At 47.4% G+C, this 72,089-nt stretch overlaps 1 protein-coding gene across 1 annotated transcript; it reads left to right on the forward strand.

Annotated features, from left to right (window-relative positions):
- The first annotated feature begins 25,220 nt into the window (after positions 1-25,220).
- Positions 25,221-52,028, forward strand: LOC126534021 (membrane metallo-endopeptidase-like 1). Its single transcript, XM_050181234.2, has 4 exons — positions 25,221-26,266; positions 30,904-31,335; positions 42,176-42,358; positions 51,046-52,028. Exons 1-4 carry the CDS (start codon positions 25,289-25,291, stop codon positions 51,232-51,234), a joined length of 1,782 nt encoding a protein of 593 aa, XP_050037191.2. The 5' UTR covers positions 25,221-25,288; the 3' UTR covers positions 51,235-52,028.
- Positions 52,029-72,089: the final 20,061 nt, after the last annotated feature.

The raw sequence follows: 72,089 nt of genomic DNA on the forward strand, positions 1-72,089 counted from the left end.
TTTCCGTTTCTCTGTTCTGAAATCGTGTGCTGGTGCTGTCTTTTAGAGCTAAATCATGGCGTACAGAATTTTTTGTAATGCGCTCCAGTCGTCGACTTTAGCAGCCATTTCATACTGATTAAGCCATGCCTCGACGTCCTTACATGGGTCGTCACGAAAGATGTGCGGAACGCGAGTATGCTGAAAAGTTACTTGGGAAAGGCTTGTCGACATTTTTGAAGGAGGGAGAATCCCTGATGTCGGAATTTCCCTGCTGGTCGGAGCTTGAAAGGTGCACTAGAGTAGCGACGAGAGATTGACTCTCCAGAATACGTGCACAGGAGCCCCGAGCACCAGGTCGCAATACTGCTCACCTCCGCGATTGCCGCGGCGTCCGAAACTCGAGGGGCAGAAGCACTTGTCGGCAGGAATACTAATAAGAACTGTCTTTTATATACCGCGCGTTGGTTTGCTGTTCTTTTCATTTACTCAGCCTTCTTTTAATGCCAATATCGTCTTCGTCCTTGCAGCGAGGATGATGACGTTGAGTGCGGCATCAATCCTGAGCTGTGTGCACAAGCCTGTAGAAATTTAAGCAGTTCGTTTTCCGAGCTTTCCATGGTGACATCTAATATTGTGATACTCTGTCTATTTGGATGTTACCAATGACATTTACATATTCCCATTGCAGGCTAAGATGAAGGAAGGAGATGTCAAGCAGGACGTAGCCTCATCTGCCCCTCAGTCATCGGCGAGCCCGAACGCACTGAAGGCAGCGGCCTCTGCATCCCCTTCCAGAAACCCAAACGTTAAGCAGCCTGCGCGCTTACCAGACACTGACATCCTGAAAGCCCTTGCATCTTTGGCTCCCTCTCCGGAGGAGGAATCCGTTAGGAGGGCCTCTTCTGCCAAGAGCTCGAGAAGTTTGCTGGGCGTTGGCGAAGAGCCACCCTCTTCCTCGGTGAGTCAATGGCTGTTTCTTGGTAATATTTGCTTTTCGGGAACGAATTCCCGTCACGAGATTTCTTCCAATCGGGCACTCTGTTTCAATGGGTGCGTAACGGGACAAGGTGTTTCACTACCGACACAATCTACGTAATACCATGCAGCAGCCGTGATTCCCACATAAATGCCGTTACATACGATATTGTTCACTCGACGGCCATGTGCGCTAATGAATTTTTTTTTTTTACACTAAGCTATTAACATGAGCAGAAGTACCCAAAAACGTCATATGCCCGTTTTCAATAATTTGTGAAAACCTGAGACAGCTTTTATTTTATCGAAGTATGCAAAATATAAAGGTAAATATGCACGGAGGTTTGAAGTGCTCTTGTCAGTGAATTGTCAATTATTGCTAAACATTTGTTTTCGGCCTGTTTGGACGCGTCAATTGAAATGCTTAAAAAGTTGTCGCTAACTACTGGGGAACTTCGGATAGGAGATTTCATATCTATATTAAATATGGGCCTCTCTAATGTGACGTGTATCGTAAGTTTGTCTATACGTTAATGTTTTGTTGTCAAAAGTATCACTGAGAAGTCACCCTCCCATTTTTATATCTTAAACTGGGAATGTACTTAATTTTGCCGGTTCTCTAGATAAAATATGCGTGTCACGGTATTTTCGTTTCGTTGAAATAGGAAGTATATTCGTAATGACGAATGATAACTATTTATTCTGTGTAGGTATATTATAGCTTTCCAATAAAGTTACCCAGTCAATTGTAACAAAGTGTCTTACTGCCATGAAGTGGAAGATTTAGCTCGGGGAACTTATGAATGCATGGGAAAGGAAAAATCGTTTTTCTCCGCCATAACTACACCACATTTGACGAGGTGTCTTTCTTTTAAAAGAAGTTAGCATCTAGTGACTGTTCGTTGCAAGGTTGTTCTTTAGACTGCAGGCTTGTTAATAAATATCGTTCAATATTTCGGGAATTTGCACAAAACAAAATTATCCAGTTTACAACTGCGCAACTCAGCATTTCGAAACCATATTGAAACTTCGTGAATTGCGACTAATAGATCTAAAGCGCACAATTATCATCTGGTATACACGGCTCTGAAGTACACCAACGATACGTGAGTAGCACGTTTGTCAAACCTTCGTAAATATTGTAACAAGCTCAGGTAGGATATAAATGAATATACCAAATTTATCCTCTTTGGATGTCCTGACAGATGAAATTATAAGTACTGCGATATTTCTTCTTGGTGCAGAGTTGTGGATTTGTAAACTTCATTCCTCAGGTTTTTTGTTCAAACTTGCCTATTCAAGGCAATATTTGTACAAAATCCAGGCTATAAATGAAAATAGTCACTGGAATTTCACTTTTTCTCTCAAATGCCACTATTTGATTATGATCGGCCAAGCGATTAACTCAGAAAAGGATTTCGGCGTTTGACATGTATTTGAAAAGGCAGCGTCGCAGTTTGCGCCGAGCTAAAGCTCACATTTAAGCACGCGGCTTATCAGTCCTAAAACGACTGTGCAGTATAGAAACTTTGAGCTCGGGAAAAGTAAGATAAAGATGAAGTTTATTGTGCGGTCGCGAATGTTTCCAGTTCCTGCCCCAATTAAAACCATTGCAGATGAATACTGAGCATGTCGTTTTTACCTAGTCCCTTTCGTCATAAAGGACTCTGTATGTAGTCTCCCTAATGTTTTAGTTGACCTGAACAAAGGACCTTGTATACATTTTGCAAAAGTAAGGGCTTAGTTACGGATAATATGAAGGCAAAGAAATTGTGTGGCCAATCGTGCCCTTTAGAATAACTACCGTATTGAAGTGCTGCGGATCATTATGCTTCTGTTTTACGATCGGCACAAAATTTAATCTGCTGAACTTGCGTAATCAGTAAAGCCGCCGGGACCACATTTAACAAACACATGGGGAAGGCTATGGGACATGTGTTTCGAAGGTTAAACCAACAATATCGAAAAATTCGCCGACAATTTGATACCTCCAAGTGCAATATTTGGACGCAGCTCCTTACGTGTTTTCATTTCTTGATACATTGGCTTGCGCGCAGAAACTGTCTCGTGCGGCACATTGCAAACGGAGCCAAACGGGGCGCGACTGCTTCGCTAATCGGGGTATTGCAATAGGCAGCGCGTGGGGGACGCGTTGGCGCGATTTCCAGCAACCGCCGCAGACAGGCATCCGCTCATACAGCGTCTTGTTTTCATATATGGTATTGTTCAACGCGCTTGCCGCATGCCATCGCTGAACAGACGACGCCTCGTTACTCTGGCGCCATCTCGTAGCGGTCGTCGCCACAGAGCCCGTCTTGCGCAACGCTACGCTCTTCTTCTAATGCTCTAGCCATTCCTTCTTCTTCCGCAGTCAGCCTCGTGGTTCTGCTGCAGCCACCTCCTCCGCGTTCCTCCTAGCGTTTTCTTCGCTATCGCCGTCATCCATCCCCCCCCCCCCCCCCTGCACTCCACCTTCGCCCTTTCATCCTTGGCTGGGCTCGTTCGCTCGGTTATACCGAGGGACAACACCAACACCAAACGCGAAAACGGGTGCCTACGAGCTTCGCTCTAAGCCTTAGGAACAAAAAATCCCCATAAAATGCGTGAAAGCGTTCATTGGCCATTTTATACTGCATTCCTCAGTGTCACTAAGCAAGCATGCGCTATACATACTTCATATTTCACTAAAGCAAGATCAAGGTTATTAGCTACCGGTTTGCGAAATTCGGAGTATTTCGTTGATGAACGGCTTCTGCAATAAAATACGGATTCGAGCGCTCCTGACGGTATTCGAACACTCCTGACTTGGTGAAAAAAAATTAAGCTCGCAGCCCTGGCAAAACTAAACACCACCAAGATAAACTTGTGAAAAGTTGGACTGACTACAATGGCGAATCTGTACGAAGTCAAATGTGTGTGGCTTTTGCAAGAAATTTCTTAAGCATGTGTTGGAAGTTGTCACGCTGCCATCATCAGCTACATTCCCTAAGGTCGCAGAAAGAGCTCTGCGGTACACTAAATTTATATTGAGTAGAAATGGGGCACATCTTAGTCGATACGTATTACAAAAATGTAACTCTTCTGCCCTGATTAGGAGCAACAAATATAGGCGCTCTACTCTCGCCTTTTCCTTTTTTTTCAGGGTCCCACGGGGTTTGTAATTAGTTTCTCTCGTATTCGCAGTGAAATAAACAAATCTCCTTTATATCGCCTCAAAATATGGACAGAATATGGATAATATATAGTGTGTTGGAAAACTGTGAACTTTGCTCTAAAGTGCATGCGAAGATGTTCGAAGCCTTTCGATTGTGTTTCACGCGTGGCGAAAAAGTTTGCGCATGGCCCTAGCTTAACAATGTCACCAAAGCGAAGTATTGTACGCGCATGGTAACGCCGGGGCGAAATTGTTTAAGACGTGAAAAATGTGGATAAAATCCAGAATTGCTTTAAATAGTCCTTTAAAAAGTGCTTGAAAGCGTTGTATGGGCATTTTACAATATATTTCCCACCGTCCCGAAGGAACTCTCAGTTACATGAAATATATATGTTGCATGAATAAGGCGCGCGTTTTGGTTTAGTCGAAGGAAAGACGTCCAGGTGCTTGGAGTAATGATGGGGTATTGAAGAAATGACGCATTCCATTGCTTCAAACGGCATACAATTTACTTATACGAGCTTTGCAACATTTGTCAAGCAACAGTGACTTGCCTGTGCAAATAATACTGCGATTGCAAATAATTATTGCGCTAGAAGCTGAAGGTGTTATGCGGTCGTTATAAGCTGCGTTTACTATCGATACACCCAGTGTGCGCTTAGTGGAAACGGGGGCCATGGTAATGGCAAAGTGCCACGAAACTTCGCCGTTCCTAGCCTCATTTGAAGCATAGCAAGTAATGACTAGGCCCTCCTTTTTTTCCTTTATGCGTTAAAAAATCTTCGTAGTATGTTTCCCCGGTGTCGTCGATGGTATGAAAAATGCCCCGTGCTTTTGTACGTTGAAAATGAGGGGGCGGGGTTTCAGTTGAAATCAGCCAACTACGTCTGGTCCACCTTTTTACGTTACGTGAAACAAAAATATAATATAGTTTCTGTGGCAGCAAAGGCGAATGCAAGCTTATTTTCTCGACTAAAAGTTTGTTTACGCGGAAAAAAAAATCCGATATTTATTTGCCTAAGGCCACCATCCGCAACCTGCGATTTATTGGCACTTTCCCACATTACGAAAAGAGAAGTTTTGACCCTGTAATCGAAATATTTCTTTGAATGATATTATCTGAAGATTGTCAGGGCGGAATAATGATATTCTTGTTGCGAGCTTCAGATGTAGAATAAAAATTGCAAATATAGCAGACTTCTGTTTGTCACATTTCCACCTTTTCTTTTACATCAAATAACAATGCGAGGGGCTTAAAACGTTTTTTCACGTGTGAAGCGAACTATTGTCCTAAATGATGCGAAAGTTTTTTCATCCAGTCATTCTTTTTTGTGCTCAGAATGCAACCAAAGTTTACCATGTTTATAATGAAATGGAAATTTTCAATATGTATACAACAGAAAAGGCTCAATTTATTTTTGCTTTCAATATGCACCCCGTGAATCTAAGGCATGCACCCCATCAATTCATGAAATAGCATTTTGCTTTTTGCTTTAAGTGTAGATGATGTAGCGGAACAAATACGAACCATTTCGCTTCAGTTGCGGGTGGAAGTGCGGTCTCTGGTGTCTTTAGCTTTTCTGAAATTTAATAGCTCGCGCGTAAAGCGAATATCCTCCCCTTGCCCGAGAAGAAGGCCAGTTAAACAGCAACTTCAATAATTTAGCAGCAGTGGTATGAAACATAAAGAGATAAAGATTATTTGTGTGCACACATTTAGTGCGTTTCATTGTGGTTGTACCCTCGCCTTTGCCACGGTAGAGCAGGACTGCAGGTCCACTCTGCGTGTGAAAAGAAAGGGGATGTTTGCTCACGGACAAGCGTAATGCTAAGCTGGAAGCTATGACTCACATTAAGTTAAATATTAGGCTGCCGAATGTTCCTGACAAGGAGAATATGAGAACTCTTATCCGTGAAAGAACAAATCATTACAGAGAGTGGCAAAGCCGTTTTCTTTAAAAGAATTCAGAGCCTTGAGCTGTGCATTTATCGTTCTTCCCACTTTCGCCGGAACTTGCGAGTCTCATTGTGACTACTGGGCCACATATGTAACAAATGAATGCCAGGTAGGTACGGGGGGACGTGAACGCCAGGCACCGTGCTTTTTTTACGATTTCTTTTGGGTTTTCCTCGGGAAGATGCTAGAGCTTCAGATTTGGCAGTTCATCCCTGATTCTTTCCAAAAGCTCCCGTGCAGTATTGATTAGAGATGTCGCCAGAACTCGGAGGTTGTTATGGGTCGCATGGTGATTGATGGCACCGCCAACTCTTTCACACGCATTATTTTGCTGTCCGTTCGCCGAGAACCGCCATTTTCTTGACACCAACTTGCTCTGTTGAAGTTTGTGCGATAAAGCTATCTGCATACACCGATGCCCAGCTCCACTGGTGGTCGTTTGAGCTGAGACACGTGAGCCGATAAAAAGGGCAAGACAGAGGGCAAACGACGAGGCTCTTTGTATTGCAGCCTGTCTTCTGTACCTAATCGGAGGGAAAGGGGACTGCTGTGCCAGTCTCTGCCACGTAACCACCCATGCAACTACACGCCGTAGATACAGACGAACACAACAGTCGCCTGTGATTGTCAGAAGCGCTGTGAGTTCCGGAGCAATGCGGCAGGCTCCAGCACAGGCACGCCTTCTCGCAGCATACTCGGGTGTCACGTAACCGCGCGCAACCAAAAGCCACGAACCCAGGCGAACACAACAGCAATCGAATGCAGCAGCGGTGCTGTAAAATTCGTGAGGTAAGACGCCGTAAACGAGCACGGTCCTTCGGTTCGCACATGTGCTTTTTGTTTGTTTTTTGAAAGCGCAGGCTACGCCGGATAAATGGTCAAAGAGCGTTAGTGTTTTGCTTAAAAACTATGGAGTTTTACGTGCCAATATCACTTTGTGATTATGAGGCACGCCGTAGTAGGGGACTCCGAAAATTTTGACCACCCGGGGTTCTTTAACGTGCCCCTAAATCTAAGTACACGTGCGCTTTCACATTTCGCCCCCATCGAAATGCCGCCGCCGTGGCCGGGATTCGATGGTGTTTTGCTTCCACCCAGAAATCAAATTACGGTATATTGATCACGCTAGTTTCCTTACATCATACACACTTACAGTAAATTTAAGATACTAATTATCGGGCAGAGTATGCTTAGTTATACTGGGGGTATATGAAAAATATAGTGTTTTATTTAGCAATAATTTTTGAAATTTATTTCATTACAAACATGGCACATTTGATGCCCATTTGGTACATGAAAGAAAACGACTGGAAGGATAAAATTTAGCAGCTGTTAAGGAAATAGTTCGCCTGAGGTTCGCGAAAATTTTCAGCCCCGCAGCTCTGTCATTCGATGTAAAAAAAAGCGTCCAGCAGTGAGCCAAACGGAGGTTTGCGCTATGTTTGTAATTTTTTTGTTATGCATCTGAAGCTCCCAACAAGATTAGATTTAATCTGGCTAGGAGAAGTCTCGGTTAATACGATCCAGAAGGAATACTTCAGTTACAGCGCGAAACCCATTTCTCTAAGAATTCAGAAAGTGCTAATAATTTGCAGTTCATGGATGGTGGCAAATAAATTTTGGTGTTTTTTCCTAGCTAAAATACATTTTAGGCGAGAAGCTAAGTCTGGATTCACATTTACTGCGACAAAAACTATATGATCATTTTTGTGACGTGTTTTAAAGATGTCTACTGAACATCGTTAGCTGATCACTAAATCCACCTAGGCACAGATTATGGAAAATGTGTAGAGTACGTTAGAAATGTGAGGAATAATACGGCCTTAGCAGTGCAACTTAGTTTGCTTATAGCTGTTGTTTTGAACATAGAACAGGACATATGTAGGAGCGCGGGCAGAGAACTAAATGCATACAACTAGCTCCAGTGCCAGTGCTTCTTCACAGTAAATTACATACGCAAGCTATAGTTGTATCCCTCAGAACCCAGTAATTAGATTCCCGCCCTGGAGTAACAATAAACACCGCCAAAGTCACATGTTCTGAAAATTGGAAGAACATGTTCGCCAAGTTTCTCGCGAAGTAAAATGTGTGCGAAAGAATTACTTATTATGTAACATTTCGTTAACAAGTGTTATAGTTTATCCCATTTGTGCAAGGTTTCAATCAAATTGTGGGGATTTATCTGCGGAAACCACGATCATATTATGAGGCACCCGTAATGGGGGATTCCGGATTAATTTTGACAACCTGGGATTGGTTAGAACGCACACGTAAATCTAACTACACCGCTGTTTCTGCATTTCATACACATCAAAATGAGGCCGCGGTGGTCGGGTATGGACAAAGTGTCAAATGGATGATCATATAGAGGCAACGTCCCAAATTATGTGGTTTGGTTAAAGGCTACTGAAATTCTTATTGCCAGTGCTCATATTAAAGAGCTTAAATTGGGTTGTGATTCTGTACGGTCGCGCAAGTGTGTGTTTCTAATTATTTACACAGTTTATGCTCTCAGACTGTTTCCTTTGGTGACACGCTACAATTATTTGTCATTTTAACGCAGGATCACTCTGGAGGAAGTTATGCGTTTCGACAATTTAAACTTTCGCGTGAGGCCAAGATAGCGCTTACCGTGCTTCTAGTCCTGACTGCATTGGCCCTTGGCTTCCTCCTGTACCGAAGAGCAAGCCGGCAGACCGCGGCGTACTGTAAGACCTCGTGTTGCGAGCAACACCGGTAAGACAGCAATCGACTCCAGCCGTCGCATGGGACAATTTTTATTCTGATATTCACACACGGCTGATCATAGTTCGATTACGTTCATTCAATGGTGTACAAATGTCATTTGCAAAAGATATAATTTAAAATTTGGGAAATAATTTTAACACAAAGGAGATGTCGCAGGGTTTCTGCGCAGTAGATTCTGTGTTCCCACTGGTACCATTCGCTGTCCTTCATTTTTAATCTTCAAACCCTTGGTATGGACTTTGTTAGGGAAGCTTACGCAAACAGTGAAATGGTAATCTTTCTCGGTAGCTTGAGTCAAAGCACAAACCAAGCCCGAATTCAGTAATACGGCAAGAAACACAGAACATGTGGTTCAGCATGATGAAGTCACGCTAGCATACATAGCGGCTGTACAAAAGAGAGAGAGAAAGAGAGAGAGAGAGAAGCGATAATAACTTTGAACTTTAAAAAGCGCTAGCAATTTCTTTATTCTTACAATGTATTGGTATTTATTGGCGTTTGCGTGGGTGTTAAGTGAAAGGTATGCGATGGACACTGTCGCATATTTGAACAGGTTGCGTGAGCTAATTTATTTAATATCTTCTCGAAAAGACACTACCGAGAACTCCTAGTTCTCAGAAAAAAAAGAAGCCTAGAAAAGCCAACATGTAGGTAGGTGCTGGGCTCCTTTGTGGTAAAGCAGCACCATAGAAGCCTCCACTAGGGGCGCCTCACTAAGGAACTTTTCAGAATTGAAGAAAAGCTACCTAATTGCAATTGAAGGCTTTTTACTCGGGTAAGGAAAAGTTCAGAATGTGGGCCTATGTCTTAAAAGTTTCATATAACAATTGAAGAGATTGTTCAAGCTGGCGTCCTGAAAGGGAAGTGAGTGTTCCCTTACGAAGTTATAGAACAGAGGAGATCAGCAAGGTCGCAGCACAGCGAGGCGGTGCAGCGTCATTCATCGCATCCGCCCAGTTAGGCGAGCTATCCGAGTCTCCTCCGAGTCGCCTGTCCAAGGTTAAATGTTTCAGCAAGCAAGCGAAAAGTGGGCTTTCAACATGCTGCAATGGCTTTGCAGCGAGTCCGTGTAGACCTCAAGCAAGAGTATCAAACCAGGAACTGAAATGAAAAACAGAAAATACCGTCTTCGCTTGAACCGGTACTGAACGGGAACGTGACGATTTTCTTCACTTCGGGGGGAACCGAAATAAAAGAAATTTAAAAAATTTGGGTTTCACATGTCGAATCTACTTTCTGAATAGTGGGGACTCCGAAAATTTAGACCACCTGTGGTTCATTAACATGCACCTATATCTAAGAACACGGGTGTTTTCGACTTTCGCCCCCACCGAAGTGCAGCCGCCGTGGCCGGGATAGGATCCCGCGACCTCGTGCTTAGCCTCCCAATACCATAGCCACTAAGCAACCACGGCGGGTCCATAAAAAAGAAAGGGGTTGAGTTGACGATGCCACATTTTTGAGAGCTCTGCCTGCACTTGCGGCTCAGTTATGCTACCTGATTTGTAAATACACACCGTATTTAGGAGATTTTAGAAGTAACAGCACAATCATTATGGTTTTCAACGTATGGCGTCGAGAAGAGAGAGAGAGACAGATAGAGAACATTTATTTGTAATGAGATTGGGTGACTTCCTGGTAGGGTGGGGCCCTTAGTTCTGGGCCCCATTGGCTCCCGCCACTCCGCGTGCAAGCCGGATCAGCCGTCGCTGCTCTTGCGGGTCTAAGCTTGTCAGCGCAGTCTCCCAGGGGGAACGTGAATGTGAAGGAATAGGGGAGTAACCCGGACACTTTGGGCAGTCCCAGGTGCAATGATATACTGTATGCTTTGATCCACAGAAAGGACAGTATGAGGGATATTGTGTGGGGTGGAAGAGGTGAAGATAGAACAGGCAGGGAAATGAATTAGTTTGAAGCGTCGACGTGATGGCGTCTTCTCGGTTAAAGGAATTGTGTGGTGGAGGGAAGTGTCGCCTGGTTTAGAGTTGAGAGTTTCAGTGTAGTTCAGTGGTTCTGTCGGTGCGTCGTCTGGGTTGGTGAGCTCTTCCAATGGTGCCCAGTTAGCGAGCCCTCGGGCTACCGCATTAGCGTGTTCATCACCACGGAGAGATGCGTGTGCACGTGTCCAGACGATACGTACCCTGTGTAACGATGTGGGGTGTGATGATGATAGGATGCCGTGTGTGTAGGCTGTCACCCTCCCTTGTGCCAAAGTCCGGCAGGCGGTCTGTGAATCAGTGACCACTGTGATCAGTTCATCCGGTGCTGGTATGGTTGGCGCGTGCATGATGGTTAGCGCGATATCAGCCTCTATCGCCGTGTCACTTTCAACAGTGGTGAGTGTGGCCGAAGCCCTCAGAACGCCTGTAATATCTAGCACGTCTAGACATAGGGCATGTTTCTGTGGGTAGCGGGCCAGGTAGTTGTATAGGACCGATGTGTTCGATGTGCCACCGCCAAAGAGTCGAGCTAGGGCTTGTGCTCCTGCCTTTTTTCGGCCTTTATGACGGTCAGGAAGCATATTCTGTGCAATTGGGGCCACGTGATTTTTTTTTGCGAATGCTAAGCGCAAGAAGTGTGCGGTTTTCCTGTTGTGATTTTCTTCGTCTTTGGTACCCTAGCAGGGATAGAATGTGACACCCTTGCATTTTTCGTTGCAGACGTTGCAATTGGCTGTTAAGATTACCTTCGGCTACTTCGCGGATGCTGCTGTACACGCCCAGTTGTAGTAGGAGCTGCGTACAGGCATGTTAGGGTAGTCCCAGCGCTGCATTTACTGCTGTACGCAGGAAGGTGTCCATCTGGTGCATCTCAGTCTGAGTCAGATTATGATAGGGGAGGTGGTAGGTTAATCGGCTAATTATGAGGGCTTCCACAGTTCGGAGTACGACTTTTTTTTGGAGTCGTTGTCGGCCATTTGTAATGCGCTGTATCATGCGCGTTACCTAGGTAAGTTGTTGGCGGAGCATGCGTAGGATATGTGTGTACTTCCCGTTGTGTTGTATGTGAACGCCTAGTACACGTAGTCTGTCTACCGTTGGAATGACGTTGCCATTGAGATGTAATGTGAAAGCTGGTGGAATATCGGCCTTATTGCATTTCTTGAACACAAGCAGGAGATCTGACTTCTCAGTAGCGCAGGTGACTCCTCCAGCTGTTGCATACTTTTGTACAATATTTACTGCTTCCTGCAGTGTGTCTTGAATAGCGCGGTCTGATCCTGTGGTCACCTACATTGTTCCATCATCGGCGTACAAGGCGTGCTGCACGTTCGAAAGTTCGTTGAGGAGGGGCAGTACCTTTGCCATCGGCACGTTGAAGAGGGTGTATGAGAAAACCGAACACTGGGGAGTCCCTCTGGCGGAAAGTGTAATGAAATCCGACCGAATATCACCTAGGCCGATGATGGCTGCTGCTGTGCAACTTCTGCTGTGCGGTCAGATAAAAAGGCTCGGACATAAATATAGGTGCGTTTCCCGCATCGGGAGGATGCAAGGTTGTTTAGAATGAGGTCATGTGAGACGTTATCGAAGGCCCCCTTGAGGTCCAGCGCCAGAACGGCTCTTGTTTGAGCTTTACGTGCACTATCCCCATCATCCTCCTTAAGTTGTAGGAGTACGTCCTGCGCCGACAGACCTGGTCGATAGCCGAATAAGGTATTGGAGAAGAATCGATTCGCTTCGAGGTGAGGCTGGAGGCGCATTAGAACTACATGCTCGAAGAGTTTGCCAATACACGAAGTCAGGTAAATGGGTCTGAGATTTTGGAGGGACAGTGGTTTCCCGGGTTTCGAAATTAAGGTAATATCGGCGTGTCGCCATTCCTGTGGAAGCGTTCCGTTTTTCCAATTGTTGTAGTAAGCAGTGAGTTGCCGTATGGCCTGATCGTCGAGGTTGCGTAGCAATGCATAGTGAATGCCGTCTGCTCCGGGCGCTGTGCTACATCTTATGCCGCGTAAGGCTGCCCTCACTTCTGTCTGTGTAATATCACCGTCCAATTGGGTTTCTTCCTCGTGTGAATAGTCTTTGTACTCCGGTCGGTGACCTGAAGCAATGTATCTCTGTTGCAGTGTTTGGAGGAGAGCGTCGTCTTCCATTTGTTTTTTTTGTGGATGATAGTGCGAACGGTGTTAGTAGTATTCTGAAGAGGGACCATGTTCTAGAAGTACTTAGTGTGCCTTTAAGGCGGTCGCAGAGGTTGTGCCAATTGTTATTAGTGAGGCTTGTGGCGTATTCTTCAACTTCTGCTGCGATCAGGGCAATAATTTATTTCAGCCTACTGTTGTGCCGCTGCCTCTTCCGTCGCTTGGGCAGGCCTCTTCGAGCATCCCAGAGATGGAGCAGATGTCTGTCTACATCCGGTTTCTCTGTTGTTGCAGTAAGATCCTTAGTGGTAGCTTTGAAATCTGCTTGTACATGTGTCCACTCGTGTAGAGATGGCGCGTCGCGTGGTGAAGCTTTGGTCCGGTTGCGCTGGAAAGCGTACCAGTTCGTTATCTGAATTGGACGTTCTGGTGTGCGTATGGCCACCAGTTGGGCTTACGTAGCTAGAATGCTGTGGTCATTGCCCAGATTCTCCATTAGGTTGTTCCTGGAGCATTGAGTCAACCCCTTGACTATTCTTATGTCAGGGCAGGTATCACTGCTTACGCTGTTTGCCATTCTGGTTGATGAGTCAGCTTCTTTCAGGAAAGTGAATTTATGAAGGCTCATCGCGTGGGCTAGACGGCGGCCTTTTGAAGTTACTGTTTGGAACCCGCAGGCTGGGTGGGACGCATTGAAATCTCTCAGAATAATCGATTTTTTGGCTTGTTTACTGGTGGCCAAAAAAAGTTCTCCGAAGTCGTCTCGTCGCGATTTAGGTGCACTGTAGATATTAAGTAAAAACAAGCTGGTTTCATATCGATCCCTAGGTACAATTTCAAGAGCACATGCGGAATATGGGAGCTGTCGAGCGTGTACTCGATCACTGATTTGCTTGGACACAAGGTTGGCAGCTATTGGTGGTTTGGTGGCGTCATGCTTGTCGGCGTATGCATTGTATCCAGTGAGTGTGGGAGTGCAATGTACTTCTTGAAGTGCTATAATGTGTGGTGAGCAAGGCTGTGTGGCTATGATCTGTGTGCGGGAGCCCCTCTTCCTTCGGTACCCTCGACTATCTCATTGCCACACCCGGAAGTGGGTGGTAGCGCATCTCTAAGGTTTGCTGGCCATGATTGGTGGATACCACCTCCCTGGTGAGGGCAGGTGTTGTACGAACCGGACGGGTGTAAGGGTGTGACCTTCTTAGTTCTCGAGTGGCGTTGGTGTCATGTGGAAGTGAGTGGCTTTTTCCTCTACCATTTCCTACACTTCTTGTTTGGTGCAGGAATTGTGAGGGAGTTTCTCAGGTGCGAGTTTGGGTGCTTGGCTGAGTAAAAGCATCGCTCCGGGAGACTGTTTTGTTTATTTGTTTGCAGTGCGGACGGAGGAGAATGAAGGAAGGAGGAAAGAGGGGGAAACTGCGCTGACCAACTCATTGGTGTCACCTTCCTGGTGTGATGGTCGGGCGTCTTCGTCCGCGCGGCCTGAGGTTCTTTCGGCAGCTGTTTCTGCTGCGTCAGGCTGGGGCTCCCAGATCGGCTTCGACCACGTGATTGCTTCTGGTCCTTCGACGGCCTGCGGACCCTGGACCTATGTGACTTTGGGACTGGCTGTGTCCCCGAGATCGGTAGCGGTGGCGTCCACGTGTTGCATCAGTAGTCGTAGGTGCCGTAACGCTGAATGTCGTCACCTTGCTGGACTTCTTATCGTGCTGGAGTTGTTTCTCTGCCATTTTCTGCTGCTCTCGGAACATGTGGTTCGTGTTAAAGGGTTTTCGTGGCCTTACTGGGCATCGGGTGTGAGTATCGGGGTGCTCACCACCACAATGAAAACATTTCAGCCTGCAATCATGTCCTTCGAAGGGGTTGGAAGTTCCGCACGCAGCACACCGGGGTTTATACGGGGTTGGCCAAACATCCGTTTAATGACCCGTGGAGAGGCACACGCTGAACAGGTGCTGTCGGGGTTTACGAATGTAGCACCAGTATTCTGTTCCGTAATAGTAGATGTACCTGGGAACCCGAATGCCAGAGAACGTGATGATGGCCGTGGCTGAATTTCCCATCATTCTTGCAGGACCATCATTCTTGCATGCAGGACCTGAGCCATCAGGGATCGTATGTTTGTCATCAGCGTTATCGTCGTGGTGTTCTTTTCTATGCCGGAGATGACTTCTTTGCAGGAGGCATCGGGGGCAGCGACATAGGCCTGAACCTCGTACTGCTTGTTTTCCAGGCATGTAGACATGATCAGCTGCAGTCTTCCCACTAGCTCTTCATCCGGTGTGCTGACCACTGCGACGTTCTGCTCTCAGCGTATGCGGATGGTTAGCTGGTGGAGCGTGCTCTCGTTTAATTGAGCCGCTGTGCCTATTGCTCCGGCTATGGAGTGCTGCGGCCACTCACCGGTTCTCAATTCATCTTTCGGTCGGAAGACTGCTTTTAAGTCGTCTATCGGTAGCAGGGGCAGCTGCGAGCTCTTATTGCGCAATGTCACATGTAGGTGGCCCTGCTGGGTAGGTTCAGTGTTGGGTGGTAAGTTCGACGTAGCTTGGACCTGTTTCTTGCGCTTTCGGGCCACGGGCAACCAAGTGCCGTCTTCGTTGTCTTGACTCGGTTCTTCATCCATAGCTGCGGCTGGTGTGGTTTCGTCCAATGCTGCGGCAGGTAGGGGGTCTCGGGCACAGATTCTGGGCTGAGCTGCAGGAAGATGAAAAAATGGTAATATCAGCAGCACCTGTACCACAATCGTAAAGCTTATGCGATAGACGTTCATACAAGGATAGAAATATAAACTCCCCACGCGGCATGCAGCGCATATCCGTGCGGCGCTCCTGCACACATAAGGTGTTAACTTATGCCAATACACATAAGGTGTTAACATATGCCAATACTCCGCGAGAATATTTGTAGCCCGTCCAACGGCTGGCTCACCAGAGTGGGATGCGTGCAAAGTACTTAAGACAATGGAGCACATACTTTTGCTTGCCCTCTGTATGGCTGCGAAGGGCAGGTGTTGACCTCCTCATTAGCGTCAATCAAGAGGTCGTTGAGCAAAAAAACATTAGTGAGCCCTGGCTTTCCATAATCTCAACAAAGCGAGCCAACATGGCTATTTCTATACTTTTTAATTATTGCCGAGCCATCGTGCTCCAACGAATCATGTTCGACCTCTTTGAACAAGACCGATTGATCAAGATTAGCATGGACGCCCTGCTACCCAGCGGCAGCATACGACGCATTTCCTTCTACGCCTACAAATTTCGAATGGCCGAACAGACGCTAAACGACATTCAAGAGAGCAACTCAGGCTACCAAATGGTAGGCGGGAGACGTATGACAAGAGCGAAACATTTACTCGTCACTTTGCTTGGGGTCTACCTAGCAAGAAAGCTCATACAATGTGGTGTCCTGATTCTAGTATGCCCCTTCCACCCCAACGCAGACGCATGCTTTAACGGCCGGGAGACCAGGAACCGACGTGTGACGTCAGCACAGACACCGTCACTGCCCGCACTGCGGAGGAGACCATGAGCCGATACCACAACGCACTCCACCAACAAGCCAAGCACGCTGCGTCATCTGCCGAGGAGGACACATGACGAGCAGTGCCAGATGCAAGTAACGCTTCTCCAAAAGCCAGTACCCGCAAACCCACGTCAAGCGAGAAACATGCAACAATCGCAGTCGCCAGCGAAGCCATCGATCTTGAAAAACCACAGCCCACGTCCCTCGGACGAGTAAAACTACTCCAGTCTCGAGACATCCCAAACGACAACAAGACGGGATAGCTGGTCAATGTGACGATCCCCTAACAAACAAACAACCCCCATCGGAAGGCCCAGATCTAGAACCGAATCATGAAGACGCATACCGTACCACGACTCGACTAAAACGTTGCCGAGCCCCTCTAGAGTGGCATGAGAGCAAGACCCACTGTCCTTGCTACTATCACCTGTCCCTAATTGCCCCAGTCGTGGGACTCAGCGCAGGACCCGCTCGCAAAGGAACCTCAGCAAACCATCTCGGCACTGAAGCCTCAAATGGTGATGCCACAAGCTCAGCTCGAAACATTGCTTACGCAGAACGTCTCCCTTGAACACAAACTGTAAAAGGCCAACATCAACTTGCCTCAACCAACACAAGAGCCCCAACCCTCCGTGGGAGGCATATATAGCAACAACTTTCGCCGAAATGCTCCGATCCGAAGAGGACATGACGGTTACCATCATTCAGACGATCAATGCAGCCGTGGTCGAAGCAGTTTGTTCGTACAATAGTCCATGCCACAGTCGCAGAAATAGTCTGTGCCGCTGTGACAAGAAGCCTTCCCAGTCGTAGACTTAAGCTTAACGAATATGAAGACACAACTCGCAACCATGAAAACCGCCGTAAAGAACACCGCAGCTGGCTTCACAGCCATGGAAACCACCGCAAACAGCACCGTAGCATGCTTAGAAGTGCTTGAAATAGCCACATTGGATACGTTTACATTAATTCAACACGGCATGGCCTACGCAACAGCAGACATACACAATCGAGTGTCCAATGATTCGGCAGCCCCGCACAGCGGACCTATCGCAACCACAAGTCACAATCCTACAGATGCTACAGAAGCAAGAAAGTACACAATGCACTCGCTCGGATCACGTAGTGGCTGATATTCAGAGAACTCCGCGAAAGCCAAGTTCTCGACTGCATAATTAACCTTATACAATTGAGCCACACAGTACTGCTCTAGACCGCCAGCAATGGGGCAAGCTGTGCAGCGGACTAAACGGACAGCTGCACATCAAGAAAACGTGGCACCTCTCAGGACACTGACTTGATCCCGAGAATTCGACATCCCGACATCCTTACGACACAGGCTCAAACGCGTCGTTCACAAGAAGGCCGAATTGGACGAAGACCTCCTAACTGAACTGGCAGACAAATATATCAACCACGTCCAATAACCAACGCCACCACTACCACCTCACGAAGGGGAACCAAATCCAACACTCGAACCGAAGTGTATACAGTCCTTTTAAAGCTGCGCACAACTTCGGCGCCAGGCCCAGACGGAATCTCAAACAAAACAATCCTTCGCCTCACTGAGTATTTCAATGACTGTTGGCACGCCGGGCAGCATACTAGAAGAATGAAACACGCGAAAATAACTCTTCATAAAAAATCCACAAAAAAGGCAGAATGTATCTAAACTTTGCCCTATATCGCTCAGTTGATGCCTCGGCAAACTCTTCGAGCACGTGGTATTAGCGTGTCTACAACGCTCGCTGAGTAGCAAGACCTCTTCCCGCCAACAATGATTTGTCTCCCTGTCTGCCTGTCCATTCAGGACGCCCCAGTAGAAATCCTCCGCGATCTACTTAAAGACCCCGTACTCGCAGGCAGAAGAGGATTGCTTAGCATAGACTTGCGTATTGCTCCTGATAACGTAACATACGAAGCGATAGCACAACGCTTGGCCGCTACAAACCCTGCAGAACGCACAACTACGTGTGCTCCTTTTTACACTGCCGCACTGCGCAAGTTTCCGTGACTGAACGCAATGCCAAGAAGAGACTTACGCTGACTAATACCCCTGTCACATGGGCACCCGCGAACTCCGTTCACATGAAACTCCGTAATGGAGATCAACAGAAATGGAATTGCGGCTGTGCCACACTCCACAATATCAAGCTTTCGACGGGTGTCGCATTGGGTAGAAACGGCACTGCTGCGCTATCTTTCGCATGCAACTGCTCACATATACAGTCGCTGTTAAAGGTAGTTTTAAACACATGATGTAATCTAATAAAATCGGAGCGAGAGGGTTTCCTGTATGTTACCGCAATACTTGTTTTCCAAGCATAGCGAAGTTGAAAGCGGTGTTGGCCACATTGCGCTCTTGATTTCGTGCGCAGGCAGCCCGGGTCACGTTGTTCGAACGGTGCGCATCGACTTGCGATTCTGTCCTGTGTAATCGTGCATGTACGTGTGTTTGCAGTGAGTTCAAGGGCTTCCAGATGAGTGGCGAAGCGGATAAACAAACGAAACGACGGAACGACATTTGCCCATGCCACATCCATGGCGAAGCATTGGTGTAGAGGGTATGACACTGTCCAAAAAAAAATTAAAACACCCATTACGTGGCGTATAAAGCAAGACAAAAAATAAGACTGCTAAATTTGTAAGTGAACCTGTAACGACAAATATTTTTATAACGTGGTTTTCTTCGCCGTCGTAGCCATCTGGGAACGAGAGTAATCCATCGAGCCGTAATGGTGATTGTGGAACTCCATTCGGCGAAATCTCTATTTAACTTCCTCGGCGCAAGGGGGACCATGTGACACGGAACGCAACCCTTCTGACGTGAAGACGAAGGAGTTGAATGGAGTTAGTGGGTGCGAGTGCGACAGACTTATAACAAAGGCATGAAACAGGGAGCCGTGCTTTCACCATTCATTTTAAAATTTGTGTGAGCATTATATTACCCCTTCATCTTCTTCATCTGTATATATTCATCATCATGGCCAGCGTCATCGTCTTCAGCGCGCGACCTGCGCAATACACCGTTGAGGCTTAACAGCTGTCTCGCAAGTGGTGGAGGCTGCTTTCGATCCCTTGGTCCTGTACGCCTTCGAGTTTACCTGGAGCTTCGTTCAGGCCGCCACTTGCTCCACCTTTCCACCAGGATGCCCCAAGAAGATCCTCCAGGAGCCTCCGGCGTCACCGTCTCTGCCCCACCGGCCGTTCCTTCATGGACCGTCAGCACGCCGTAGCGCGATCCCATTGTGTTCGCTGGCCTTCGTAGTCAGGACGCTGATGACTGTCTGGACAATTATGACCGCGTGAGAGATTGTAACCGGTGCGATGACATGCACAAGCTTCGTAACGTCGCATTCTACCTCACTGGCGTTGCCAGGACTTGCTTTCTCAACCATCAGAGCACCTTGCCTGACTGCGCGGCATTCAAACACCAGATTCGGCCGATCTTTGGCGCTCCCAACGTCCGCTCTGAGGTCGCCAAGAAAAAGCTTGATGGACGCACGCAACTCCCAGGGGAAACATACACCTCTTATATCGAGGACGTCCTCGCCCTTTGTCGCCGTGTTGACGCCACCATGACAGAATCTGATCGTGTTCGTCATATCCTAAAGGGCATTGCCCAGGTCGCGTTCAACGCACTGGCGATCAAAAATCGAAATGCCGTTAACGATGTGATCGCGACTTGCCAACACCTGGACGCACTGCAGGCCATCCGTTTACATCCTGCCGTCGGTGATGAGCCTCCCTCGTCGGATACCGACCTACGTATGCTGATTCGGACTCTCACACGCGAATAGTCCCAAGCGTGTGGCCTGCTCAGTCCTCCCGTTCTCCAGCCTCAGCCTTCGGTTCCTCGCCTGCGCGACATCATCAAAGAGGAGCTGTCCTTCATGACCTGCGCTGCGAGTTGTGGCCCTCCTTTACCATCCACCTCGTGTGCTCAGGTTGCGGCTATTGAACCAGCGTTCGTTCGGACAGCGCATCCTGCTCCGGCGCCTCCTGCTTCTAAGGAACGAACTCCCCCCCCTTTCTCCCCAACATCCGACACATCCTATGTGCGGACGCTAGGGTGGCAAGGACAACTAACAGCTCCGAAAAACAGATCGAGGAGGCAGTGCAACGGGCCGTCGACACCGTGATCGCATAGGCCACACAAGCGGGGCTCGAGTGTTCAGTGAAGAACTCCGAGTTTCTTCTTCTCCGCCCTACTCAATACCGTAAGATCAAACAGCCACCACCCACCATCAAGATCAGGAACGACAAATCTAAAATACCGTCACTTCAGCGCATGCGAATTCTCATCCTTCACGTGCAATTACAAAAAATTAATTGTATGGGGTTTTACGTGACAAAACCACTTCCTGATTATCAGGCACGCCGTAGTGGAGGACTCCGGAAATGTCGACCACCTGGAGTTCTTTAACATGCACGTAAATCTAAGTCTAATTTCGCCCCCATCTAAATGCAGCTGCTGTGGCCGGGATTCGATCCCGCGACCTCGCGCTCAGCAGCCTAACACCATAGCCACTGAGCAACCACGGCGGGTCTTCGCGTTCAATCAGGAACAAGCAATGCCGTCTCGCCAGAGAGGCTCACAGTCGCCATCACGCAGATAGCCCGCCTCTTATCTAAGGTCTTACCTGGAAATGCGATAGGTGACAAAAGGAGACTCTCCAGCTATTACACGCCTTCATAACCTCCACGGTCACGTAGACCTTAATGTCCAACTACTGAACACCAACTACTCAAGACGGAAAAGAAACTGTAGTCAGACTAATACGCAACATCCACAAGATCGCCCTGGGCCTCGCCCTCGCCACATCCACAGAGGACCTCCTCAACCGCGGGATTTATATTACACTAGACTAACTTATCGAAGATCAGCCAACTGCACAAATCGAACAATTACGGGGCAGTAAGACCGGAAGATGGATACTGGAACGCGTCGGCATCCCCGGGTCACCGAGCCGACCAGATTAGATCTCACTACCACCCCGGATAAATAGACGCTTCATAGTAAGGCTCGGGCCGAAGAACGTGCTGGCCGGCAATCGCGATGGTAGACGACTAGCCTGAGCCCGAAATTTTCACAGAGCTCACGACACGGACGCAAAGGCCGCTCCAGTAGACGCGGCAAGGTACGCAGCCCCCAGGCATGCCGATGTGATCAATGTTTCGGCCAGACGCGTGCCAGTCGACAAGCAACCCACCGCAATAGGTGGCGGCTCCATACCCACACAAGATCCAACCGAAGCCGAAAAAGCCGGGGTTGAGTCATATACCACCATCCGATTTTCCCGCGGCAGGGTCTCCCCGACCACGGGGCGCCTCCTCCAACAGCTGCCCCGAGTGGTACGCAACACCTTAAGCAAAATCGCCAACAGCAGCGACGACGAAGACGACTCCACTATCATCAGACTCGTCTGGGTCCCAGTGCACGCAATAAACCCGGGTAACGAAGGCGGCCACTAACAATCTCGAGGACTCGCACGCCGAGCGATAGGCCAGAACTTGGACCACGACAGAAATGCTGACGAACCACTCCCCACCTTTGGCAACATTCCGCAGCATTACAAAGCACCAAGGCAGAACAAACCACCCCCCCAAACACTAAACTACACAAAGCAAAAGAAATGAAGAAAATCGCAGAACCACCCGCAAAATGAAGCATTGATTGCGATAGCAAATAAGTATACAGCTGTATGAAATAATGGTAGTAATTTTATCGGCTGTATAATTCGTAAATATTAGATTAATAACTAAATTACCAGTGATAGAATGTGTATGCGTGACCCAACGAGGACGTAGAAATAAGCAGACACACACAGACAGCACTATGTTTGAGTGTCTGCGTCTTTCTACACCATTGCTCACTCGCACTTACACCTTCTATCATGGATTCAAACCAACTAGCCCGCCAAGGTATGATAACTAAATAACAGACATGGTGTCATGAGCGCAGAGAGAAACATGAACACATCTCCCTCGATGAGCGCGGAAACTCGCTGTCAAAATGGTGGAGTAAGGAATCGCGGGAGCCGCAAGCGAATTGACCTCCGTGCATCTCACGCTTCAACGCGAACGAAACGCCGAAAGCACAGGGCATACGAAGCTACCGGCCCTACGCGCAGTCTGCGAACATCGAAGATCGCTTTGAAGATTAGGCCCGCGCGGGCGCTCACTTTGGCCACGTCGCACATCGCTTTGGCGGACGCGTCCCTACGCGCCCGCCAAAGGCGTCTACTACGGCGCCCGCGATTCGCATGCTTAACGCCGTACAAGACGCCGCGGATGTCTCCACTCTGTACGGAGTGGGAAGCGAGCAATACTTGAGGCACCTTGGTAGGCATAGGAGAAAAACGCCCCGCTACCTCGCCTGATCTCCGTGCCTCGCGTGCGAAAGTAGGGGTCACGGTTTCGACCCATGTTCCTCGCTCGCGCATGCGAGATCGAACCGCGTTCGCCGGCTCACCCTCGCAAGCTTTCACTCGCACAAAAAGCATGCGGCGCGTGGCGACGGTTTTTTCACCACATTAGAGGCCTTCGAGCCATCCCTCAATAAGTATATATTGTCATCATCATCGCCTTTGGACTTTATACACAACCGCACGGCTGCGGTGACGGCAGCAATGTGACTGGAGTGTCCCTGTCTTTGCTATCGGAATATTAACTTGACGACATCAAACTCACTCCTTCTCTTCCCCGCACATCTGTAGACACATCTACCCTCTTCAAATCAGTATGCCCCCTCTGGAAGCCACAAACCACTACCCTGGACCACATCTGGGGATGCAGCAAGGACACTCCCTCACCAGAACTCCCAGGAGAGTCACCGCCGAGTGAAACCTGGGACACAACCTTAACGACTACAATCCTCGACGCCAAACTCGGGGTCATTAAACGCACTGGAGAGGTAGCGACCAGGCATGGCTTGACAGCCATCTCCTCTTAGGGAACGGACGGTTTTCGGAATAAACTTTTTTACTACTACTATGTTTTGGGCTTTTAGCGGATGTGTCAGGATATGGCGTCTTTCTGAAAAAATATCGCGTCGGAGACTCTTGTACCCCCAAATAGGTGGTGGGTAGCATGCAAAGTTTTGGTATTCGTATATTCAAGCCAAGAGGGCGCTTGGGTTTTTTGGGGAAACGAAACCAGAAGCACCGAACGGAATAGAGCAAGAAAGTACTCCGGGAACCCCGCCCAAGAATGCTACAGATTAGAATAGCCAGAGACCAAAAACTGCTTCGTGTACCTCCATAATATCGGTTGTGATAAAATCAGATCTGTTAACGCCCACAATCACACAGTAATTAAAGTCAATGGGATTAGGTTCTATGAAGTGACCAGTCTTACCATTAAAAAATACCCAATCAATTTACGTTTTCTTTAACCATGTGATACAAACAAAATAGCTAGAGCTAAAACATGTGCACTATACAGAAATTGCTGCCTCTCCCTTACTAGAGAGTGGTGTAAGCATGAAGTGGCAACCAGCAAAGGAAGTTGATTGGAGATGATACTAGCCAGCATACACCCGGTCACACCACACCGCACTACGCAATACTGTGCACTTGTCGATATGGATGCTGGCCAGCTAGAGGGAAGAAAACTGACTGAAGGCCGCACGACATATAGGAAAAGACGCCAGGGAGACACAGCGCACTGCCTAGCTAGAAGAAGAATGAATTCTGTGCCAAAACCGCGATTTCACTTTGACCCACGCCGTAGTGGGGAACTTCGACTGGGATTGGGATTTTGACCACCAGGGTATCTTTAACGTCCCCCCGATGCGTGGGAGACGGGCATTTTTGCATTTTACCTCCATCGAAATGTAGCAGGAATGGCTGGGATTTGACACCACGACATTGTGCTTAGCAGCGCAACGCCATAAGGACTAAACCACCACGGCGGATAGAAGCGCCTGAAGGAGGCTCCACGTAGAGTGGTGCCGTTTCTCGAGCTGACGCAAAACCTGCTCGGCAGTACTCGCGGGCCGCTGGCGTTCTGTGCTCAGCGCCAAAAGATGATAACAAAGACCCTGTATCTGTATCTGCCTTTTTGAACGTCGCTAATGGAAATGATATATAAAACTTCAGCATACTACAAGTTGCAGCTTGAGTGGTATTGTGAAGAAAGATTATGAAGAACTAGGAAGCAATACTTTCTTAAACTTGTTTGGGCAGTAACTAGCCTATGCAATGCAGTCTTGTACAAACGGTTGGCGTCCAGAGGCCACACTATTTAATGTTTGGCTGGTTGTCCGGATGATCTCGTTTTTTTCTCGCGAACTTGCCCAGATGTTCGGGTTCGAGAGCGCGGATAGCGGCTGTGGCTTTTGCCTCAAGGTCTCTTGAAGGTCGGTGAAAATGGGAGATCAAGTGGAATATCATTCAGTATTAAAGGATTTTATGAGCCGGAGGAGTAATTTGGTATTTGACACCAACTTTGATGATAAATATTCTCCAAATCTGCTTTCTTATATTCATATGATTTAAAAACTCGGCTTTCTTTAAACTGCCGCAATTTCTAGCGATATCTGTATGAATAGCCCTGATTTATTGCTTTGGTGTTAGTTTCCTGATAACGTTCATTTGGTTAGCAGGTGTTCGAACACCTCCTGCAGTGATCAAAAGTTGGGACTTTGATTCTGCATAAGCAATCGCCTACAATAGCGAATTGTTGCCCATGCGCGTAGGCTTAGTGGTATATTGTTATTAGCGTTAATGTGTCGTAATTTCTGGAAGGGCTGATCAATATGAAGCGCATTCCTTCTCAATGCAGGTATCGCATATCAAATCAGTTGGACCAAGGCATCGACCCTTGTAACGACTTCGGTGATTACGTGTGTGGACGGTGGATGCCGAGCAAGATGTTTCGCCTGTCAACCTCCGAGATGTCGGATATGCTCCTGTCGTGGCTGTACAATTTTCCGGAAAGGCTGAACAAAGGTTTCGCTCGATTGGGCATAGTCAGAAAAGTGATTGCTATGTATAATATGTGCCTTAGGACGAAGGGCTCTCCAATCGAAATCATGAAAGAATTCATGCAAGCACGAGGCATTTCATGGCCGGAAAAACCACACGAACCAGTCAGCCCAATTAAGGTCCTTCTCGACCTGTCCTTGAACTGGAACGTGCATCTCTGGTTTACCATGAAGATATTGCCCGCTACACCAACAGAAAAACCAAGGCACATCTTTTTTGCACCAAACGAGTTTATGCTGTTGTGGAAGGCCATGTTCAGCCAGATACCAAAGGAAACCTTCCAGGCTGTCTACAACGAACTCTTTAGGATTTTTTCTAATGACACGAACAGAGAAAGGAACGGCGAGAGCATATTGAAGACATACCACATGCTTGAGGATGTCTTCAACACATTGGTGCCGGCGTGTCCTTGCAAGGCACGTATTTCAAAATTGTTCTCTATCAAAGACTTAGACTCCAACTATACCGGTTCTATTGGCTCGCACATGGTAAAAATGTTAAATGCTGTGACGGCCATCGATCCGCCTATAACAGTAGATGACCTAATGCTTGTGGGTGACATGTCTGAGTTTGAGAATATCTTGCGCATAATCAAACGTTTCGGTGATGAGGCTGTACTGCGACACCTGTCGTGGCTGTTTGTCCTAACGTATGGGGCAGTGACATACCCAACGGCCGTGCTGCTTGCCATTCATGGCAGCAGGCACCATGCCAGAGGACAGCAACCCCGTTTCTGCGCTGGTCAAGTGGAATCAAGCTACAAGCTCCTCGTGAATGCCATTGCCTCCGTAGGCCTCTTCTCGGAGAAAGAGCGGCGCCACATCAATGAGCACCTTGCTGCCATTGTGGAGGTGGGTGAGGCAAAGCTCGCACTTATACCAGACGTTGTTAGAAGCAACCCTTCATTTTTCCGCAGAGGCATGCTTGCGACACTAGTAATAGTTTCGCGCACTGAACTAGTGAAAAGTTTTTTTGCTGTTTTTGTACACGTTTGCGAAATCAGTGTTTAGGTGTGATCAACATATACACACTCAAAGGCTTTATGATTTAGCGCGCGGGAATTCCAAATTCTTCGTTATTCAAGTGACTTTGTTGCGAAGCTTGCCCAGCGTACTACTTGCACCAGAGCAGGCTAAGCACGTTCAACAAAGCAAAACGTTTCTATACCAGAATTTACAAATACTAACGACAAAAGTTGCTAATGCTTCTTGTAGCCTTTGTCTGGTAGGCAGTGCGATTGCCTCCGGCAATATTGCGCCGAGCTTCACAGCATGCTCCACAGCGAAGCGCAGGAGCTTCGAAACGTAAGACTACCGGTGACCGACGGGCACTATCACCTTTCGTCCAGTCAAAATCTTTGGTGCTTTTCGAGGGTTTTCATCAGCGTGGCCTCCGTAGACATTCGCGTCTTTTCCGCCTTATCTACTTTTGAAGACGTCGTCAGACGTCACTTACGATTAAATCATCACGTCGGCATCAACTGTGACGTATCTGTCAGTTATTCTACCCGCTGAGAGCGTTGAGAGAGGCAGAGCTCTAGTTGAGCTATTCCTGAGACAGTACAGCCACTTCCGACATCGCCACACACTTCAAATGCGTTGCTACCTCAGCCGTTAGCGCTAGCACAGTGCACACACAAGTTACATCTGCAAAGAACAGTAGCGGCACCGCTGCGTAGCGTTCATTGGAAAGCTACAAATAAGCGTTCGTGATGCCAAAGTTTCTTCGTTGTACGAACAAAACTCGTTGCAATGGTCTTCATTGAAAAAGCGTTCGACTGTACTGTGTTGCCGATTTTTCGCATCCATATTATCAGTCTCCCTAATGGAAACTAAATATAAAAATACAAGAATGCATAAATAATTACACAAATAACGACACTGTTCTTCTGATTCTACTTTATAATAACACAACGTCGAACGTAAAACGATGAATGCGGAAGCGATTCTCAATAACTCTGGAGTAGGTCAGCGTGCACGTACGTTTGGATGTACGGAACTCCGATGAGTGCTTCAAATATTAAACTATGCGAGAAACAGTGATGGTATGTATCATTTTGTTAGAAAAACCAGAAGCTTGAGTACCATGCCCGCGACGTGGCGGAAGGGCATGGCATCGCTATCCCGACGTGGGAGCGGCCCGCTGCGAACTAATTGCGTGCACCGACGGACCTCAAAAAGTTATCCATCCATCCATCCATCCATCCATCCATCCATCCATCCATCCATCCATCCATCCATCCATGCATCCATCCATCCATCCACCAATCCATCCATCCATCCATCCATCCATCCATCCATCCATCCATCCATCCATCCATCCACCAATCCATCCATCCATCCATCCATCCATCCATCCATCCATCCATCCATCCATCCATCCATCCATCCATCCATCCATCCATCCATCCATCCATCCATCCATCCATGTCTCCATCTCTCTGACCTTTTTTCAGCTGGCTAGTTCACTAGGTAGGGAGTGCATGGTCTTATGCGTATCGCATCAGGCTACTCTGCTAAGGCAACAGGGTTTGAAACCAACTGTCGGAACAACTTTACAGTCTGGATATGTGGCCATTGGTATGTGCCGCTGTTCAGCGAACATCTTTCATTCGAACTTGAGAACAGGCTAGTTGGAGGTGTGCTAAACTTGAATGAGCGTCTTTGACGTCAATTTGTGTGCATAGACATGTGCAAAAGGATACGTGCTGCTCTTCAAGAAAATTTTTTGCCAACTTAGATCACTAGATATGTGCCGCTGGTTATGGGCCACTCTTCAATGAACCTTTTCGCTTTCCACTTGTGTCACTGTGCACGGGCCGGTCTTCACTGAACTGACTGTCACGTATTGTATAGAATCCCACTTCTCTATGTAACAACCCACGGTGTATTGAGAGTGTTGAATTAAAAAATAAAGTTGTGCCGCTGTTCAGCAAACCCCTTTCATGCCAACTTGGCAACACGGAAGTTGGGGGTGTGCTGAGCGTGAATTAAACATATTTGACGTCAATTTGTGTCCAGGCATGTGCAAAAGGATATGTGCTGCTCTTCAAGTAAATCTTTCGACGCCAACTTTGTTCACAGGTTATGTGCCACTGCTTATGTGTCGCTCTTCAATGAACATATTCGCTGTCCACTTGGGTCAATAGGTATGGGCCGCTTTTCACAAAACCTATTTGACGCCAACTTGGTTCAATGGGTGCGTACCGGAGGATAAGTTACCTGTTCACTGACAAAAAAAAAAAACTTCAAGGATGTTTGCTGTTCGGCCAGTCCAAACCACCGTGATGGTCATTTTGGATAGTGCTGTGTGAATATATATTCAGACAAGCGCCGGTAATTTCCATTGTGGCGGTGCCGCCACGTGTCACAAGGGGACAAGAGCAGGGCGACAAGGGGAGACAGGTTGCCTACACGCATAATGCATGACCCATTTTGGTGGTGTTATTACGCTGTTTCCCTACACTGCGACATTGCTCATCGCAATAATGTCGACATCTATTGCAAGACCTTTTACTCCAAATGTTTTTGTCTTCACAGAGATGTCAGCTATGAGTGTTTAAAAGGTATTCCGATTATGGCACTGCTGAAAATGTAGGGGCCCCCCGAGTGCAGAGCTCTCCATCCCGGAGCTTTCATTTACTGACATTACCAGTTACGAGCGAGCAAATGGTCCAATGCCACTTCCTTGATCTTTCTTAAGTCGCGCTTTAATCAAAGCAGATTGCCGGTGATTACAGAATATAAAAGCAACCGGGTGAATACACCGGAACTCAAAAGTACTGACGATTCCTTTACAAGCCAATTGTTCCCAATATATCATATTCTCTGCTTATTGTTCATTAGATCTGTTGTAGTCTACAATGCGATATACTACGCTGTACAAATGACTAAAATGGGGTGTTAAATTAGAGGAATTCTGGCCTTTTACGTGCCTGAACCACGATCTAAGTATGAGGAACGCGCTAGTGCGAAACTCGGGAATAATTTGGCCAACTTGGGGTTTTTAACGTTCGTTACGTCCACGTGAGGGAGCGCCTTTTATTCCGCCCCCATCGGAATGCAGCTGCGGTGGTCGGGACTGAATCCGCAACCTTCATATTAGCAGCGCGATACCACAGGAACTGTTCCGCCGCGTTGATGGGAATATTATTAAAACGCATTGTGCACTGACACTTCCCGCTTGAATGGCAACTACTTATAATTTTTAGCAGGAGATACAGGGTACTGAAACTTGCATTGCATCAATGCCGGAATAACATACTCTGAAGTTTCTCGATCTTTCCACACCCAAGCCTCATTCTAAATTGCGGATAAAAGTATTCTTTTTTATTTGCCATGGTTTCCCTGTCGAAGTACTGTTCAACATAAAAGAGGACGTTCAGATAGTGCGTTTACCACCCTCTTGCAGGCATCTTACCATCGGGCCGCATTGCAGCTACGTGTAGACATCGTCGGCGGTGTTTTTCATGAGTTCTTCAGTATGGCCTTACAGTTCAAAGTGTTGCATGTGTATTTCTTTGTACGTAGCTGCCTCCATCGTGCATGGCCTAGCACGTTGCAAGTAGATGCTGAAAACGTGACTTGCAGGAACATTGAGAAATATTTCATCGTCGCTATACGCGCACGCTTAACGCACACATGGCATTAACTGTCTAGCTACAGACGGCGTTCAAATAACAATTTCCTCAAATTCATCGAAGTGCACAGCCACTAGGTATTCTGAAGTTCTTTCGTTGATAGCATTTACGAAGATCCATTCATGTAGTTCGGCTACATACAGCGCAATCAAAATTGACAAATACATTGCGGCGCCCTTTGAACATAGCAACGCGAAAACAGAACATAGACAACAGAAACGAGAAGTAGAAAGCACTGCGCTTTTTCAATCATTCAGTTACAAATCACTAGCCGAAACGTGCACTTTCGTAGTTTCTTTTCGGTGCTATAAAGAGCGTACACCTATCAAAAAGTTTCAGCTATTTCCGCAAAACTACCTACTAGAAATGGCAATTATGCCGGTACTCAAAGAAGACGCTTATGTCATTACGAATGACACATTATTTTTTGTCAGGCGTTGACAGTGGGAGAAAGGAAGCACGCGAACAAGTGTACAGCGTTCCCTCTGAGTACTCAATTATTTTTCAATCAACTGTCGCTCACGTTCCACCTAATAATTTCTCCAAGGCTTTCGTAATGTGTAGTTTCATTGTGCGTCATTATCAATGTTTTGAACTATATTGTCTGATGACCGTTGAGAAGTGGAGGTGAAATAATTTAAGGTCCGTTATTTGCGAACCCTTGGCAGCCGTCATTAAAGAAATGAATGAAACAGGCTGGTTAGTTGAACCTATAATTGGGCCGGTGAAGAGGGGGGTGGGGCTGCTCTACCTAAGATGACGTTGCAAAACATTCCGTGCGGGCTTTGTAAAAGCTGGATCTGCTTTGGGTGCTGTTGACGTGCTTGCTTTGACAATCTTCCTACCCAGGAGGCTGCCAATAAGACATGGGCTGTCTCGTGGCTCGACAACGATACGAAAAAAGTTGCTGTGGAAAAGTTGAAGAACGTGCGCACAGCGTTGTGGCCTTCGGACAAGTTTCTCACGCGGAAGACACTTGAAGAAGTGTACGAAAACTTCACCTACGATGTGCCGTCATTCGCCGAGTACTGGATCGAGACGCGTCGCAGCCAGCGTCTGATGTACGGCTCCGAGGCGGCCGAAGAGGAGCAGCTCCTGGGCGACAGCACTGGGCTGCCATACGCGGACTATGAACAGGTGCTCAACCACCTCTCTCTCTCATTGGGCGCACTGGCACCTCCGCTTTACTGCAAGGATGGCACCAATGCCATGTTGTATGGTGGCCTGCTGTACTTTTATGCTCGGACGCTCATCACTGCTATTGACACCGTGGGAGTGAAGGTAAGGTTGCTATTGATTGCACAACATGTTTGTTTGCGTGGATTCATCTTAATGCTTGACCGTGTCGACCCCAGCGGGTGACTGTCGGAGAAGGTACATAAAAAGGAAACTGCTTCTTTGCACTTTCTTTTCGCGGCAGATGGCTTGTGGGAGCTTGTGAGGCAGTCTGCAGCCCGCGCATGCTGGAGGGAGCCTTGTATTCGAACATATATAACGACCACAGGACATTAGACGAACGTACTTCAGTCAAAGTGGGTAATTTCACAATACTTTCTTGTACAGCAGTGTCTTGTCACCTACACGATTCGGTACCACGTTGGTGCCAACACTGCTGGTATCCGAGGTACTACTGAAGTCCGCAATAACGGATCCAGCGGATATTATTAATATGGCACGAAAGGAATGCAAGTTTTAGGTTTCAGTACAACCTATGTTAGTATGAAAGTTCTACTACGCTCCATCCAGAGTTCGCTCCATTTCGTAAGTTCCCCAAGAAGGTTTCTGTTATGAGGTGTGGTGTGATATCTTTATCCTGCCCTATCAATAGTCTGATAATGGCGCGGGGAAACTAAGTTGTCCTCCTAGTCAGTCAACGAATTGTTTGTTCCCTTTTCAAGTTGGCGAGGGATTCGCAGTTATTTGTCTAAATGGTCAAGAATACTCTGATACCGGATCAAGAACCCTTCATTAGAGAACGTCCTCCCAGTTCCCCTTTTGTATATGTTCGTTTAGTCGTCAATGGTAAATACCAGCCACTCATAACTGGAGTTTTACGGAATATTCTTTTTGGAGTCCTAATATTTGGCTAAATAAGAATAGTAATCTGTTTGCTCGTGGTGCAATCTACTTCAAGATAACCGGATCGTTCCTCTCCATATCCTTCTCGTGGCCAAATGGGCTCAACCACATAATTCCTCTCTAAATTGGCTCTTCTTGCCTAATGGTGTGCTACCAATGTCTTTATACCCCATGGGTAGGTGCCAAGGTAGTTCAGCTTGGTACACGACAGAGTTCCAGCTAGACATAGTTGGAGACAGAGGCCAAGAATCACGCAAGCCGCACTCACTATACTCCTGTCCCGCGTCACTCGACGCCCTTCACCGCTTCACTCACCACCTCTTCACCCTGTACGCTCGCCGCTTGGCGACTGCACAAGTCCATGTTTCACTCGCCAGTCCTCGACCGTCTCTGCAATATAGAGCATGTTTTGTAATGTGTATCGCCATTTTCTTCACGTCGTACGACTACAGAAGTTGGTGCCAACGTGCGATGGCGCTGTTTGGTAAAACTTCGACCATGCTCCAGAAGAAACCTACACGTCATCAACATCACTATGGACAGCAACCAAAAACAAAGACTCCCAGACTCTGGAACGTTGCTGTGCTTTTTCTTCGTCATCGTCTGCCTATTTATATGTTTGATGTAGGATGAAGGCTTCTGCCAGCGATGTCTGACAACCACTGTCTTGCACTAGCTGGTTCGAACTTGCGCCTGCAAATTTCTTAATTTCATCACCACACCTAATTTCCTGCCGTCCTCGACTGCGCTTCTCTTCACTTGGTGCCCATTGAGTAACTGTAAAGGCCCAACCACTGAGATGCGTCGGCGTGCTTCGGCGCGCGCCGCCAAGCCAACGCTTAGCTTCGCGTCTGTTGGAAGGAAAGGGCACGCAACCATGTACAACTTCCAGTTGTACGATGGTATATATGTGATAACCATGTGCAATAAGAATTCAGTTGTTAGTAGCTCTGTGTCTTCGTTCCCTTCTTGTGTCCTCGTATTTTCTTGCGCTTTGCCTCAAGTTGTGGAGATTTTTCCAAGCTCGTGGACCGTATTATATTCCTAAATTCGGCTTCATCAACTGTAGGCAGAAAAGCAGATTGACTGTTAGGGATTGTAATGTTTCGGAGATTTGCTGGTGCCCACCCATTTAGGATGTTGTTTACCGACTCTATAAAAGTGACTGTTAAAATCATTCACAATCTGAACAATGCGTGACTGAGGAAAGGCGTCCGTAATAATACCATCTACACTCTTCTTTGTAGGTCCCCCTTTATAGAGTTAACCAAATTCCTTGTTTTACGGGCACTACGACTGCAAGCTGAAAACTTATGATAATAGTAATAATCAAATGTCTGTTAGTGTGCCTAGAAACCGCTAGAGGGCCTTCTTACTGGTGTACATGTAAAACAATATGCGAGATAAAATGTACACAGGAAGCAAATGTGGCAGAAAAAGAATGCGAGATAGAGAGACAAGTGGAGAAAAAGAAAACGAGGATGCGTAAAAGGGAGTGAACCCAGATTTTAATTGAACAAGGCCAGACAGGTAATGCGAAATGTTGCCTGGTATACTGATGCAGCAAGAAAAATTGCACATGATCAAGCAGCTTTGATGAAGGTATATAGCCATGGACCACCTCATACAGGAACAAATGGTCTGATTTACCAAGTGTTCATTCAAATGGTGTGAGCTGAGATATATTTGATAGGGTTGGACCATGGCGGGCAGCATGGCAAAAGTGGTAAGATGCATAATAATTTATTCTGGACACGCTCGAAGTTGTCAAAATACATTTACACGTTGCCCCAATATTCATAGATATACTATATTAGTGGAAGACACATAGCATAATAAAATTTCACGAACAGAACTAGTGAGTGCAAACCATACAATACACGACATACAATTTCAAGAGCATGAAGTGCACACTGTGCAGATTTAACGTACGAAGAAAAACAGAACAGGTGAGTGGAAATAATGCAATGCACACAATGCACATGCATGCGCATGCGCGTACATGCTCAATTACCGAGCACGTCACACACACAAAGAGGGCAAGAACGACGCAGTCGGCGGGTGCACAATGCGCAAGGGCGCCTATTTAGTTCGGTCGCAAGGAAAGGAGGTCAATATCCAGGGTGGTGGAGAGACTCTATGCCAGATGTAAGCATAGAGTTGCCGTGTCGGGCCGTACAGTCGTGATTGGGCTGAGGCTATCGTGAGCGCTTTTTCCGAAGGACTGAAGAAGAACGATGAGTGCTGTCGATAGAGCCATCACACACCCTGCACAATAGACGCAATAGTGCAAAGTTGCGCTGGTATTGCAGGGTGTGCCACTTCAGGGCTTTGAGGCGGTACTCGTAGGCTGGCATGAGCTTGCGGCGACAGAAAAGACGGGATTAGAGGGTGCATATTGTACGGCGCTGAACAATCTAGAGTTTGTCAGCTAGACGAGTTTCGTTTGGGTGCTATGCTGATGAGCGGTACTCAGGCTGTGACAGAATGAGTGGTGTAGAGTGCTCTGAAAACCTCAGGCCCACAGGAAAGGGAGACAGAGGAAACAAACCCTACAATGCGACCAGTCTTAGATGCAACGTGGTGACACGTCAGGAAAAGTCGACGGGAGGGTTTAATGTTACACCCTGAATGTGAAGGGCCCGTACAGTTTTCATAGGGGTGTCTTCAAGGAAATAGTTTGGGCACGCAGAAGTTTTGTTGTGGCTGATGCACATGGCAGCACTTCTTCCAGTGCTCATGCAGTTTGTTATTACCGTCTCAGTCGTTCATCTTTACAGAACGTGTATAATTGAAGCGCATATGCTGCATATCAGCATAAGGTTGCAGTGGAAGTGTTAGCTTGTTAGCTAAACACATTCTGCGAAGATGCAGTAGGAACTTGGCTTTGAGTTAAGCTTCTTCCTGACTATAGTTTGCAATATCACGGCGGGAAGCATTTTAGTGGAAGCTGAAAAGATTTGGGCAGTTTATGCATACTGTCTGCACAAAGCACGGAGGACATTCTTCCCCTTCCCCGTAATGCACTCTCACCATGTATACTTTCCACAAAGAAAAATAAAAGAAGATCAAAAGCCAATTATACTTTAGTGTAATCAGTACAACCTGCTTTTCAAGCAGGTATCGAAGCTATCCTGGTATACGTGGCTCCGTCCATCGGTCTTGTATGATGAAGGTACTGTTATGCATTGCACACGATGCACGTATTGGAAACAGATAATTTATTTTTGCACTTCCCCACTACAAGGACCCACAGACTCAGACGTGACAGCGCTGTGTCATGTTTGCTTCAGTGCCTGAGCGTTCTTGTGTGCTGCACGAGCGACTTTTCCCCAACCAGCCCATAAGACGCCCGCACTTGAAAGCAGTGAAGGAGTACTGGTTGACGTGACGAAACACAGCAGCTGCAGGATACTGTTCCCTTTATTGCTCTGTACTTGAGCTTTTAAGTTACCGAAAAGAAACCACGTGAGCAGCGACACCCGCTGCGGCCAAGGAACGTTTCTTGCTGGTAGCTGATAAGGAACTGGACGCACAAGTGCGCTTGATCGACGACGCTGCATCTCTTCCCCCTTCAAAAGCCCAGTCGCTCCGGCGGGCGTCTTGGCCGTGTTGAGCGGCGAAGTTGCACTGGGTCCGCTTCCGATGCACTCGTTTGTCGAGACTCTTGCGGCCAGCTGGGGAGTCGCTGGACTGTTGTGCTCCGTTGCACTTGCTTCTCGAGTCTCCCCGGCCGGCTCTTTCCACTGAGCTGTGGCCGAGCGTTGTTGCATTCTCCCTTTGCGTTGTCGCTTCTGCTAGCCGTGTCCGCAACTGATCCACATCACGGCGCTGTACTACCAGGGGTGTCTCCAGCCTTACCGTGCGATACCCCTCCTTCGCTGTCACAGTCCCTGGTAGCCATTTTCGCCCTCGCTCATATTGGCGTGACCAGATGCGCTTGCCAGGTGGGGACAGTGGTTGTGAATTGGCCGACGGAAACTGTTACTGGATCGCGTTAGCCTCTGCGGGTACCTCGCATTCTGGGAAGTGGGCAGACAGCCTTGTCCGGGGCTGGAATCCAATGAGTAGTTGTGCGGGTGATTTACCACTTTCTAGAGGCGTCGATCTGTAACGGAGCAGAAAGCGGGACAGCTGTTCCTGTAATGCGCCGCGTTTGTTTTTCTCGAGACCCTTTTTTATTGTTCGCACAGCCCGCTCCGCTAATTCATTTGATTGTGCATGGTACGGTGCCGTCCTGACGTGGAGTATGCACTTTTTGTGCAGGAACTTTGCCATTGCCACGCTCGAGAACTGGGGGCCGTTGTCCGACACCACACACTGCGGAATACCAAAGCGGGAGAAACTTTCTCTGAGCAGCTGAACAGTTGTGTCTGTTGTCGCTGTTTTCACAGGCGTTGCTTCTATCCACTTGGTTTCCGCGTCAACTAGGATGAATATTAGGTAACCATCAACAGGGCCTGGAAAATCCGTATGCAATCGGTACCACCGCTTTCCTGTCTTAGGCCACGGGGAAGTAACTTGCGCCGCAGACATCGACCCACGCTGCACGCACTGGGGGCAGCCTTTCACCAACCGTTCAATGTCATTGTCTAATCCGGGGACCAGAATAACGTACGCGCAAATCGCTTCATGGCCCCGATTCCTGGGTGCGTATCGTGCAGCTTATTCAATAAGCACTGTCGCGCTGTCTCCGGCACGACCACACGATGACCCCAGTAAATGAGGCTATGGCTCACGACGAGCTCGCGTCGGCGGGTGAAGTACGGAAGCAGATGCTGCTGCTCCTTGGCAAGATGTGATGGCCAGCCACGCTCGATCCATTCCCGGACTTGCCGCAGTTTGCCGTCCTCCTGGGTCAGAGCAATTATTTGTTCAGATGGAAGGGCACTTGCATCTAAACCCTGCGTGTAGAGCACATATTCCATTACCACTTGACTTCCACGTTCATTATCCCCTGGCAAAGGCATGCGACTGAGAGCGTCCGAGTTACCATTGTGCAGTCCCTTGCTGTATTCCAGATTGTATTGGTATGCTGATAGAAGGAGCGCCCAACGCTGAATTCGAGCTGCCGCCATCTGCGGAATCGGTTTGTCTGGGTGGAAGAGCCCGGTGAGTGGCTTGTGATCCATTACTAACGTGAAACGGTTGCCGAACAGGAAATCGCGAAACTTCGAAATTCCAAACACCAAGGCCAGCACTTCTTTCTCTCGGAACCAACATTTGCATTTGTTCAGCTGGAGGCCACTGTCCCGCAGTCTCTGCAACACTTGTCGAAGCGTCGACGTGTCATGCTGTTTCTCGGCAGTTCTAATCTCGTCCAAGTATACGCGCACTCTGGGTAATCCCCGCAATAACGACTCAATGCGCCGCTGGAACAGTACGGGAGGAGACGAGATGCCAAAGGCTAATCGGTTGTACAAGTATAAGCCCTGGTGCGTGTTGATGACGGTTATCTTTTTAGCCTCTTCGTCAAGCGGGAGCTGGTTATAAGCATTCCGCAAGTCCAGTGTTGTGAATGCTTCTCCCCCGTAGAGCGCAGCAAAAATATCATCCACCTTTCGCAACGGGTACTGCGCCAGGTGAGTGGCGGTATTCACGGCGCCGCACAGCCTTAAGTCCCCATTCTTCTTCAGCACTGGTACAACAGGCGCAGCCCACTCGGAAACACTCACCGGCGACAGAACGCCTTGCTGAACGAGGTGGTCAATTTCCGTGGACACGGCTTTGCGAAGCGCAAACGGCACCGAACGAGCCCTCAGAAACCATGGTACTGCACCTTCTTTCTTGTGCAGCTTCACGGGCGGACCTTTGCAACAGCCCAGCCGGTCTTCAAACAAGTCTGACAACTCATCAAGCAGATCTTTTATGCCGTCTTCAGACTGCAGCGCATGAACGCCTTGTAGAGCCTGTTCTTCGAAGAGTGACAAGCCACCTTCGCGTAAAGCTTGAATTGTGTTTCTACCGCACAGTAATGGTCCGTCACAGTCGACTACCACGAGCGAACTGTCTGTCCACTTGCGCCTTGCCGTGCTCCACCCTCATGGCGACTCAGCCGAGCACTGGAGAGGCCCCAAGAAGCAGGCCAATCGAAGTGGCGTTTTTTCTAGCCCAGGCCACCACTTACTGTGCCTTTTAAAGACGCTTTTTGGAATAACACTGACGGATGGCCTTGTGTCGATCAGCACCCGCAGTCTCCTACCGCCCCAGACCAAGTTTCATTCCATTGGTCGCGTCCTCTGGTCAGCAATGTTCTGAGTGGATAGGGCGAAAAGCATTTCTTCCCTGCTGTCTTCCTTATCGGACTGTTCGTTGAGCGCGTAGGATCCCTGTTGGTAGGTGCGCCGGCATTGGCACATTGTCGCCAAGTGTCCTCTAGTGCCGCATTTCCGGCACACCTTCCCGACATGTTGGCATTCGTGTGCCGAATGACTTGAGCCGCATCTCCAGCACGAAGGGCGTGGGTCTCGTCTATCGTACCCGCTGTCAGTATTTCGTCCGCTGCCACGACGCCGTTGAACGCAGAGCACATTGCTAGTGTCTTTCTCGCCATAGGCATTCCTCATGGAACGAACGTTACGGTCAGCTGTTTCTGAAGATATTGCGAATTCCTCAGCTTCCTGCGGAGTCAGCTTCCTTTGCGTCAGCAGGAACCACCTGGCATCGTCGTCCCGGATACCACAGATTATCCGGTCTCGTAACATTCTTAAAACTGCCGAAGTTGCAGTCATTCGCAAGGCGTCGTAAGTCGGCCACAAAGTCTTTAACTGTCTCGCCCTCTTCTTGCTTCCGTATGAAAAATGCGTGACTTGCCACCGTCTCGTTCACTTGCGGGCTGTAGTGCTCTTCTAACACCTTCACAACTTCGTCGTACTCTAAGCTGTTCACGGGTGTTGACGGGCATCGTCCCTGAAGAACTCGAACTACGCTGTCACTGAGCGATGCTACCAAAATTTTGCACCCGGCGCTTCGATGAGTCTTTGATATCGTTGCCTTCCAAGTAAGCCTCGAGGGGAACACGGTAGGCATCCGAACTGCTTGCTGTCTCGTCAAACTCTAGTGGTCGTAATCCCATCCTCGTCGCCACTGAAGTGACGCAACACAGCAGCTACAGAATACTGTTCCCTTTATTCCTCTGTACTTGAGCTTTTATGTTACTGAAACGAAACCACGTGAGCAGCGACCGCCGCTGCGGCCAAGCAACGTTTCTTGCTGGTAGCTGATAAGGAACTCGGCGCGCAAGTGCGCTTTGTCGACGACGCTGCAATGGGAACTTCTACTCAACTGTATTTAACATGCAGAATCGAAGCGTGCATTATATGCTAAAACGGTTCGCATGGCTGAAGATGTACTGCCGATTGTCCGCCTACTAGTTCATTTCGCTTTCGAAAGTTTTTACCACTGTTACTTGCCGCTGGCGAGTGCAGGGCTCGCCCGGTAAAATTTAGTCACCTGAGACCACATAATTCACACACGAAACACACCGCGATTCACCACCCGATGTTCCTCGCGGTTCGTTGATAACACACCGTACGAAGTCAAGAGTGCCATATTTAAAATCGCTGTATCGTGAAACGGCATTGAAGATTTCTTTCCTTCGACAGAATTTCTCAGCTGGCCTCATTCACTCTCCAGTTACGAACTCGATGGACGCACTAGGCCTACCCGTAATGTAAACATCTGTGGTAAGCAAGTGCTAATTATGCAGACTTTGGACTGGGAATGTATTTATCCATTCGCTTTCGGCGCAAGATACACATACAACAAGCACAGTCTTTACCAAAATCATGAATCGCTGCAATGTTCTGGCTGACAATCGCATTGATACCGGCGCAATGACAGTTGGCACTTTGGATCGGTCGGCGTCGTTCGAACTCTTCACAAGTTCTCGTCACCCTGCCACCAGTCTCAGTCGTCGGTCGTTTTGGTGTCGGCCTAGTATAACAGCACTGTCTTTCAAGAGCACTGATACGCGTTTTGTGCATCCAAAGAACACGGATAGTCGTTGGTGTCAGCGTCTTCGCATCGGTGGCCATCATTGGTATAGCAGCCGGAGGCCTCACAGCCTCTGATTGCTGGACGCTGGCGACACGTCACAGTTTCTCGCTAGTGCACGGCGGCGACGCCTTGCCGATATTGTAGCATCGGCAGTTATCCAAATCTTCGCGCGTCAGTACGCATTTGACGCATAGGCGCATGCCGACCTGTACCCTCGCATGCCAGTAGCTGTTCATTTGTGGTCTACAGGTTATCCACCCTTCACATTACATGGCCTGCATTTAATGGCCTGTTTTAAAGCGAAGCTTTTTTTGCCTCTTAACCTTTTCCACTGGTGCTGCTCCTGTTGCTGTCTGGCACACCGCGTTGGAGGCTCGTTCAGAACATGTGCATACTTGACACGAGCGCGGCAGACAGAAAAGGTGATGCGACGCGGGAAGCTCGTTTGTAACTATGCACCGCGTCGAATGCACGCAATGCTCTCTGGAGCTTGACCGCTGTAGTTATAATGGGCCCCCGCAAGAACGTTGCAGAGGCTACAGCGCTTAGCTTTTTACTAACGCGCAAGTCCAGAGGGAAGCTAAACACAATGGTAGAGTGGAAAGGGGAGAGTAGGCCTAGAATGAGCGGAACCGACGCAGTCGCGAAACGAGTGATTGAAAGCTTTGTTAGTGTTCGATTGCAGTTCCCATACAAGGCGAGAGGGGACAGAGAGAAAAGGTGACGCGAGAAGGCAAGGAATCACTACTATATAGTCGCGACATCGGTTGCCGGTCGAGTGAAGGTACAGGTGCGGTGCATTTCCGCTATCTCTAAAAAAAACACCATCAAATCTGTCATGTGGAGAACTTACGCAGGGCGTGCACAAACAAAGCCACATTAAATCGCAGCATAAGGTTTAGGTTAAACTACGGAAGCGGTCACATGTCAAATCGAGACTTCTGTGCTCGCCGTGGTATGTTTGAGGTTGTGACATTGCTCGAGGATGCGGGTTGATCCCGCAAGATGTGCTCCTATGTCAGCAGATGCATTACACGCATGCAGGAACGACCTACAGTGTGAAGTAGACGCAATGATATACCACAATGAACAAACTCGGTTAGAAAGAATACTCGCTCTTGGTAATTAATATACGCACATACAATCTTTCTTTGGTAAGGCCGCCGAACGAGACGCAGGAAAAATAAAAGTAATAAAAAATCACCGCCCAAGCACTCAGTACAAATGGTCAATCGACGAAGCTGAAATGTGCGACCCCGGCGGCTATCAGTAAGTTAATCCTGACGGTTCATTAAACGACGCCATGGTAGGCTGCCGGATCCTCGGTACGCAATTAGTGATTGCGCTCGGCTGCACGAGCATGTTCTTGTGCCCGGACTACAGCATCACCACGGCGTAGACGTGCTCGTTCCCGCTTCTGCTCACGGTTTTGCTGATCGAAAGCTGCCTGCTCCTCAAGAGTACGAATGAGGTTGTGGCCTACCCATTTCGTAGCCGGAGAGAAACTGCTTCGCGTGCTCTCGGCTGCGACGTAGGGGAACGACGTCACTACCGGTGCAGCCAATCGCACCCCTCTCTTTCTCTTTTTTTTTTTTTTGTGCATGCGGGTGGGTTTCCGGCGGAGAAGTTTACGGCGCGCAGTCGACAGACGGATGGACGAACGAATCGGTTAGCCCCATACAGATTCGCTGTGAGAAAGAATGTCCGCTAAAATATTGTTATAATACGGCTGGTGACTCAACCGGCTTTCCTATCTGGCCTCCAAACGACGGCGCTCAACTTAAGAATGAAGGGCGGTGTTCTCACCACCTATGTATATTATTTGCGCTACTTTAGAGCATGGTAACTTATTCTATGCCTTATATAATGATTACCACAAATGAACATGTTTCCGCGTATAACATCTTACAATGTTGCTGTCGTAATATGCTTCGGTAGCATCATTATGCTGCTTTGTTTACGGATATGGTGCAGGCATTATTGCTTACCTGCTACAGATGTAAACGTGGTATTGAATCAAGAATGAGCTAATTGCTTGCTGCAGTTCACCCCTCAAGGCGAGTTCGTGTGGTCTTGGTTGAGCGACAGCATTCAACACACCTTCGAGCAGCGAACGCTCAACTGCCTACCCGGAAACATCAGCATCTTCCCCGAAGTTCCCGCGATGGAGGTGGCGTATGCAGCATTCAAGAGACACCACCAAGAGAGTAATAGCCGGCTATCTGAGGTGGGTAGTGTTGGAAAAATAGCATACATTGTAGATACATCCCATACCTACCGTATCACAAAAATATCGTCGTTGTGTATTAAGGCGCCACTTAAGTGGTATGAGAGGAACTATATTTTGCGCCGGGACAGCAAATTTTCCCAGCCTCCTATAACGTTCCGCTGGTGGCAGAGGGCAAAGTTGTCATTGCGATAGAAGCAACAATGTTGGTGTGCAGCGGTAGCGCATAATTTTGTTTGGAATCACAATCACAGGGAAACAAATTATTATACTTCCTGCTACCACTCTTTTATAGGCATCTTTTTTCCCAGCGCCGAGCATCGGAAATCTGAAAAGTGTGTTAAAAATTCTGAGGACGCTTAAGCTTCGCCATTAAAGAGCGGAGCGCGATAATCTTCAAAGATATCTGACCGCTTCTCACTCTTCCCGGCAACTGGAGCGTATGTAACCGTAATGCTTAGCAAGAAACGCTGGCCGCGAACGCTATGCGCGAAGGCGATCTTTCTGGTAAGCGCGTCGTATTGCGTGGGCTGTGATGTGGCGGCGGCGAGCCCCATCTGGAGGTGTTGCAAGGAACAGGGTGCGTCGATTCATGGCCTTTCAGGTTTGCGCGCACCTCGGATGCCATGGCCGCTCTATAAATGGTAGAAGCGCTGGAAAATGGGCTCGTGTTTTGAGTTTCTGCGAAACAGAAGTTTGTTTTCTCATATATTGAAATTACAGTCCGACGCTATCATGTCCGTTGGTTGTGTACAAGTCGTACTTTACAATTTTTCTCACGTATATCATCTTCTGGCGTATTTTACCTTGCGAAATTCAATTAGTTCAGTCTCTTCCTTGCACTACATGGAGGGCCTACGTGGTTCGAAATGATTTTTGCCGAAACTACGCTCAACCCTGGACGCTGATGCCTGATGTTCTGCGACACGGGGCCCTTAACGGTCTCGCGTTACAATACCATCTGTCAGATGCACTGCCGCTATAGTGCCAAGGACGGGCGCTTGTCAGAGCTTTCTCTATGATTCACCAGGCACAAAGTATGCAGGAGCCTATGCAAATAGTCTTCCACATGATAACGATAGCGAGACGTATCTCCAAATATTTACCTGACGCAAGACCTACTCAACACATTTAGGCCTGATGTGCACACATGTAGCCTTGCAGCTACCGGGTTGGAGCAGAAACATAACGGGCAACCGTCCAAGCCCCAAACCAAAAAGCCCCCGTTTATTGCTAGCGAACCCTTTATATGGGGACTTCGGTGAGCTACAACGGCGAATGCGTCTTGGGAGTGCAGGTGGTGGTGGTGGTGAAAAATTTTTATTGATGAGAAAACCAAAAGTAAAGAAAATTAAAATTAGCGTTGTGCGCGGACTTCAGGCTGCCGGTTCTGGTGCCCAGGTCGCACATTTAGAATTGCTAGTAGGTAAAGCGGGGCGTGGCGTTTCTCGCGGCGCTGAGACTAGTGCTTCCACTCACGGTACCGAGATACCAGTAGACTCGTGAGGATACAAGGAACACGGGCGGGCTACCTACGTTGCCCTTGGTGAAGCTTACGGAGCCCAGTGATCCTACAGACCCGGACATTTGGGCAGCGTCAATAACCCCAACGCCAGCTGGGTGCAGCAGCCGGTGCTGCTCCGACGCGTGAGAAAGACGAACGGCAGGAGCTGTTCTGCCTGTGCATGGCTACGGGAACGCTTCGCGAACTTCAGACGATGACGACAATGCAAGGTGAGACCGTACCAGCAGAGAACATGGATTTAAGAAATCTAGAAAGAATAGAAGACGGAATAGCAGGCTCCGTTCGCCACAACACCGGGGCGCCAGTGGACGCACGACAACTGGCAGACAGTCCTGACACTACGGAAAAGGAAACAGCAGGCGCGACAGCGCAAGCGAGAAACTGACTCAACGGGCAGCACTAACCCAACGAAACTAATGAGACGACGGAGAGGGAGACCCAAACTTCGTCCTCTTCCTAAGGACAACTTCAAGATAGTTATCCGACCCCACCAAGGACTGCCTTTGAAAACTATCAGCACGCCGGTCCTCGCCGAGACGATCGTCATGGCCTGCGACTACCAAATGACAGGTGAGCAATTTTCGCTCCATATAAAGCCCGGCTCCAATATCGCCATACATTCGACATCGAGTCAGGAGGTCGCGGAGAAGGCACGCCGAGTCCACTCCCTCGCTATCAACGGACGTTGGCATGACGTTAACGTATACGCTGCCACCGGAGAGGAAGCTATCCGAGGAGTCATACACGGATTTCCACCCCGTACGCCACCGGAGACCATCATAGGAAGCATAAGTACACGAACTCAAGGCGTCGAACTTATGCAAGCAAGAATGATCGGAGAAACAAAGACCGCCGCCCTTACATTCTGCGGCCCGTCACTACCGCGGGTGGTGCACTACAACGGAGGCGAACACCTGTGTCATCCTTCCTGTGCTAGTGTTCAGGTGTGCAAAGCATGCCATAGAAAAGGGCATCGGAGAGACGTCCGTCCACAGCCCGACCTGCGATTGCGCCGAATTCGTGGACTTAGAAATCCAGTAGCGGACACCCATGTGAGCCAAAGTGCGGCTCGTGTGAGGTGGCCCAGGTCACGGGGACCCAAGCTGCCAATGACGCCTCAAGCAACCAAAAACACCTCAAGTCAGAAATAGCGCTGACAAAAGGACGAACAACCGCAGCAGCATCCATATACACAAAATCAGTTGCAACTGCCGAAGTTGTGGCCTTAGCCCTGCCCATACGCGCTGCGGAAGCTAAGGGCCAATCGGCCTACGTGCTGACGGATCCGCAGGACGCCTGCCGCCTCTTCCTTGAGGGGACTATAGTGGGCAGCGTTTTCCGCATCCTAGGAAAGGAATTCACTATGAATCATTGCACGACCTGGTGCCCGACGCACACAGGGATAGCGGGAAATGAACGGGCGGACCGCTTCGCTCTAGGCATGACAGGCCGAGCCGCAGGCCACACTGCCCAAGAGAACACCTCGACACCCGATGCGCCAAGGGAAATCCTCGATTTACAACGACTAAGTAGGCGAACGAAAGCCCTTCCTCAGCCAGACCTAGACAAGCGGGAAACACGGGACTGGTGCCGCCTGCAAACACTTTCCCACATTTATACAGGCTACCCAAAATGTACCCAGACAAATACAGCAACAAATGTCCGAGGTGCGAAGGAACACCGACATTGGAAGACATAACAATCCAGTGCGCGTTACATCAGGCGGCTGCCACCTCGCCGATGCTACGCAACACTCTCCATAACTGGTCGTGGGAGGCGCGACTCGCGGAATTGGAATTAGGAAGCCAACTAGCTCGGGACCCTTGACCAGGCACGGCGAGCCGCTGTAACCAGTGGGGGCCTGGAAGAGGGGCTCCACCCACAATAACCAAACAACATCTACTACAATTAACGTTTACTCTCTCTCTCTCACTCTCTCGCGGCGCTCGACATTTCTGCGCAGGCGCGAGTAAGAGCGAGTGCGAGATATAAAATTTGCGGGCCTTTGCACCATGAATATGCGACTCTGCCTAGGCACTACGGTGACGTTTCTTCTCGCGTGTTACGCGCGTTTTTCCCTAGGCGTGCCGGCATAACGGAGTGGGGTCGAGTTTGTTTACACTCAGACGCTGGCTGTTGGCGCGGTGAAACAGGTGAAGTAGCGGGCACTGATTCGATAATGGCTTAGTGTGAAGGTGCGTCGACGGATACACTTTCTCACACGTGGCGCGCTGGTGCTGAATCAGTCATGCCGGATTATAACTTTGTCGTGCCTTACGGCACTCTATCTAAAAAAAGAAGAGAGCACAATTGATTTTCCCGGGAGTGTGATAGCGGCCGTAGTATAGGCCGAGCCTGCTCTGCTGGACTTTTAAGGAGCGTTTTTGAGTGGTCCCGTTTGAGTGAAATAAACGCACAGCGCCTTAGCAACCACGGTTGAACGCGATTGCCTTATGTCACGCCGTAAGGATTACTGGCTTTGGGTCTCGTCTATGTTACGTTAGGTTAGCTTAGGTTTAGGTTAGCGTAGGAACGTGTTAGGGTACCGCGGTGTATTCTACAGTGGTTAGACCATGCGGAATACTGTCTTTGCGTCTCGACCACGCTATGTTACGTTAGGTTAGGTTAACGTTACCTTAGGTTGGGTTGAGTTGACGTTACGGTACGCTAACTTAGCGTTAAACAAGCTAGGATGGCACGATGTATTCTCACAATGGGTAAGTCGTGAGCATTATTGTCTTACTTTCTCGGCCTCATTAGGTTAGGTTACCGTTCCGTTAGGCTAGCGTAAAACGCGTTAGGGCGTCGCGGCGTATTCTGGTCGTCGGCACCCTTTCAGTCACTCGCGTTCAACCGATGTTGCTAAGGAACTCTGCCTTCTAGATTTTCAATATATGCGGACGAGCGTCTTCCACGATCCCTACTGCTCCCAAGGAAACTTCTTCGATCACCTGAGCCAGTGCGACGATGAGCAAGGATTTCGAGGAGGAGATGGGCACAGTCCGAAACGTCCAACTGGTGCAGCACGGCAGCAAGGTTGTCGGAGCCCCCTATAGTTCCACTGCCAGAGATTATGGCGCGTGGGGTGTCTGGCCATGATGGATGGCGGGGTCACGCGACGGAGTTAGGGTAGCTGCTGGGATGAGTAGGGCGGGGAGCGAGAGGTGCGCGACCGTGGCCTCAGACGCGCTCTGGTAGGCCTCTAGGGCCGGGACCCTGGTGTTTAGGGAGGTAAGATAGGATTTGGTGGCGGCCACGCGGGTGTCGATACTGGCGACGTGCTCCTCAAATAGCGTGTACTACCTCAAGTCGCGCGAAGCGGGCCATGACGCGCAGCTCAAACGCCTCCAACAAGGAGGATATTGGAGAATGACGTCACACTCGGGCGCGACGGGGTCGGAGGAAGGTGATCGGCGTTTGTGCGGGGGCTGCGGTTCGGAGAGAAGGCGCGCGATAATTCAGCCGAGGATGCCGTATAGATTGGCTCCAAAGCTGACTCCGGCGCAGCTGGTGGCTGGGGAGGTTCGGGAGCTGGGAAGGACGAGGAGCAGGGGAAGACGTACGCAGTAGCGCGGCCTGCAGCTGGCGCGACAGCTCCTGAATATGGAGCTGCTGGGCAGCGATAGTAGCTTCGAGGGCCGCAGTTGGGGTTCCGACGCGTGAGCCTGCGATTTCGAGCTTACCGGTGATGTGGTGGCGGGGGCGGTGAACGCCTCATATCTAGGCAGAGGCCGGAAGGAGCGGTGGTGGCTGACAGACCGGGCACCACGGGAAAGAGAGCGGCGGTGGGGGCGGAAAAGCCGGGAGGTCTTGAGGATGGGCCCGTTGGGTGTCGCTGGTGGGGGAAGCTGGGGCTTGGAGGTGGCCGAAGATAATGACGGGCCCTTTCGATCGAACCGGAGCCCGCTAGGGCCCGAGCCCGAGACGTGGGTTCTCTCCCTCAGGATGCAGCAAGGCAGGCAGGTCCGGGGCTTGACTGCCTTGTGGGCCTGGCCGCAGTGGTGACAAAGGGCGGACTTGGGCTCGGTGCAGACATCCACGCGGTGGCCAGGAGCCCAGCAGTTCGTGCAAGCCTCAGCACGGAGATCTTGGACGATCGCGTCCTGGGTCAGGGAGCTCACGACGTTGCATTCGAGCCGCGGGGAGCGTTGTCGGGGGGCGGCCGCCTAGGCACGCAGGGGGCAAGCGATGGGGTCCAGGCGGAGTTCCGAGACCCGGAGGTAGAGGCGGAGGAGACCCAGCTGTAGAGGTAGAGAGGTTCAGATGGGGTGCTGGCAGTAAGGGATTTCTTCGTACATTGTCGGCGGTGCCGGCGGTGGCGTAGTCGATGGCGGCAAGAGCACACTGGATATGGAGCAGGGCTCCGTTTGTGGTAGTGCGGAGGTCCAGCCCTGCTGCCGCTCTGAAGACGATCTTGAAGTCCTCCGCTGGTAGGCGAGGACAGGAGAGCGTGAATGACGGAGAGTGGTAGCGCAGGGGGGTGGCGGCTGGTGGTGGGCCGCTGCTGCACCGTGTGCTTTCACAGCACGGATCTAGTGTGAGTCGGCTTCAAGCTTGGCAGGGCTGATGGAGACGCCTTCGTCTTGGTATTCCACGTCGGCGGCTTGGGGGGCTACGAACGATATCGGCGAAGGCGGCGAAATGGTCTACGTCGACAGTAGGCGTCGACCGTAGGCGTGGCGCGGAACGCAGCTGCGCGCTCCACAGGGGCTCGGAGTAGTGCGTTGCACGCTAGGCTTAGCGCGTCAGCGGCGTGGCATAGCACAAATGTGGCTCGAAATAGTCGAAAATTGATGCAATCGGACTCCAAAAGTGTCAAACGGATCCTCTCACCTTGAGAGATGCGTTGGTGAAGTTTCGCGAAGAAAGCATGAAGAGTTGCGGTGAAACGGGGCCAAAAAAGACAGATCTCATGCGAGGCATTTCCATTCAGCGTTCGTTCAACGCGGGCAGGCTGGAGTGCAAGCGTCGCTCGGTGTAATGCCGGAACATTTTGATGGAATTTCGGTGCGTGTTCATCGGATTGCTGGTTCCGTTGGATTCAACGCCACATCTTCTCCATTTTCCCGTGCGTTGGGGTGGACAACAACGCGCGGGAAATTATAGAGGCCCACCTGGTTAACCAAAAGGAAAGGCTACAATGCACAACAGCCGGACACTGCTTCTTGGAACGTCTTGGATGTTCCGTACGGAAAACCAGCGCACTGCCAGAAATCCGAACACGAATACATGAAACTATGCACGTCTCAACAATACTCAGAAATATGTGCCCGACCTTCCGCATCGGGCGTCGACATGCCCGAGCACAGGCGCTCGCGAGGAAGTGTGAGAACCACGCCAATGTCTTATATGTAGATGCGGCGAGCACCGCAAGGAGCACGGCATTCGTTACGAGCGTAGTCGACAATCACGGGACCGAAATAAAGGCGTCGTCGGTTTCCAGAGCGAGCGCTGCAGAAGCCGAGGACCTAGCGACAGCGTAAGCCATCACGACGAGACCGCACTGGGTGTGCGTCATAGTTCTGACAGTCTCTCAGCCGGCATGGAGAAATTTTTCCCGGACTAAGATTTCCAGGGCCGCAGATCGCATTCTGATTGGGTCGCGCCAGCTCCCGCCATACATACAACTCGTGGGTACTCTGGGGCATGAGTCCTTACGCCGCAGTCAGCAGGCACACGCCTACGCCTGAGCGCATGCACAACAGGAGACGCGAGAGGGCCGCGCCGAGTAGTTTCACCCTGACCCTTACCATTAACCTACACGCATATCCTACAACGCTATCGCCTTTCACGAAGCCTAATAATGCTCTGACGCGAGGGGAGCTGTAATATGGCGAAAACTCCAACAACGCATCTTCACTTGAGCCTCTGCCACGCCATACACCCTGCGCTGTATTAATATAAATGGCGACTCTGCGTTCAATGCACAACGCTTTACCACAGGGTATGGGCTTGCGCAAGCACCACCACAGCTCTAACCCATAACACACCCCACCAGACAACAATGGGACGCAGCGATGTCCAGCTCAGACTCGACAGACCAGCTCGATTGTTAATCGAGCGAGTAGCAGGCCGCTAGACTCCTGGACTGAGGGGACCACCCACTGCAGAGCGGAAGAGCTACCTACGCTCGCGTTCTCTCTTCTATAAAGTTTACCCTCTCTCTATCCCTCTTCTGCATTTGTCAATCTTGCAGAGATGTTGCTTGAAGCCGCGGGCTAAATCACTGCACTGGTTCAAAAACAGTCACACTGATCACAGAATACAAACCTCGGACACTGGACACGCTACAAGCACACTTTAATCGCGAGACCACAATTTTTAGTGTGCTCGTATCCATAAAGTTCCGGCACAATCATTCTTCTTCCCGAAAGTGTCATGCCGTATGCAGGCAACGGAACAAGCTGTCTTTCTTCATCTGAGTCGGCAATGTGCTAATTTAGTAGATTGACCAAATTTTGGCGGTGCTGGGCGAGCTTACGCCCTGTGGGAATTCCTAACTACCTGCCTTGTCATCAGAGTTTGGCTCTAGCCGCGCGAGATCCATCCGGTTTCTATTCATTTGTATCCCACAGTCGACTCTGATGTAGCAGGATCTTGGTTTCTTGGCGTTCCGTGCGACAACGGCTGCTGCTTTAGAGTCATTCACCTAGAGACTGTTCCCGGTCTTCCAGTCCCCGTCATAATCGGCAGTGCACTAACTACCCTACGGCGTTTCGCATATAAGTTCGTCACGATCTTTTCGGTAATTTCTCGACGTTAAAGAGTAAGAAAGAATGGGCAACTATGTAACTCAATAGGCTGGACTGAAGCCAGATGTTCCTTAACTGTAGGCCCATTTTGTGATGGAAATTAACTTTGCAGAGAATTTGCTGCCGTTTCTCAAGAATGGACATAGAGATGTTACTTCAATTTCTTTTTGCCGATATAGACCTTCCTGCGAACGCTACTGAAAGAAAACAAAAATAGCTTTATATGACATAATATATTTCAAGTCCCATAAAAAACGCGTACCAAGAGAAGTGAAAATGTTTTCCAGCACATGTTTCAGACTCTTGTGAAATTTCTACTTGTGAAAGCTACGATGAAATAGGTTGCAACCATTACGTGTACCGTTTACTGTTAATGACCAAAGAAAATAAATTCTGACTTTTCTTTCCAGGAATTGACGGAGGAGAAGGTGTTCTTCATAACGGCCTGCCTCACCGCTTGCGCAACGACGCCTGCCGACAACATCTATGGCGGTGACTGCAACAAGGCGGTCATGAACTTCGCGCCGTTTGCCAAAGCCTTCGGTTGTCCCGTCGGTTCCAAGATGAACCCTGCGTCGAAGTGCACGTTTTACGATTGATTTTCAAGACTATGCGTGAGCGGTTCTCTTTCCGCGCCCAAGATGTATACCTTTGTTATAGTTTTGTGTGTTCGCTTCTCGGATGCATAGCTCCGTTATCATTGAGATGCTGCGCCCAGTGAAATTCGCCCATTATTGCACTGTACGTGGATGAACTTATTCCTGACTGCTTCATTTACGAAATGTCTGCTGTGCCTGATAATTGGTTGCTGTGCTTCATTGTTTCATTCATGAACACTATGTTGATGAATTCAGGAGTGGGCTTCAAGTTCTGACAAATAAGACCTGAGCACATTATTGGACATCATAGCACCTTCGTATGTGGCCAGACTCGAGCTGCAACAGCTGTCAAAAAGTTTCTTCGTAGCTGAGCCACGAAAACATATTATCCGTTTTATGAAAAGTGCCAACGTATCCTTCTGCTTTTGACGTCTTCTGCCGCTGTATTTTTCACCCTGTTAGTTTAGATAGGTAGGCGCAGGTTCCGCCATTCTAGTGTCAGCAGTTTCTCTTAAAAGCCCTGGTGGCCTAATTACCTGGTCGCTATGATTTACGCTAAAAACTGGTAAATGTGTTTATGTTTTGCGGCTGTGGGTTTACCGGTGTGGACTCATCACAGCTCGGTCGTAGTCACGGTCCTGTTGCCTTCAAGAAGCAGTGCTACATGACTAGTTATGCAACTCTCAAGTGTCGAATACTGGTAGTAGATGGTGCCTTTACGATGTGGATAACCAAACAAATGGCATGGCGTCGGTGCTGGTGATGTCTGAAAATCATAAAAGCCTGTATTCTGATTCGTAGTACTGTAATGTATTCGCGGCTTCTCTTGAATGTACGTTGAAGTTAAGAATTTATGGTGTGCTTTGAAATCTTGTAGCAATGCTTTTTCAACGACCGTTCAGGTTTGCTTAAGCCATAAACAAAACATTCAAACTTCGGAAGTTCACTAAAGCTAATGTGGCCGCAGTATTTTTTATGTCGCAGATTAGGCATGCAGGATTGCACTTTTGTATGAACAGAGCTTGAAAATTACCGATAAGGTAGGACTGGTTCTCGAAGAAACACCTCGCAGTTGAAAAAAAATTCGTCCTGGTCCAGGACTCGGATCAGAAAACACCGCCCTTCGGACGAATTTTTCTTCAAGTGCGAGGTTTTTCATTTGAGGAACCCGTATGGGTTTCCTTTGTAGCAATTGCCACGAACGGGTGGATGTCTGATTCTCTTTTTATTATTTATATATCTCTCCACTTTGCGGGTTTCCGCAGAACTATACGTCGTATTATGGCAAGTTTAGACCTGCAATGAGCATTACACTTGCACGGGCCCCTTCTCATGAGTCTACCGAGTCTAGCGCAAGATATGAAGGGTACAAGCGTTGGTCCGGGGCGACGCTAGGGAAGCGTTAAACAGCCTTCAGAACACTTTCTCTGACACCGAGTAATAGTTTATAATATATAATGCACCACGATAGATAGATTTTTCTCATTTCTAAATGTACTGCTGCAGCATCTTGAAATATGCATTTTCTTTTATCCATCATTTTATATTGGTATGTTTCACAGAATACTATCATATTTAAATTGCTCTAAACAGGTACCCCGTGCGCACGATCGTATTCACCACATGGTAGGCTGTATAACTCCTGCGGTGGCGAAGAGGTAAGAGTATCCGCCTCGCGTCAGAGAGGACCGTGGTTCGAATCCCGGTGCCGCGCAATTTTTCACCGGATAAAAAATATCCGCGTGTGGATGAAATTGCATAAGCAGGCCTGGAGTGCGGCCTGATCCCGGTGACCAGAACCGGTAACGCACTCTCTCACAAGAGCAGGATTGGCCACCCTGGTGAAGTACTTGGCCAAAACCTCCTATATGAATACAACATTCAAACCCCGGCCCTCAGTCCCCAGCAGCCGCGAAGCAACCGACCACAGCGGTGGTCAGACCTGTGATGCAGCAGAGGGTGCTATGAATCCCTGGTGCCGGAAAGGCCGCCATTGGAATCTGAACCTGGCAGCGTTTAACCTTAGAACGTTATCTAGTGAGGCTAGTCTAGCAGTGTTATTGGAGGAATTAGAGGGTATTAAATGGGATATAATAGGGCTCAATGAGGTTAGGAGGACAAAAGAAGCATATAGAGTGCTAAAAAGCGGGCACGTCCTGTGCAACCGGGGCTTAGCGGAGAGACGAGAACTAGGAGTCGGATTCCTAATTAATAAGGATAAAGCTGGTAATATATAGGAATTCTATAGCATTAACGAGAGGGTGGCAGGTCTTGTTGTGAAGCTTAACAAGAGGTACAAATTGAAGGTCGTACAGGCCTACGCCCCTACATCCATTTATGATGACCAGGAAGTCGAAAGCTTTTATGAAGACGTGGAATCAGTGATGGGTAAAGTGAAAACAAAATACACTATACTGATGGGCGACTTCAATGCCAAGGTAGGCAAGAAGCAGGCTGGAGACAAGTCAGTGGGGGAATCTTGCATAGGCTCTATGAATAGCAGGGAGAGTTATTAGTAGAGTTTGCTGAACAGAATAATATGCGGATAATGAATACCTTCTTCCGCAAGCGGGATAGCCGAAAGTGGACGTGGAGGAGCCCGTATGACGAGACTAAAAATGAAATAGACTTCATACTCTGAGCTAACCCTGGCATCATACAAGATGTGGACGTGCTCAGCAAGGTGCGCTGCAGTTACCATAGGATGGTAAAAACTCGAATTCGCCTAAACTTGAGGAGGGAACGGAAGAAACTGGTACACAAGAAGCCAATCAATATGCATTACTAATAAGGATAATAAGCAGTTCTAATACTAATAAGCAGTTCTATAGAGATTTATACAGTAGCAGTAGCACCCACGACGATAATGTGAGCGAGAATTGTCTAAAGGAATTTGAAATCCCACAGGTAACGCCGGAAGAAGTAAAGAACGCCTTAGGAGCTATGCAAAGTGGGAAGGTAGCGGGGAAGGATCAGGTAACAGCAGATTTGTTGAAGGATGGTTGGCACATTTTTCTAGAAAAAGTGGCCACCCTGAATACACAATGCCTCATGACTTCGAGCGTACCGGAATCTTGGACGAACGCTAACATAATCCTAATCCATAAAAAAGGGGACGACAAAGAATTGAACCAGGCAGGAATCCGTAAAGGCTACTCAACAATAGACCATATTCACATATCAATTAGTTGATAGAGAAATGCGCTGAATGTAACCAACCCTTATACATACGTTTCATTGATTACAAAAAAGCGTTTGATTCGGTCGAACCCTCAGCAGTCATGGAGGCACTACGGAATCAGGGTATAGACGAGCCATATGTAAAAATACGGAAAGATATCTATCGCGGCTCCACAGCCACCGTAGTCCTCCATAAAAAGGGCAACAAAATCCCAATGAAGAAAGGCGTCAGGCAGGGAGATACGATCTCTCCAATGCTATTCACAGCGTGTTTACAGGAGGTATTCAGAGACCTGGAGTGGGAAGAATTCGGGATAAGAGTTAGTGGAGAATACCTTAGTAACTTGAGATTCGATGATAATATTGCCTTGCTTAGTAACTCAGGGGACCAATTGCAATGCATGCTCACTGACCTTGAAAGGTAAAGCAGAAGGGTGGGTCTAAAAATTAATCTGCAGAAAACTATAGTAATGTTTAACAGTCTCGCAACGGAACAGCACTTTACGGTAGGTAGTGAGGCACTGGAAGTGGTAAGGGAATACATCTAACCCGCCGTGGTTGCTTAGTGGCTATGGTGTTGGACTGCTAATCACGAGGTCGCGGGATCCAATCCCGGCCATGGCGGCCGCATTTCGATGGGGGCGAAATGCGAAAACACCCGTGTACTTCAATTTAGGCGCACGTTAAAGAACCCCAGGTGGTTTCCGGAGTCCTCCACTACGGCGTGCCTCATAATCAGGAAGTGGTTTCGGCACGTAAAACCCCATACTTTAAATTTTTCTTGGAATACATCTACTCAGGGCAGGTAGTGACCATGGATCCGGATCATGAGACTGAAATAATCAGAAGAATAAGAATGGGCTGGGGTGCAATTGGCAGGCATTCTCAAATCATGAACAGCAGGTTGCCACTATCCCTCAAGAGAAAAGTATATAACAGCTGCGTCTTGCCAGTACTCACGTATGGGGCAGAAACCTGGAGGCTTACGAAAAGGGTTCTGCTTAAATTGAGGACGACGCAACGAGCTATGGAAAGAAGAATGATGGGTATAACGTTAAGGGATTAGAAAAGAACAGATTGGGTGAGGGAACAAACGCGAGGTAATGACATCTTAGTTGAAATCAAGAAAACGAAATGGGCATGAACAGGACACGTGATGAGGAGGGAAGATAACCGATGGTCATTAAGGGTTACGGACTGGATTCCAAGAGAATGCAAGCGTAGCAGTGGGCGGCAGAAAGTTAGGTGGGCGGATGAGATAAAAAATTTGCAGGGACAACATGGCCAGAATTAGTACATGACCGGGGTAGTTGGAGAAGTATAGGAGAGGCCTTTGCCCTGCAGTGATCGTAACCAGGTTGATGATGATGATAACTGCTACCCCAATAATAAAAAAATATAACTGTACAGACAGCTTACCATGAGAGTCGGCAAGCTTACAGTCGATGCGATCAAGCTAAACAACGACAGCTAATAATGATGTTCCCGTTTGAATTACGTGGACCCGTAACCCTGCCCCTAACCAAGCCAGCTGTAGAAAAGTCCTTATGGAGCACTTGGTTTCAGAGAAGTATTGGTATCCTTCAATTTGAATTTTGACTAAACTATATACAGACAAAAAACTGGACTATGCAGATGAACGACATGCATTACAAAGACTAAATGCTTTCTAAAAGGACAACAAAGAAAGTAAATATATTTATGTCTTATTTCTCCGGCTCATGATGCTTTACAAACTGGCTAAAGACAGCTTACGTTATGAAAAAAAGTTCTTACGCTGCAAAAATTGCGCTTTCTTCTCTTTTTCTTTTTTCTTATCATCAATAAATGTTTATTTCTCTTCCTCCTCGCGTGAGAACTCCGAGCTGGCGGCGCTCCTACTCAAAAACTTTGTTTTCTGGTCGCACACATAAAAGCTGACGCTTGTCAAACAACATATGTAGAGATCACTTTCGTCTATAAGTCACTTCTCTTTCACATATAGAGTATATTAGTGCTCTACCTTCATGATATCATGCACCGAGTCATCTACCGCTCTCCTTTTATCAAGCTGGCACGGCAGAAATGATTTTCCGTGTATGGAAGTTATCTCTGTAGTTCTTTTTCTTAATCTGCGCTGTAGTCAGCATGCCGATACGTTCTGAAAGCCGTGCTTTCACAGAACAGCCGGTGGATTAGAGAGCATCACGTGCATGAATGCGAGAGCAGCACCTAGCAACATCCAAAGGGGAAGACGCAAGAACGCAGAATGATTCACCCGTCCAACACAGGACTTTGTTGCTCGAAGCTCACTGAATGGCTGAGCAAGGGCCATCGTACAATATCTATCACAATAAAACATGACAAGAGCAGTTGAAGTTTGTTGTCGTTATTACAACAAAAGCAAAGGTAAAGAAAATATCTAAGATAAAAGATGACAAAATGCTTTATTGAGCAGTTAGGAATGTTACACTTTAGTCAACAACCATTTAAAATCACGTGATGTTTCAATATTCAAAGCACAGGCACTACACCGCTACATGCATGAGCTCTACGACAAGTCTTATTGCACTAATTGCAATAGATCACTTAACGTCTATGATTTACTCTGGCTGTACTCGCTCCCCAACTCTGGGCAGTCCAGCAGGTCCACGACGCCGCCAGGAAACTCAATCTCCCGGTTCCGTCGTGGCAGACGCCCATTTCATGAGAGCCCAAAGCTCTCGTGGCCTGCAGAACCTTGAATAAAGTTGATTTTCTTCCTTCCTATCAATACCTTCTTCCTTACGGCAAACAATGTAGCCAATGGACTGAGTAAACGCTCTTAAAATTTCTTTTAGCACTATTGCAGAAGCCAACAGGAATTGTCGAGTCAAAAGCATTTTGACAGAAGTTGCAAAAATGCCCCGCGAGCGGCTCACGGCCATTTCTTTCCTTCTTTTTTAACGGCCACCATGGCTAACACGTAGCGCTCGCCTTTGGAAGCAGGGTCCATGATGCCCGTTGATAAATGCCATGATTGGAATGCATTGGAACTTTTCGATAAGATGTACTCTGCTCTAGAAAAATTGCTCGCAGTCGTCGACGCTGGTGGCGCAGAGTAAGATTTGCGAAAACGCTCGCGGTCATGATCGTTATTTTTTCTAACGGCTGCCTGAACCGAGAAAAGTGTCCCCCTTTGAAGCAGAGTAATCCGCGGTCGAGGCTAAAGAAGGCGCGTAATTCTAGTGCCCCGCTCATTTTAACTCAGCAGTACTTGGCTTTATAGCATGTGTCCACAAGCGTGGACGCCATTAGCGAATAGGAGAAACTCTAAAATTCTCTGTTTCATAGTCTTGATGGTTTTTCCGATGCACTTCACAGGTAAACATAATTCGACGGATAATTCGGCGGTTTCACAATTTCAGGAATATGTTCGCTTACATAGATGATCAGCTTTGATGGCTTCTGGAACATTCTTGCAAAACTGTAAAAGCTTTGTTCTTATATTCCTGAACTAAAAAGTTATTTACTGTAGAGGCGTCTGTATACCAGAAAATACACCTACAGTGTATGCGCTCTCGCAATATTGTTCTAATACAAAGTGACTGAAAAAATTGTATCAGAAGCGAGCGTATATTCCCTGTTATTCAAATGAAAATTGGTGGCTGTATTTTTACTCCTAACAGTATAGGCAACAAAGCCCGACAGGTTGGAGGCATCCGCAGGACTTTTGAACCTGCCTACTTTCTGTTCGACTATCGCTAATTAGGTAATAACGTGAGGCACGAGTTTTTAAAGTAACAACTGGTTAGGCTTGATTTTAGGAAGTAATGGTAATTGCTGAGCTCCAAGTGATCCCATTGTGATCGGATACTTTTGCGCAGGTTATAGGCTGATCATGAGGATTGATGGATTTTGTTGGTGCATGGACCAGTCAGCTTATTTGTTGCTGCTAACGTATAGCGTATGAATCTGTACGGGAATGATCATTGTCTGAGCAAAGCTGCTGTCTCTTGCTTAGAGGCAACCCGCTGCATCGCCAGGCCATTTAAATACAATGTGGTGGGTAATTCATGCATTCATGCTTCCGGTTTCAAAATGTTCCTTCGTATCTTAGATCCAATGCAGTAAAAGAAACCGTTCAGATGCCGTAAACTATTAACGGCGAAAGCAGTGCTTGCCAACTATGATAGCGCCATTTCAATGGCTTGTTCCGACAGGTATTTCCAGCATAAACATGAATCATGAAAGCACCGAGCGGAATCTGGTCCATGTAGATAAAAGGAGTGAGTGGTGTTCTCAACATAGCCACATTTCCATGCCTATTGTTCACAGTCCAATAACTGTTCGCTGCCAAACCTAAATAAAGTTAGGGGGCTTAAAGGGGCATCACGATTAGATTTCCCCATCTGCGGTACTTTAACGCCTTCAGTGTTATCTTTGGTTACCGCATAAATCAGCTCGCTTTTCCATTTTAAATACATAAATTCAGTTTTTACAAATTCTTTTTCTTCAAAATTTGTTGATCATTAATCGATTTTTGCCCAGAACTCGTTCCATCACTAGACCGAGAAACAGCCAGGCCAAACTCGTGAGGGAGCGGGAGCAGGCGCGCGCGGAAGAGTAACGCGCAGAAGAAGAAGACGAACACGTCAAATCGCTCGGTCGCCAGCGTTCTTCATATGGTTTCCCAGAAATCAGACTAAACGAATGTCGACATGTGGTCACCGGTGCAGAAGGGTTCAGAAGGCAGCCAGTCTCCTCCTCCTGCCATACCGTCAGCTGCCGTCGGTGCAGATTCACACGATCAGTATGCGCCAACCGCTGCCACTGCAGCAGTCGCTTCAATGGCCGTCGTCTCGGAGAGCTCCCCGGTTCCCTCCGAACATGCACCGCAGGAGAAGACGGCCCCGCAAAGAAGCCACAAGAAACGGCACCACCACCGGAAACAGAGCCAAGTCCAGACGCCGGCACAGCATGCGACCTCCTCGGTTTCGTCCTTCTCCCAGCCCATGACTCCAGCATCCGCGCTCGACATCGGCACACACCAGGAGACGAGCCCGGCAGACTTGTGGGCAAGCACGGCGGCATCCCCTTCGTCCCCGCAGAATGGAACCGTGATTTTTAAGATAGTCAAGGTGCGCACGAAGAACCCAATATTCGACGCGCCTTTTATAACGCCTCACCAAGGCCCATTTCGGTTCGTAATACCAAATCATACCAGCCATCCTATCCGTTTGCCTTCGGGAGATCAACAAAGGCGTCAAACGTTTCCAACTGTCCAGCATTAAACTAGGCAGTGCTTCACAAATTTGAAATTGCTAATCGGCAAAAATTATGTCTACATACCAATACCATGTTGCGTGCACAGGCGTGAAGAAATTTTAGTAGCTTGCTGTAAGATTCCTCGACGCAACATTTCCTCCTCCAGTTCTCTTCGTATTCGAACATAACTCATGATATTCGAACACCCCCATTGCAGGTCGAGAAGATGAAAGGAGGCGGACGCGAGCAGTACGCAGCCTCATCCGCTGTCCAGTCCGATAACCCTTCATGTGCACAGGCTGTACGCAAGACGGCGGTGTCCACGTCTCCTCCCAACATGCGAACCGTTAAGCAGAATGTGCCCACAGCAGACCCTGAATTCCTCAAAGCCCTTGCGTCGTTGACCCCCTCTCCGGACAACGAAGCAGCTAGGAAGGAGTCTGCCAAGGGCTTGAAAGCTTTACTGGGGATTGGCGGGGAGCAACCATCTTCCTCGGTGAGTTGATTGCTGTTTCTCGGTAAAATTGGTCTTTCTCGATAGCATTATCCTCACGAGATTTCGTCCCATTGTACAATCAGTTTGAGTGAGCGCGCAGCGCGTCAACGTTTTTCAGTGCGAAAACAATATCGGCCTTATTGTGCGGCAACTGTGGTTCCGTATCATCCCATAATGTACCGGTATTGTTCAATAATGGTCATGTGTGCATTATTTTACAGCGAAGCAGTCGACGCGATTAGGCAGTGCTCAGAAACGTTATGTTGATAATTTTCAAAATTTTCTGGAGCACTACATCACTCAAGGAGTTTGTATCTTAGGCAAGGATGAGAAACATCAGGATTAATATGCTGTGACGTTTTGAAAGGCGTTTGTCAATTAGTGTTTAAGTAAGCATTGTTAAGCTTCGTTTCCGGTCCATTTAGAAGCGTCACATGAAGTGCTTCGAAAATGCAGGCGGGTAATTGCTGAAACATTCAAAACTGGCAGAGAGTTCATATTATGATAAGTACGGGTCACGCTATGTGTCACATGAACCATAAGTTCTTTTATATGCTAATTAGGTGCTGTCAAAATGAATACTCGTTGTTTTCCCAATTTTATGCATTCTACGACGAATGTGCATATATTCCCCGGCTGTCTCGATGATATATGCCAGTCACGGTTTCTGTATTTCTTGAAATACCAAGCATCACAGAAATGTCTCAATATAAATGTTTGTTTTTTGTAGGCTAACTACAGCCTTTGCATAAATTTACTTATTCAAGCGTTTCATAATTCTATCATCATCATCATCAGCCTCGTTATGCCCACTGCAGGCCAAAGGCCTCTCCCATACTTCTCCAACTACCCCGGTCATGTACTAATTGTGGCCATCTTGTCCCTGCAAACTTATTAATCTCATCCGCCCACCTTTCTGCCACCCCCTGATAGGTTTCCCTTCCCTTGGAATCCAGTCCGTAACCCTTAATGACCGTCGGTTATCTACCCTCCTCATTACATGTCCTGCTCATGCCCATCTCTGTTTCTTGATTTCAACTATGATGTCATTAATTCGCGTTTGTTCGCGCACCCATTTTCTTTTTTTCTTATCCTTTAACGTTGCACCCATTATTCTTCTTTCCATAGCTCGTTGCGTGGTCGTCAATTTAAATAGAACCCTTTTCGTAAGCCTCCAGGTTTCGGCCACAACAGAGTTCTATACTACCTTAAACCGCGAGCTTTCTCACCCCGAAAGCAACTGTACATGACACAATCATCGAAATCAGTGAAAATATGAGAAATGTTCAGTTTATTGTGCGGCCAAACATTCGCGTTCTTGGTCTAATTAGAAGCATTGCGAATTATTACTCGACCCTTTTTTTTGCAGTTTTAATTCCTCATAACAAGACCGTATGCATTTTTATTAGATGTGCTAGGTGAACTGAACAAGGAGGGTAGTTTACTTGTAAAGTTGGCAAAAATAAGGGCTGCCTTATCGGTAAAGCGGGGCGTCCTAAGTGCACTGTGATAGAAAGTTGCGCAGGTTTGTACGGTAACATAATTTGGTTGCAGTGCGAAAGTGTGGAGATGTAGACGTTACCCACAGGAGAAAGCACTGTACTTTGTGTTTGAGAATGCAGCGCTCGTCCTGCGTATCCCGTTTACGTCTTCGTCGTTTCGTACTGCAACAAAGTTAATTTGGGTGTAATATGTGGCTAAATTTTGGGTTTTGTCCCAATTAGGAGTGTTATGAATGTTTGTTCTGTATAACGCGCCTCGAGCCCTTGTTATTTCGGTATTTCCATGAAATATACAAACTTTTCTCGGCGAACCCGGTGAATTGAATGGGGCATCGTGTTAATGATTGGGGAACATGTGTGTAGGCCATGTTAAAGCAGCTCGGTGAAATGTGGCCTTTGTAACGAAGTACGTACGAAACTTTCCCGGAACGCTAAGAGTGTTTTACGAGCACTCAGATTTTAGCACTTTCCTAGCAGCCGAGCTAAGAAAAGATATGAAGATATAACTTAGTGGGTAAAACGCTATGACAAATTGGTTAGTGAAGAACTGGTGTGCTAATAATACTGCCCTCGAAATAAATTCCTACGCAAGTGTTTGAGAGTGTCATGCGGCGGTAATAAGCCGTGCTTAATAATGATTCTAGATAACTCTACGTTTCAGCAAGTCTACATTTAATGGAAATTGGGCTATGTTAAGTGCCATACGCACCGAAATTATTACGTTCCTGTCTTGATTAGAAATGTTGCAAGTCCATTGTAACAGTCAGTTTTCTCTCTTTAAAGGACAGCTGCTACAAAATTTTCGACCACGTAGGAAGCCTATTTTCAGATTAATTAAGCTGTACAGTAGTCTCAGTGGGAAATTTTATGCTTGAGACACAAGTGGGCACGTTACGTTCGCAAATGTCAATGTCTGTCTTACCGAAAATACAGAGAACGCCATCATCACTAGTCGCCGAAAGTAACGTGTTATTCAGACTGTAGAGTAACATCCGGATCGTCTACTTTGCATACCGTTCCTGTGTATCATCGAACAGGTCGCGCACGTCTGCAAGCCACAGAATGCGTACACTCTGCTGAATGTTTCATGCGCTGCGTCCATGCCATTTTCCTTCGGGGTGTTCATTTAGCTCGAAGTATTCTCCTAGTCCAGCAGGTATTAGATGGCTGGTTGTCTACATTCAACGAGCAGAGCCTTGATTCGTTTTGCCTCCACTCGGGCACGAAAAGTGCATTGGGGTGGCTAGGCTAAAGGCACGGATATAGTCTGGCGTAACGCAGAGGCGATTGAGGCATGTGGCCGATCCAAATTCTAGACTCAAGGCCGGCGCGGGAAGATAACATGTGCTCTCTCACGTCGGAGCCGCTAGATCTTAGTGCACCACGCGCTAGCTTGGCTTACCAGCAGCATGCTGGCCTATATACGGGTCGGGTTAACCGGGCGTCTTGGAATATCAGTCCCTGACAGCCCCGGGACTGCTTGGGACTGCTGCCCGGCATTCGATTTTTTTGAACAGCTTGGCCAGCTCCACCCACCAGTGCGACAGCTGCCAGAATTGCATTCTTCTTGTATAGACCGGAAGTCGCGGATTGTTCGCGGGCGCTCAGAGCGGTTAGCACAATTTTGCTCGGACCTGCGCAAGCAGCTAGATTTTTTAAAAAGATGCACGCGACCTTCGACTACATGTTGTCCAGTATGCCGTGTGCTTCTGCGTACTTTGAGCGCTCCAGACAGCAAATATTATGCACTGAGCTATCGCATCTATTACCTCTGTGTTTTGTGGGCCTTCATGTGAGCTTTTCACGTGCCGTCCAATTGCTGCACCTTTTGTCTTCGTGTTTCTTAAAGCGAGAAGCACAGCGATCAAGTGCACACGCTGCTTTTAACAACTGAATGCCGGTAAATGCAATTCAAAGACGGGACAGAAGATAGGCACACATGAACAGGACAAGCGCTAACTCGCAACTAAATTTTATTCTTAACACTTCGCCCACTTAAGTACGCAGCCGATCAGGATTGCGCTAGCGCACTGCCCATCAAGCCAACCAATGAATCATATCAAGAAGCGCATAGATTACAGCATCATTTCTAAAAACTGCTTTTCTTAGCTGCGCAAAACAATCGACGCATCGTTAATACAGGTGCTTCTTTTTTTTTCTTTCCAATATGATGTGCCTCCATGATTTCTCCGGCCAAAGCATTGCCACTCTGCCTTGAAACTGTTTGTTCGTAATCGCACAGAATTAATCAAGAGCAAGTCCAACGAGATTCCATGGGGCTATAATAAAAGTGAGGAAAATCTTACGTATGTGATGACAAGTGGAACTAAGATGGAGCATATGCTGAGCAGTGACTAATTCTCTATGGGCCCCATGTGTATTGAGATCGAAAAACAATTGCCTCTTTATATAAAATAAATTAGAATCGGACTATGAAAGCAAAGAATATGGCAAGCATGATCATCGCCATGAGTTAGGAAAAGATATGTGGCCTTAACAGGTTCTGATCGTACAGCAAGGCCCTACGAGTTGCAGCATAGATGATGCGTTACGCAGGAAATCACACAAGATAAGAACAAGCTTGGTAACAGAAGAACAGTTGGTGACGTCAGAATTGGTTGGACAAAGACAGAAGACGTTAGAAAAGGCAGTAACAAAAATGAATGACGGCAAGAATCTATTCTGCGCGGACACTTTCAGAGGCACATCAAGGCGTCGTAAGAGTTAAAAGGAGGCTTCAGTGCAGCGTTCTCCGCTATGCCGAAAAGTATCCTATTGTATTGCCGAGAGACAGTGACTTGTAAGAACTCTTAGTGCTTCATGCGCATCAAATAACCATGCACAGGGGTTTCTTAACATTGACGCATCTTAAGGCAAAGTTTTTAATTGTGCGTGGCTGACAGTGAGAGTCATTATAAAGAATGTATCACATGCAGAAGAATTAATTCCTGACCAGTGGCACAAGAAATGGCACCCCTCCCGGCGGACAGGATAACAAAGACAAGGCAATTTGACGCTATTGGCATAGACTTCGTTTGATCACTGAATGCTCGAGAAGAGGACAGTAAAACTACGATGCTTTTTGTTGGATATTTACTTCTGCAGTAACAAGAGCTGTAAAACTGGAGTTAGTCAAGGGGATGTCACCTGAAGCATTCATAGAAGCCTTCCAGATTTGTAGCCACAAGAGGATTATGAGCGATAATTTATAATGAGAACGCAATAGCTTTCAAGAAGTCCGAGAACGAGGTAAGCAAAATCTCGGGATGGAAGACAAACGCGTGCAAGAATACCACCACAACATGCAAGTGAAACGGAAGCTTATTGCACAGGATTTCATGAGACCCATCACACGTTTTAAGACGTCAATGAGCAAAGCTATTTGAGCTGAACTAATGAATGAGGAACTACGAAGTGTGGTTGCTGAAGCAGAAGGAGCGATTAACAACCGGCCTCTTACGTGTTTGACAATTCCAACGAGACTCAGCCTACGATATATCGGTGGACATTATAGGAGACAAACAAGTGCTTAACAAACACGAAGACAGCAAACCTAGTGAACACACTTTGTTGAATTACTGGAGCAAAAGAAAGGCACTGAGAACGTGGTGGGCAAGACAGAAACAAGAATATCTAAGGATCTAAAATGTGCTAGTTCAAGACGTCCTGGTAATACAAATATACAAGAAGGAGATGTGATTATTCTTGGAGGAGCACGTAAAAGAACGCAGTGGAAGCTCTGCAAGGTAGAAACAAATTTTCCAGGCAAGGATGACATAGTAAAGGTAGGCTTGGTTCGTACACCCGAAGGCAAACTTGTCAAGAAACCGATGCAGCTATACACCCGCTCGAAGGCTACTTGGCTTGAATCTGGCCTGCAGGAAGATGTAGAAAACGGATTGAAGATCGATCTGAGAGGGCGACAGAAGAAGAGGTTGCAGAGGGCATGCTCTAATTTTTGTTTTTTGTTTTTATGCTAGTTCCAAATAAACCGAAGACATATCAGTTCTGCGCTCTTTTTGGTCCTTCCGGAACACCAGCCGCTACCGCAGCGGTCATATTGCTAACGATGAAATGATGATATAAGTTTTGATTTCACCAACGCCATCTGTTAGCCGAATACTTTAAATCACGACTCCACCGCTACTCCTCTTTCCGTTACATCACGGAAGGTGCAGTTTCCCTTCTCTAAGTATTATAGACATTCTGCGCTCTGCATACGTTTGACGTGCGCGCACGCAGGTGTGTGGAAGTACAGCACACGTCCTCATTTTATAGACCTTCCGCCAGGTGCAAGTTCGCGATTCAACCAATGAAATTTCCCAATGTAGGAAGCGTGACAAAATGTGCGAAGTACGGTTTACACACAACCTGCAAGCACGATAGCATCGGACTGTAATTAGAATGTACTAGAAAACTTAAGTGCGTTATGCGGAAACTCACAAAAGGCCTTTTCGAACTGCCGTTTGTTCTACGATGAGCACAGATGGAAAAATCGTAGGTGGAATTTCAAAGATTGATAATCATACATGGATAGAAAGATGGATAATCAAAAATTAAATTTAATCTTACAGCGAAGCTGTAAGATTAAACAATAACGAGCACTGCGGCTTTGCGAAGATCACATTGATAGCATGCGCTAAGCATATATGGGCAACTTAGCTAAAGTGAAATTACGTTGCAGTTGACCTTTAATGCGTTGTACAATGTTCGTAGTATATGTTTCGCTGGTGTCGCCCCTGAATTAAAAAAAAATACATCGCGTTTATAATTGTTCAAGATGAAGTTACGTTGTGGGAGATGCGCAGATGAGCTTCCAAATGTGAGGACAAATTATGGCATCAGCAGTAATTAGTTTATTTTTTTACCGCCGCTGTTTTTAACACAAAATACAGAATAAGCCGCAGCGAGGAGCTTGTTTAAAGACTAAATATTTGCAACCAACTGACCCCAGTCGCAGCACTTCATTGTAATATATTGCGTATACAAGGTATGCGGAGCGTTGTAGGTGTGTTTTACGAACGACTCACGATTTACACTCCGCCCCTGGGTGAACTATAAATGCCTCAAAGAACACATCCAACGAAAATTGGAGGAACGTATTCGCCCGTCTTCTTGTGAAGCAAAATGTGTGTGAATAAATACTGCGATTTTAAAAATTCCTTAGAAGGTGTACAAAATGATAATGTGGGCAAACTTTTAATGGAGCAGTCAAATACGGCCAACGTATTAAGTTATGTGATTTGAGTACAGGCAACTGAAATTCTCACTTCAGGTCCTCGAGTTATGAAGCTTCGGTTGCCATTTCTTTGCGCTTCTTTGACGCTGCACACGTGTTTATTTTCTGTTTACTTTTTTACATGTTATGTGCTGAGGTCGTTTCTCTTGTGGCAAGTAGCAAATTTGTTTTTTGTTTTTTTTACGACAGGATCGCTTTGCCGGAAGTCACGCGTTTTCACCTGCGAAGGTCTCGTTTGAGGTCAAAGTGGTGCTGATCTTACTCCTAACTATGACTACCCTGGCCTTTCTCTTCCTCCTGTACCCAAGGCCAGAAAAGCACACCGTGACGTACTGCAAGACCCAATGCTGCCAGGAACACCAGTGAGTGAGCATCAGCGTTCTGTCGCAGCGCGAAATTTTTTTCTGTATCACCACGCGCGATGCTTGAAGTACAGTTATGTTGATTCTTTCGTTAAAAAAATATGGGGTTTTACGTGCCAAAACCATTTTATTATTATGAGGCACGCCGTAGTGGAGGTCTCAGGAAATTTCGACCACCTGGGGATTTTGAACGTGCACCTAAATCTAAGTACACTGGTGTTTTCCCCTACATCTAAATGGAGCCGCCGTGGCCGGGATGCGATCCCGGTACCTCGTGCTCCGCAGCCCATCACCATAGCCACTGAGAAACCACGCCGAGTGTCATTCGGTCGTGTACCTATCTAATATTGCAAACAATTCAATTGATAGCACTTGAAATAGATAAGAGAATGAGATTATGTTGCAACGTTCCGCACAATGCATCCTCCATTCTGAGTAGTACCATTGTTCGTCCGTTTTTTTTTATTGTTAATCATGGTATTAATTTAGACAAAGCTTCCGCAAACAATCAAACGGCAATCATTCTCGGTATCGCGATAAAAATGCAAACCAAGCAAGAAATTGATAATATGCCAGTAGTAGGATTAACTCGCTGTAACGATGCTTGGGATTGTGTATAAAAAAATACGATAAGAACATTACATTTTAAAAAGTGCTAATTTATGTTGTTTATTCATAAAATATATTTTTGTTATTGCTGTTTCTGTGGACGTTATCTATTAGGTGCAGTGTACGCGGTAGACATGGTTGCACATTTTGAGAGGTTACGTGCTCATTTGATTTAAATTCTGCCAATAGTTGACGACCGCGAGAAAAAAACTGGACAAAGTCCAGCAGTGCCGACCCCGTACAAATAATCTTTCATTTAAAAGATATCTACACTTATTGCTCGCTAAATGAAGACAGAGACGGTTGCGGCGAAATATTTATTTAGAAGATTATTTATCGGCTCAACAATCATTTTTTATATATGCTCAACAATAAGTAAAAATCACCTGCCCCAGCACTTCTACCACTATGGCTTCTACCAAGCCTAGATAGCATGAGCCAAGCAATCTTTGGGCACCTCCTTTAATACTGCCTCAACTGTCCCAGCCATACTTTGTTTTATCCCTATCCATTATCCCTCTTCACCATGACGTATATGAAAAGTCGGAGAGTGTTGTAATTCGACCGTAAATGTTCACCGACAATCACGATATTCCCTAATGGAAAATTCAGTGCCGCTCTATACGTGTTTTTATTTCGTGATATATTGTCACGTTGTAGTAACGATGAAAAAAACAGTCGCAGAATTGTGCACGACAAAACTCTGTATCGGACTAAAGTGTGCCCAGAAAAACAAGTTGCACAGTCGGCGATCGACGAAAATCTTATCTGTGGGACAAGTGCATCGGCTTTTATGCACGAGTCATCAAAAGTTCGAGGATAACCGCTAGTGGCCGGGTGTCTTGGAGAATGTACTAGACAATTCGCGTCGTGCATACAATAAGATTACACAAGGCATGGTGACGACTGATAACGGATAGAACCATCGACAACATTCGAGATACCGTGAAATCGCCCGCCCATGCAGGCGCGTCCTGCGCTGAGTGACTACGTTTAACGTTTCTTAGCCGGTAGCCTGTGAAAATGCGGTAACCTTAGAAAGATAAACAAGTACACGTGTCAATATTGAGACAATAGACGGTTTTAGTATAGCGTAAAGCAGCAAACACAAAGAGTTAGCGTTAGCGTTGCGTGCACCACACTGCGCATGCGCTGTACGTAAACGGTGCCGGAACTCTTACGCACGTATGCTATTTGGGATTTAGCGGTGAACGCTAACGCACGCAAGGGGATCCTTACGTACGGCAACATGGCGGCGCCAGTCGAAGTGAGACCAGCCCGCTTCAGATCTATCGAGTCGTGGGCCTGCACTGTTTTTCATACCGCTCTGCAATTTTCTCATTAACGCTTCCTTTACTTATTTTTGATAAATTTAATTATTAAGACTAATAATGTAATTAGGCAGAATAAAAAAAATTATCTGTGTATATCCATGCGACGGCAAATATTACCTTGGTTCTGTCGAGCTATGTGGCATTTGCACATTTTAAATGTTTGGCTCAAGCTACGTGGGATACCCTGTGTAATATAGTTGCATGTAAATAATTCTTCGATTGGTAGCGCAGTCTATAGCGTAGGGAAGCGTGCCCAACAATGTCGCACTGAGTTAAGTGTCCTGAACATCCCCGGAAAATGTCGTGCTGTAAGTGTTCTGTAGCCACGGTAATCATTGGTAGTACGCCAATTTCTGTATCATATTGCATGCAGCTGATGTGAACGCACGCTGCAAATTATTTTATGTTGCCTAATTATTGCATTGTGTTTTGTTCTTACCTTACTACGTAGCGCCCCTTAAGTTCAACACTTTGCATTTATGATGCGATTACCAGCCTATAACTGAAACACAAATCTGTTTTGGAGTTGCGCTATCTGTACATGATGTTTACCGACACGTGTCACGCATAATTATTTTTCTGTATTCTAATAAGGAGAGGTGTAGCAATGATCGAAAATGCAGAGAATTATAAAATTTGATATGCTCAGGTGTGGTAGCTATGGCTCTTGCTGTAAAACTGCTATGAAAAACGCTTCACGCACGCACAGCTCTGATTTCGGGTTTCAAGAACATTTCGTAGAGAAATAAAGGGCCATCAATCTTAAAATATTGGCAAAACTTCAATTTTGCCTGCGGCGCCCTCGCCGTCTTTCTACGAAGCAGAAGCCATTTCTCGCTTTAAATAGGCAGGAGGCGTCATCAGGCAGGTGTAAGTGCATCATGCAGGTGTAAGTGCATGTGACAACGTGAACAAGCAACAGGACAGGAACACAAGCTTAATCCGGCGTAGCGTTGCCTTAATTTGAAAGGAGTCGTCAAAGGGGTGCACATAACCTTTTGTGCTGGCAGAATAGAACAGTCAATAACTCTTGCTGAAAGGTGCCTGCTTATACTAAGAGAAAAAAAAAAAGACTGCTCACAGACACCGAGCGTCACAGTTGTATCGCTGACATAATTTCCCGAGTTTTTTTTTTCTGTTGCACAATGGCTCCCTTAACTCGTGTCCCAAGTTTTCATTGCTTTTGCCCATTACACAATCGTTAGATAGACTTGACCCACACACGGAGCGAGTACTTTGCAGCGCGAAACGTGCGATAATTTTTGTACAAACGCAAGAATTCCTTCTAACCTTAAGTAAAGCAACGCTTCCAAAGTTAATTTCGTTCGCAAACGCCAACTCTCAAACCTTCTCGCGGAGTAATTTTATTTGCCTTATTTGTTGACTGTACACCCTGGAACGTCAAAAAATAAATCAAGGTAGCGTGATTACGTGTATAGATGGAAGACTAACGCAAAATAGGACGTGCAACAGAATGCCGCTTCACTAGGCATGCGCGAGTTCAACAGAGAAATATAGATTAACCAACCTCAGAATAAATATCGAACAAAATAAACTACCATAAAAGTAACAACTACGTGTTGAAGTAGGACGCGCAATTTTTGACGATCGCAATATGGGGGAGCAGTTAATATTGTCTCATCGCTCTCAATGATCCCGTCCGAAAAAGAGTCACTATTCGCTTGATATATTAAGCACTGCTCGGCTTCTTCAGTATATTGAGCTAGTGAAGTATTCTATACCACAAATATTGCGAGGCTCTCCGACATATGCTACTGATAAGGAACTAGCTTCAGCTTCGATGGAGTCATACGTAATGGTTACTTGACGAGATTAAGATTACTATAAGTTTTTATATGACTTTAACTACAAGATCACTTAAATGTGTGGCTATTACAGAGCACAATGCATGGGTGCCTGATTTCGCGCGCAGGGTTATTAGTTTTACGAGGGACGTTGCGAAACTAAGTTACGTCATTCATTTTCACACAGTAACTTTATTGGCGAAAAATTGCACAATGACACCACAAAGTGCACACCTTCCATTATTTTTCCACATAGGTGCCACCGACATTGAGAAATTTCTCCTAGCGTGCAATCAGTTTCAGGAAACTTCTGTGGTAAAATCGGTGCCCTGCGGTGAAAGGAAGTGTCGCACAGCTTGCTCCACCTCAGCATTCTTTCGAAAGTGACGTCCCGACAGCGTGAATTTAAATGCAGGGAACAGGCGCGCATTCATGCCGGTTAATAGCACGCATTTGTTTATAGCGACCACGCTGTCAACACACGTTTGTCTGCCATCGTAATTTGTACTGGAACATCCTCGGGCACCCGTCGGGCTGCTTCTACTCTCTCTTGACGGGCATTCTGCGCATGTGCCATTGCTCCTCCGCTTGCGCTCCTTCCAACGTTAACCAGCAATAGGATTCTTATGGTGATTGTTTGTTTAATCTGGCGTACGCTGTTACGAAAAAAATAAGAAATCTCACTTTTGGAACGTCCGTTGTATTATCCCTAGCAAAGAACTCTTTCTGGCGTTGTGTTTCCTTCGCGGAAAAGTTGCCTCATACCATGTCATGATTACCGCATAATGTTGTGCACACTATGCAGTCACCCACAAATAACATAATATGTCATGGTAGATTATACTAGTATAAACATTACCAAAAGAGAAATAGGCCATTAGCTCCTTACTGTGCGTCTCCAGAAGCATTTGATGAGGCTTTTTAGCGTTAACGACCACGCAGTATTCACGTTCGCTTATATTGGATTCGATGAATGTTCCAGTCTTGTGGGCTATAAATAATTCATATTATATGTTATCAACTAACGGTAAGCACAAGAAAGCTCGAGAAAATGTACTCTCATAAAAGAAATGGCGCAATACTTATGCAAGAGAGAGATATT

This window comes from Dermacentor andersoni, chromosome 7, assembly GCF_023375885.2.
Source record: "Dermacentor andersoni chromosome 7, qqDerAnde1_hic_scaffold, whole genome shotgun sequence".
Taxonomy (NCBI): domain Eukaryota; kingdom Metazoa; phylum Arthropoda; class Arachnida; order Ixodida; family Ixodidae; genus Dermacentor; species Dermacentor andersoni.

Excerpts from the sequence above, each read along its gene's own strand:
- LOC126534021 (XM_050181234.2), top strand. The coding sequence starts at position 25,289 with ATGCCGAGCAAGATGTTTCGCCTGTCAACCTCCGAGATGTCGGATATG. Across the intron at positions 26,267-30,903 it reads ACCTTGCTGCCATTGTGGAG|GAGGCTGCCAATAAGACATG; the intron begins GTGGGTGAGGCA and ends CTTCCTACCCAG. Across the intron at positions 42,359-51,045 it reads GTAATAGCCGGCTATCTGAG|GAATTGACGGAGGAGAAGGT; the intron begins GTGGGTAGTGTT and ends TTTTCTTTCCAG.